At 42.4% G+C, this 72,089-nt stretch overlaps 1 long non-coding RNA gene and 1 pseudogene across 1 annotated transcript; both read left to right on the plus strand.

Moving 5' to 3' along the window:
* The first annotated feature begins 25,519 nt into the window (after window positions 1-25,519).
* Window positions 25,520-35,636, plus strand: LOC118499547. Its single transcript, XR_004902043.1, has 3 exons — window positions 25,520-25,530; window positions 32,996-33,000; window positions 35,522-35,636. It is a non-coding gene; the product is annotated as an uncharacterized LOC118499547 (long non-coding RNA).
* LOC114507574 lies at window positions 33,747-35,236 on the plus strand (annotated as a pseudogene).
* Window positions 35,637-72,089: the final 36,453 nt, after the last annotated feature.

The raw sequence follows: 72,089 nt of genomic DNA on the forward strand, positions 1-72,089 counted from the left end.
AATTTGATTTTTTTCCATTTTGGTGTTCCCCTCACCATGCTGTGCCCACGAACTGCGTTTACTGCTGGTGAGATCTCTGTGGGTCCCTAGGAGAAGAGAGTACCCATGAGACACCCAATCATGCCTACTGTTGAGAAGCTGTTCAGTATGAAGAAAACTATCCTTTACCCCAGTAATTTTTTTAATCTCATAGACATTGTTAAATGCTTAGGTTTCCCCTTTTACATTATTTATACAATTTGTTGGTTTATCATAGTAAGTGTGTGTGTCATTTTGATATTTTCCACCTTAGGTCCATGGTATCCCTCATTTGTATTTATTACTTTCCTCAATTTTTTCTCCTTGGCGTTATTTTTATATTCTTTAAAATGTTTTGTTATAAAGAAAAAAGGTGGTTATAAGTAATAAATAAGCAACCCCAACAGGTAATATTTCACACCTCAGTTTCTGTATCTATAATATTAGTAAAGCCCAGGCCTGTTCCTTGAAAGATGGCTGAGACCCACCCATGCCCAGTGTCACCTGGGGCCATACCCTAGGTCTTCGGCCTCATGTGCCAGATCCCTGAAATAAACTTCAGTTTGGGATTTGTTAGGCTATGTCCCTAGCCATGTCTGGAATTGTGATTCAGTCACTGTCATGTGGGGCATCCATTCTCTGGGAGAGCTGTCATCATGCTGTTCTGCTTGGAGCACTTGTGTGTGGGAAGCCTGGGTTTTCCACTTTGCTCAGGAAAGGATGGGCTGAGGTGATAGACAGACAGACAGACAGACAGATGGACAGACATGGCATGCAGAGCCACGGAACTCCCATGACAGGAGTGGCAGAACCTCCAATGTGTAGGCCTTCGATTCAGGGTGTTTGCTTTACTTGTCCCTTAGGTTTGACAGCCAGAGGTTTGGGAACAGCATGTGCAGAAGTAGAGGTAGGGATTTGCTTAAGTCTGTGAGTCAGAGTCTGGGCTCGGCCACAGACTGTGAGCCCCTGGGCAGCTGTCCATGGCTCACAGGGGCAGGGACAGGGAAGAAGCAGGTTAGTAAGAGAAGGGTGTATTAGTTTCCAGTAGCTTCTGTAATAAATATCCACACACAAGGTGGCTTAAACAATAAGAATTTATTCCCTCAGTTTTGGAGACTGGAAGTTTGAAATCAAGGTGTTAGCAGGGCCACAGTCCCTCTAAATGCTCCAGGGGAGCATGCTTCCTTGTCTTTTCTGGCTTCTGGTGGCTCAGGTATTCCTTGACTTTTGGCCGCATCACTCCAATCTCTGCATCTATCACACAGCCTCCTTCTGTTCTGTGTCTGTCTCAAAAACTTCTTTGCCTCTTGCTTTTTAAAGGGTATGTGTAATTGTTTTAGTAAGCTGGCCCCTGCACCAGATAACCCAGGATGAGCACTTGCTCTTTAGATCCTTAACTGAATTGTATACTTTGCTACATCAGGTAATATTCACTCTTTTGCCATATAGAGTGATATTATTTACACATGAGGATTAGGTGTGAGTGATCATCCGGAGATTAGGATGTGGATGTGTCTTTTTGGGGGGGCAACCATTCAGCCAACTATAGAAGGAGTCTCTGATCTTGACAGAATACAAACACAAAGCTAGAGGAGGCTGGAGATGGGAAATACAACTGATTCAATGATTTAAACTCTGCATGGAGTATTTTGAGAGTGAGTTTTGTGTGGTTTTAGGTCTGGTAAGGACAATAGTCAGGTAGAAAGCAACAGTCCTAGTGTTTTATTGGAGGTTCTGACAGCCTTTGCCATCTTTGAAATCTCTGCATCAGTATGTACTCCTGAATTGTACCATTCATTAATTGACCAATATTTATTATCTTTATGACAAGCCAACCAGTTACACGAGACAAGCAAGTCAATCTATTAATTCAATTTGTATTTAATGCTATTTATTAATTGTATTAATTAATTAATTCTACTGACAAATGAGTGTCATATTTCATTTTTGTTTTTTCTTGTAACAGCTTGGACTTTTCTGGTTACCCAGTAAAGATGGCAACTTGTCAAAAATTTGCTCAAGAAGATCTTACTTGTTTTTGTGAAAGACTTACCTCCAGAGTTACCCCAATTTTTTCTTGAATCAGAGGATTTGGATCCATGGCTTGGCTATTCAGATGGCTTATATTTAAAAGTATTCTTTTTTGAGAAAACATTTTTGTGTCTTTGAGGGGAAGGGAAAGAGAAAGAGAGGAAGAGAAACATCAATGTGTGGTTGCCTCTTGCATGCCACCTACTGGAGACCAACCCCACAACCTAGGTATGTGCCCTGACTGGTAATCAAACCAGCAACCCTTTGGTTTGCTGGCCCTTGCACAATCTACTGAGCTACACCAGCCAGGGCTACCCTCCAGGCTTTTAAAGCAAGAAGAGTATTTTTAACTAGCATTTCATTTTTTTTTAGAAAAATACTTATTGTACTGTATTAGCTTCAGATTTTTTTAAGGCCCTCTGATATACACATTGACTAAAAGATCCTCAGACCACACTGGAGAGGGATGGTGGGTGTTACTATCCCATTATATGGGCGAAAAGACTGAGTCCCAGAGAGAGGTCCCAGGTTAGGTCCTCCCCTGTTAGTGGCAGAGCTGGGACTGGAACTCAGGTCTCCTAAACTCTAGGCCACTGCCAGAGATGTACCAGGGCTCTGCCATGTCATTTCACTCTTACGTAAGATTCTGAGGATTTGGAAATGCCTCGAGACCTCCCTGTTGGTTGTTACCAGGGATAGAAAGAGAGAAATACCATTTTTTTGTTCAGTTCCAACATTGACAGGGTCTTGCCTCTTTGGACCTATGCTAATTGACCACATCCACCCTGGCCCCTGTGTCGTCTTGGGCACACAGGGTAGGGTGGGAGTGTAGGAGGCTGGAGATTGGGATTGGAGCTGGTGAGAAGTCCAGGCTCTCATAGGGCACACGTCACCCTCTGCAGGTGATCTGGCTAAATCCTCAGCCCCGTGCTGACTGGTAAGTGGAAATCTATATCTTGCCTATTCTGCTCTGTGGAACCCTTGTTTTCTTACACTGTAAATATTGACTGCATTGAAGCAAGCTTTCTGCCCCAGGCCTGGTCAAGGCACCAATTAGATGCTGGCTCTAATGCTGCTTGCATGAGGCTATTTATGATTATGTATATAAGACTGGTTCTGACACACAGCCTTTTTTTGGAAAGGAGAGATGCTTTATCCTGAATAATTTATTGGAAACCCCTTTCCAACACAAAAACAAGAGTGGAGTGAGCTTGCTGAGATGAAACAGCAATTCATCAGGATATCTCAACGTGTCATCCCTGGGTCCCATTCTGACTGCTCTCACAGGCCCAGGTTTTGCTTAATGGAATAAATTGCTCTTTTGCTGGGGAGAGGAAGGTTTTGTCAGGCAGTGTTCTGAATTCCCAACAAGAAAGGTTGAGCCACATGATTTATTTGGATAAACAAAGAGCTAAGGAGATAATCTGATGGGTATAGAAATACTTCACTTATTTGGCATCTTTCTACTTATTCTATGTTTGTGAACCTTTAAAAGCAAATCTACTTCTGGCCAAGATGGAGGCATAGGTAGATAAACTTTTCCCCCTTGTACAACCAAAACAAGGACAACAACAAATTTAAAAACAAAAAATAACCAGAATTACCAGAAAACCAAACTGTATGGAAGTCCGACAACCAAGGAGATAAAGGAGAAATATTTATCCAGACCGGTAGGAGGGGCAGAGAGCACTCGCAGCTAGAGGACTGGAGCAGGCAAGGCAGTGACTGACAGAGGAGGTGGCCTCACATTTGCATGCGGATAAACTGGGGGGGAACAACTGGGGAGCAAGACAGACCATGCAACCCAAGGTTCCAGTGCAGAGAAATAAAGTCTCAAAACCTCTGACCGAAAAAACACGTGGGGGTTGAGGTGGCAGGAGAAACTCCCAGTCTCACAGAAGAGTTAGATGGAGAGACCTACAGGATTCTAGAAGGTACACAAACCACCCACCTGAGAATCAGTACCAGAAGAGCCCAATTTGTTTGTGCGTATCAGGGAAGTAACTGAAAGCCAGCTGAGAGCTGAGCAAGTGGCATTGTTCCATCTCAGACCCCTCCCCCACATACAGCACCAGAATGCAGTGATGAGGGTTGCCTGGCCCTTGTGAATAACTAAGGCTCCACCCCTTACTATGTAACAGGCACTCTGAGACAAAAAATATGGTCCAAAAGAAAGAACAGATCAAAGCTCCAGAAAAAATACAACTAAGTGAGGAAGAGATAGCCAACTTATCATATGCAGAGTTCAAAACACTGGTAATCAGGATGTTCACAGAAATGGTTGAGTATGGTTGCAATATAGAGGAAAAAGTGAAGGCTATGCAAAGTGAAATAAAGGGAACCAACAGTGAAGAGAAGGAAAGTGGAACTCAGATCAATGGTTTGGAGCAGAAGGAAGAAATAAACATTCAACCAGAACAGAATGAAGAAATGAGAATTCAAAAAAATGAGGAGAGGCTCAGGAACCTCCAGGACCACTTTCAACATTCCAACATCTGAATCACAGGGATGCCAAAAGGAGAAGAACAACAGCAAGAAATTGAAAACTTCTTTGAAAACATAATGAAGGAGAACTTTCCTAATCTGGCAAAGGAAATAGACTTTCAGAAAGTCCAGGAAGCTCAGAGAGTCCCAAAGAAGTTGGACCCAAGGAAGCACACACCAAGATACATCATAATTACATTATCCAAGATTAAAGATAAGGAGAAAATCTTAGAAGCAGCAAGAGAAAAGGAGACAGTTACCTACAAAGGAGTTCTCATAAAACTATCAGCTGATTTCTCAAAAGAAATCTTGCAGGCAAGAAGGGGCTGGAAAGAAGTATTCGAAGTCATGAAAGGGAAGGACCTACACCTAAGATTACTCTATGTAGCAAAGTTATCATTTAGAATGGAAGGGCAGATAAAGTGTTTCCCAGATAAAGTCAAGTTAAAGGAGTTCATGATCACCAAGCCCTTATTATATCAAATGTTAAAGGGACTTACCTAAGAAAGAGGAGAAGATAAAAAATATGAACAGTAAAATGACAACAAACTCACAACTATCAACAACTGAACATAAAAACCAAAAAAACCAAAAACAAACTAAGCAAAAAACTAGAACAGGAATAGATTCACAGAAACAGAGATCAAATGGAGCATTATCAGCAGGGAAGGGCAGGAGGCAGAATCAGGGAAAAGGTACACGGAATAAGAAGCATAAATGGTAGGTACAGAATAGACAGATCAAGGTTAAGAATATTATGGGAAATGGAGAAGCCAAAGAATTTATATGTACAACCCATGGACATGAACTAAAGTGGGGCAATGATGGTGGGAGTGATGTGCAGGATGGAGGGGAATAGAGGGGAGAAAAAATGGGACAACTATAATAGCATAATCAATAAAATATATATAAAAAGAAACAAATATTTAAAAAATACATTTAACATATCTGTATGTATTTTTAAAGTTTCCTTCTTGATGTCTTTTAAATTTAGAAAGAATAAAGGTTAAGACAATATAGAGAACAATATAACAAATATTATAACAATCCATTTACTATTTATAATAAACAGAACAAATACATGTTTTTTCTTAACTGCTTTAGGTGTTTGAAAAACAAAAGATATATTTGAAGTTTCATCTGTATCCCTCTCTCTCATAATTTGCCTCTTTCCTCAGAAGCAAATGTTATCATAACTTGGAGGGTATACTCCCACTTCATGTTTATCCATAAACTGTATGTGAATTGATTCATTATGCTTTAACATTTACATAAATATTATTAAAATGTACAGGCATATACCTTTCTGCAACTCGTTTTTACTCATGGTTTGGTTTTTGGTATCTGTCCCTATCAATTCATTCATCATTTGGATTTTGGTAGTTCCCCATAATGACATATATCAATGTAGTTAATTCATTTTAACACTCTTAGTAGTAATGTGTAATTTATGGATATGACCAAATGTATCTTTTTGATAAGCATTCAGATTTTTTCTAATTTATTTGCTGTTATTAACAAGGTTGCTAAAAAAGTTGTTGAGTTCCCACGAGAAAAGTTCTCTAGTGTAACTCTAGGAGTAAATGGGTTTGAATTTTACTAGACATTGCCAAATTCCTCTCCTGAGGGGCTGTATTGCAATGATGCTCCTCCAGCAAGGCTTGAAGTTTCCACTGACCAACTCACCACATTCTCACCAACATTTGATATTGCGCCATCTTATCTCTTTGTTTTAATTTGCATTTCCTTGGCCACTCATGAGGATGAGGATGAGGATGAGGATGAGGACTGCTTCATGTGGTCATTGCCTACTCCGGATCACTCTTCCACATGAATTGCATTGTTTTACGCTTTGCTCTTTTTTGGTTTTGCTTTGTTATTTTTTTGTAATGATTAGTAGAAACTCTGGATATTAATTATTGTTGCTTAGACTGCAAACATTTTCTTTCAACCTGTTGCTTTCATTTTTGCCTAAAGTTACTTCTGTCATTGAAGAAACTTAAATTTTGATCTATTTAACCTATGAATTTTTTTAAATTGGAGAAATATTTCTTTATGATAGATTATATGATTATTTTCCAATATTTTCTTGTAATGATATTAAAGTTTACTTCTTATCTTTATATATTTAATCTACCTAGAATATATATGTATATATATTATAAATACATAATATATAAAATATATGTATTTGTTTGTTTATTTTTGGCATGGCATGACCAATTATTCTAGCTCTGGACAGCTTCTTCCCCAGACATCTAGCTGTGGGTGAAAAATGTAGCCTACAGCTAGTAGGCTATACATTCTACTGGTAGCCCAATACATTCTAATTGCTACATTTATTGTTTTTACTCACTGCTAAAACTCCTTTTGTGTATATTTTCAAGTTTATGAGTATTGTCTCATTCTTCATTTCTAGTTTTATTTTTCTTTGCTTAATTTTGGAAGATTGCTTCAATTCTGTTTTCCATTTCATGAATTTTCTCTTTGGCTAGCTCTGATCTCTTGTCTAACCTATCTGTTGAGTATCTGCCCCTTCCCCCCACTATATGTTTTTACTTCTATAATTTTTATGCTTTAAAAATTTTCTTTTATTAGTTTCCATTATGTCTTTTCATAGACTCCATTTCTTTCTCCATATGTATACTTTATAAGTAGTCTTACTTTAAAGTTCCACTCATATTGGTCTATTATTGGTGGTTCCTTGTGTATGGTTCTTCATTGTGCTTGCTGAGGATCTTCTAGAGTATTGGGCTTCTTCAGGAGCTGCCTGGACCGTGTCTGTGGCATGGAGTACTTTTCACACTGGTGGGACACGTCTTGGTTTGCAGAGGTTTCCCTGTGGGAATTTTCATATTTGTTTCTGTTGGGACCACAAGGAAAATCGTAGCAGCAATTTTCTACATTTACCTCTTGGCTCAAGGTTTTTACATCATGTAAACAGTTTAAGAAGACTCACTCATCTCATATCTCAGGCAGTGCAGTTTGTGGGGGATTTTTTTTTTAAAGGCTGTGGACTTGGGCCAGTGAGTGAAAATTTTCTAATTCCACTCTGAAGGACAGAAAAAGACATTTACTTGCTCCTGCCTCTTGTTAAGGGTCTCAGACCTAGTTCCTGTGCCAAATGTGTAGCCTTGGCCTCAGCTACAGGCTCTGTGGAGGATTTGAAACCTCAACCTGCAAGGCACATCTATGGTTCAGTTACTCCTGTGGCTGTAGAGATTCAACTCCTACTCACTGCAATGTTTCTGGCACCTGGAGTTCCTCATTTTTGTTTTTAAGCTTGTATTTTGAATTTTCAAAATCCATATGTATTATGTATTATCTCTGTGTGTTTTGAAAGGGAGGGAGGCTTTGTGCATGAGCACAGCCTCCATGTTGACCTGGAATCTTTTCCACTTCTTTATCAGCAGCTTCCCAGTTACATAAGGCTTGTGCTGCAAATATTCATTTGTAAATTAGTTATTCTGAAGTCAGGTATATTTTTCCATGACAAGAAAGTGGCATGACGATTAGATAAATGATAGTATAAGCTTCACTGCTTAGGACAGGTGAGCTACAAGGTTTGGTAAGATCTGGGTAGCTATCTCAGGGTGTATTCTCCACCATTCAAAATCTAGTTTTCTGTCTTGCAGGTTCAGAAATGCAATTTCTTTGCTTAGCAATTGTGGATCCATCTTTTATGAAAGCACTTATTCAGATAGCACAGTCTGATGTGTAAAATCAGAATGCAAATTTTATAATTTATCATGAGAACTGTAACTGTTGAGGGATTGGACATTTAAGACCTCCTGCAGCACATTCTCTCCCTGCAGGCAAGCTCTGTGGGAAGCCACATAATAATCAGGAGATCTCCCTTTGAGCATAGAATCTAAGCAAAGGGGTTTTTAATTATGTGATCTTGAAAGTTTAATGGCCTCAGGGCTTGACAGCTGGCTGAAGCCCTGTCTGTAATAGGGGGCTCTCTTGCCAGTGAGACTGTCACATTTAAAGCCGTTTAACAAGGTGTCCATCCTCTGGACAGAGTGTGAGTTGTCACTGCCAGCATTTGTTTTTCTGATTGTCTCTTTGCTGTGCTTGCATGGATGAGCCTATTCTTTCTTTAAATTTATTAATATTTTCAGTCCAGTCTTTCTTGGGCTTGGGAGCCACTCTATTTTAAAGAGATTTTGCAAAGCTCTTTGGTTCACTGTGGATGATTTCATAGTTTAACTTCCATTGCATAATCTTATTTATAGCTTCTTGGTAGGAAGGTAGAAGACCAACTTATAGATGATCCCCTTCCTCTCATAACAATGTTTATAACCATTATTTTTTCCAACTCTTATTTTAAAAATTTCAAATTTACTGTAAAGTTGGAAGAATAGTTCAGTGACCACTTATATCTCATACCATTCATCTAAATTCAACAACTGATATAATTTTGTTGTGTTTGCTTTATTTATGTATATAAATATTTCCCTTTGTTTGTTTTGCTGGACCATGAGGTAGTAAGTTGTAGGCATTGTGCAACTTAACCAATTAATAAGTCAGCACACATTTCCCAGGAGTAACTACATTCTTTTACATAACCACAGTACTATTATTACACCCCAGAAAAATATTAATTCATATCCCATACTTGAATTTCGCCAATGATTCCAACAAGGTCTTTCCTAGAGCCATTATTATTAGTCATATTTTTGGGAGATAATGCATTCAGAGTTTCATGTGTCAAGAGCATCTTAGCTTGCCCTCAATGTAACCTAACATAGATATGATCTTTCTTCTTTGCTTCTCCCACTCCCAACTATTGACCTTTGGAAAGAATGATCAGGCAAAAAGAAATTATAGCAAGACCAAGACAGGAGAGCCAACTCACAGGTAAATGGCAGTTATGATTTATTATCTTATTGACTCTAAAAAACTATGTATATTCATCCATATGTTTTCCAAATACATTTGGGGTTAAACTTCTATACTCAGGCATCACCATTTAATAGCTGGATAACTGAAAGACATTGGATGAAAATCCTGGAGCTCCTCCTGCTTTATTGTGCAGTGTTACTGTTTACAAGAGTTCTGTTGACCAGTATTACCATGCTTTCCTTCATGATGGTGTCTGAAGTCATCTATGTCGAAAGAACTTAATGCAGGCTGCCTCACAGGTGTCCTGGGAAACATTCTGCATGTTCTGGATCAAGGCTGGTGATATTGCAATGTGTACTGGGGGAACACTTGTCTTCAGGATGCCAGGCCTGTCTCCTGACTCTCAGGAAACTAGAGGATGGTCCTCCCTGAGAGAGCAACACTGTATTTTCTGCATCTCTCTCTCTTTTTTAAAAAAAGGTATCCAAAGGAGCTATCCAGTGGATGCATAGAATATAGATATCTCAGAAAATAGAAGGAAATCTAAGTGGCAAGGATAGATAGGTAATAGTTGAAAAAAGGCATAATTGAAGTATTGCATCTTCTTTTCATCTCAGTCTTGTAAATAATAAATGTTCTCACTGACTTCATAGGAAGTCCTGTTCTTTGAAATCTCCCATTCTTCCTCTTAAGATATGCTTCTGCATATGTTTAGGCCTGGTTTGTTCAAAGCTTGATGAATATGTAGGAGCTCTCAACCAGTCTTGTGTTCTCAGACACATGGAGTCTCCTAGCCACCATCAAGGCAGGGCTGGATTCTGGTTCAGTGCTGAGGATGAGACCACCTGCATACACAGAGCTCAACTACTAGGACCAAGAACTGATACCACCATGACTTACCCACATGACTTAATTAAATCATGTCAGGAAAGTCTTGCCAAGAAAGATGAGACTGTAAATCAATAAATAATTTCACTGCTTGGATCAGAAAATTTCTCAAAATCAATGTATTCAAGACAATAGTTTGCTTATCTGAGCAAATAGCTCAATGATTAAACAACTGTATATGTATCCAGAGTTGCTTTAAGACCCTTACCTTACTGTGTCCATCTACTCTACACTCTTACAACATGAATTTTGCCCAGAGCCAGTCAAATGTCTACATTGAAAGACCTGCCTTAAGTCTCTTGTCCAGACCCTCAAATATCTGCCTCTATTTTTGCTTTCCTGTTGTCTCTTGGTGAGCTGATAACTTTGCACTTGCAGGGAACCATTGCCTGGGATGCTGCAGATGTTGCGTTTGTTGACTGTTTTGTCCCTCTGGTTACTTCGAACCATCTCTGGTGACTCACATTTTCTCCTGAGCACAATGCTTTCGGTTGATTCTTAATCCTCATTTTTCTAATCATCTTTTTCATTAGGCTATACATTAAACACCCGTGAATCACGAGCATGTCTATGACTTACAACTGTGACAGGGCAGGGTAAAAACTATGGGGTCAGAGCTTCTAACACACTGAAGTTATGAGGATCTGGGCGACTGAAAATTGGTGGGGTCTGAAAATTGGGATATGGGAGCATAGGATAAGGTGACAGACAGTGGGAAGGACTGGAGCAACCGTAAGAGTTTTGAACTGTTAGTGAAGATGACTTGAAAAGGAAGTAGACTAAGCCTGCTGCAGCTCTCCACACTCAGAACAAATGACCCAGACTTTGAGAATTGAAATGATATAGAACTGTTATATAATTGCCTCCACAGGGCCTTGGGTCCCCCCATTCTCCTGTGGATGGGGGTTGAGCTTCCTTTGAAGGGAATAGATGGTTCCACCTTCAATCATAGATCTTAGATTTGAGGGAGAAAGTGTTTTCCTGCTGTAAGGATAGAAGTGAGGTTGGCTTGTACTCTTGGGCATGGGACTCTGGATGAATTTCTATGGATTGGGGTGAGTTTCCTGGTCATGTGATAGCAAGCCAGGTATAAGTCTGTATGTATAGTCTGTTTAGTTTTAGTAAGCTATTATTTGAGTTGCTTTCCCTTTATATTATTGCCAAACCTTCACAGAAGTCTCATTAAGTTCTTTACTAGAGAGAATTTGGCAAGAGCCTTTTTTTGTGCTCGAGGAAGTGGCAAAGTGGAAGGGGCAACATCTGTAATCCTGAGGTCACACTGGTGATAGCAACAATACAACTGGGGAGAACAGCTGTGTGTCCAGAAACCCAGCAGAACAGCTGTGTGTCATTGGCCAGCATAGGCAGCAGTGTACAGGATATGTAGTCACAGGTTGGGTGGTGGTTTGTATGAGGACTGGAATTGGGTACTGGAGTAAAGGGCCATGAAGAAGGATCTGGAAGCTTTTCAGATGCTGAACATGGAGGTAGATGTTATGAGAGACGGGCTTTCTTTCTTCTTTTCCTTCCCATGTCTCCATGCCCTTCCTTTCTGTTCTTTCCACTGCTACTGACAGATGGACTGATGGTCAAACATAATTTTGTAGTTTTGGAGCACCCTTTTTATATTCTATAATGGGTGGGATTTTCTATTTGGTGGCATCAGGAGACAGGGAAAGCTCTCAAGACCATTTCTCCTATTGATATTATGCCAGGCCAATTCAGAAATGCCACTGTGGTGGACAGTGTAACTGCCTACCAAATGTTCTCTTCTACTCTCCCTGCTCAGGGAAAGCCAGCTGTCTCTGGTGGCACTATTCCTAGCCAGACACTCAATTCTCTGCCTCCCTTGTAGTGAAGGGTAGATACATGACATAGGCTAGCCAATAAGACCTGGATGAAAATCTTCTTTTCTCCTTTTTCTGATTTTGAAAAAATTAAGATACGGACTTTGACTTCAAAGTAATTGCCAGAGACATTCATTCATTTATTCATTCATTCACTCAACAAATATTTATTGAGCACCTACAAAGTGCCGAGCATTGTGTTAGGTGCTGGTGAGTGAAGTTTAGACCATCTTTGTTCTTCTGAGACTCACATTTCTAATTAGGGAAGCAAATCAGTCAAGTAACTAGTCAAACAAGAAAATATAAGTTAGAAATTAGCAATTGGATGAAAACAAATTGAGGGAGATCAGAGGCTACTGCTGGTACTTGAGAGTCTAAAAAACAAGAAGAGGGTAGCCATAGAACCTCATTGAATATTTTAGGGTAGAGAAGATCTCTAAGGCCAGAATGACCTTTGAGGATTCAAGGATAAGAGAAATGGCTGCCGACACTTGGTGTGCAGAGGGCAATTATAGTTCAGTGAGCCAAGCATCATGATGGAAAAAGTACAAAGGGCTTTGACAAAATAGAGCAGAGAGTGACTGTATCTGCCTGGGTCTTAGGTTTTACGGTTCATGCAAGTCTCCTGGGGACTCCTCTAGACCACAGGAGGAATTCAGACAATGCTGGCTGTGCCTGCCTCTCTGCCTTGCCTCTTCCCGACTTGGTTCCACAAGATCTGTTTGCCAGGTGAGCCCAGTGCCAGACGCGATCTTTTCTGAGCACCTGGTTAGAGAAGGACTCTCCCAGCTGTCTCCAAATTACTAAAGGCCTCATTTGAGACATAAAAGTGTTCATAAGGATTGTATAAATAAGGACATGCTTTTGACAAATCTCTTTAATGCTTCCAAAGTACATTTTTAAGTAGGACAATGATGTAGTTTAAAAAATATGTTTATTGATTTTAGAGAAGGAAGAAGGAAGAGAGAGAGATTGATGTGAGAGAGAAATATTGATTAGTTGCTTTCCATACATGTCCCAAACCCACAACCAATGTATGTGCCCTGACAGGGAATCGAACCCCTAATCTTTTGGTGTATGGAATGATGCTCCAACCAACTGAGTCGTAGCCCCCAGAAAACTCTATTTTTATTCTAACTAGGTGTTTTATTTATGAATAATAAAAATGCTTGTACTATGAAAAATGTGTATAAGTAAATAAAATTATTTAAAATTAAGATTTAAAAAATAAATGGTTAATTTTTGTTTGAATAAAGTACGTTCTATCAGTACAACTGGTTATAATGAATATTTTTTCAGGGGCATGTGGTAGATTGCAAAAATAGCTTCAAATTCTTCCCATTGCTACATTCATCCTCTCCCCACAAGGATTCTGTGATTGGCTTTAGCCATTGGGATGTTGATGATGAGTTTCAAGCAGAGTCTTGGAAAGTGCTTGCATCTTGGGGATCGCCTTCTCTTGAGAAACTAGGACCATGTGAAAGTGCTCAGGCCTGTCTGCTAGATGATGAGAGGCATATTGTGCTGTTAACCCTGCCACCCCTACTGAGAACCAGTTGACATGAAAGTGAGGCCATCATGGACAAGCTGAGCTAAGAGGCATTAGTGAGCTTACACAAGACCAGCAGAAGAACCTACTCTTTATGCTTTCATGAAACTTAAATGTAATGTGGGACATAGAGCAGTCATATTGTGTACAAGAGGCAAGAAGCACTCATTAAGGGATAGCCGTGCAGAAAGATAAGCAGAAACTGGGTTTTCTGACAGCGTCATGGTGCTATAGTTCTAGCTTTGGAAAGTCTACATGTGGTCTCTGTGTTGTATGAGGCAAAGCCAATGTTGTATTGTGCAGCCAATGTAGATTGGGTTTCAGTTATGATATTCCCAAATGAAATATTGGCTAACTAAAAAATAGTTTTTCCTGAAGAAGCTTCTGTAAGAGCTCTTTCCGACGCCCCCCACCCCCACACCCCTCCCCAATTCTGACAAAGTAAAGGATTTTCTGGGTTGAGCAGTCAAATCAGAAGAGCTTTTAGTGTTGAGCATGAAGCCAATTATCAGAAAGTAACCCACTTATCCCAGCCAAAAACTGCTAATGTGAACTAGGTATGGGGCCAGGAAGCAGAGGGATGAAGAGAACAAGGAGTGGGAATGTGAAAAGATGGTCTCTTGGGGAACACCCACAACAGGTATACTATTGATCAAGGTAATGGTAAATGGGCCCCAGCAGACTAAAATTCAGGGATTGGCTAGATGCCTCTCTCTGGTTTGTGCAGTTGAAGCTAGTGTCCTCCAACTGAATAGTTCCTGGCCTATGGATGCTGTACTCAATTGCCCCAGGACTGTTAGTAAGGAAACACTGAGAGTGAAACACCTTGTCCTCACTCAGTGTCAGCCTGAAATCCAGAGTGCACATTTCCCAAACACCTGAGCTTCTGGGCTTTGCCTGCTGCCCCCCTCTCTCCCTGCCTTCGCTGTACCACGGACCTCCCTCAGCATTTGGCGTCCTGAAATATAGTCTCATTTCACTGCCATGCCTGTGTGATTTACACTGTGAGCATTAGCGGAGCCAAGAAGACATTCTTCATTTTCGTACCTGACACATAAGGAGCCATAAAAGTAGGTCTCTGAAGTCAGACTCAAGGGCCTCTAGATTGAGTTAAATTGCAGATATGATTTTCTCAACCTAAGCTTGAGGAAACAAGGGATGTTGAAGATAATGGGGTTGGCAAACTCACATTTCCACTTCTCTCGAGTGAACAGATACCTGGGGAACAAGTGTGGAGGTGTGGAAAGCCTGAACTTGGGCATGGACTCGGGAGGAATTGACATGAGGGATTGGCTCACCTGGGTCTGTTTCAGGGAAATGTGAGTTGAAAAATTCTTCTGATGTCATTTTTAATTGAGTAAAGTCAGCAGGATAGGGGTATGATAAAGATGGGATGAGACAGGGAATATTTTGGAAGGAACAGGAGTTCACAGACAAGAATTCTGGCCTTGACTTTGCCACTGATGAGCTGTGGGAATCTTACACATGGACATATGATTCTCAGCTTCTCTACCTAAAAAAAGTAGGTGGGGATAAATTACATGAAGATCATTTTAACTGACCTATGGGGGAATGAAAGATAAGGAAGGAAATCCAGTAAGTTTAGAAATATTTTTGATACATTTCACCATGAAGGGGAGCTAAGAATAGGCCAAGAGTTGGAAGGCTATATGGAGTCTGGATAAGGGATCTTTAAAATGAAAGAGAATAGAGCGCTTTATAAAAATACAGGGGATAATCATAGTTATGAAGTGAGTGAAGGGGAGAGAATGCAGAGCTGAAGTGACTCTGATAGGATCAGGGACAATTCATCCCCTGTAACTGGATGGGAGCTGAGTACATGGGCATGGATGTCAGGAGACAGCTGGATTTGATAATGGGAGACAAAAGTAGCTCTCATCTGATAGTTCCTGCTGTCTTAAAGAAGCATAAAATGATTCCGTGGTTGGGAGGCGTTTTGGAGGTTTGATGAGAAAGAAGTTGTGATAGCATCTCAGAAAGTAAGACAGTGAAATTACTAGGGTAATAGGGCAGGGCTGTTAGCCAGTGTTGGGCATTCATTTGAGATACATGGTCACACATTTAAAGTGAGACCAGTTAGCATGATTGTGGGATTTCTTCTCCAGCTATGTTCAGCTTCCTGAGTGCAGGCACAGGAAGAGTGATGAGGTGGGTGATTGGCTTCAATGAAGACCTGCCAGTTGAGTATCTTGCAGTGGGAAATGGGCAGAAGAGATTTTTTTTAACATCTCTTATAGTGCTCCACCACAGCAAGACACACATGGAACCTAAACTGTGTAAAGAGGGAAGTGAGAACTTGAGAAAGGGGATAGATGAGGACAAAGTAGTAGAATTAATGAGCTGGTGGGTGGTGCTCAGGAAAACAGACATTTGTATAGGAATTTGAACTTCTTTCTTGATGGGTTGTTTCTCAGTTTGAAGATGGGTGCTTGTGAGGCTGAGATCACAGGCCTGGTCATGTTGAGGTACAGTCATCCAAGTCCTTTCCTCCTCTTCAGCTTTATAATATTCACATACTTTTGATGACTAGGTGGACAAAGGGATGGATCAGTGTATCCCATTCTTATTATTGTACAATAAAGTCAAATCACACATCTCATTCCACGAATCTAGCAATAGTACACTCTGCACACATAATGTGTTTTTAAAAGTTTTGTTTTTGTTGGATTAAGTGGAGAATCAGTAGTTTTCTTCATGCTATCCTTATGAGTCCCTGGTTCCTACCATTGATTGGTGAAGGGTATGTCTTAGCTGTTGATAACCAAAGGTAGAGATGGATTCACTTAAAATATGATAAATCTTGGCATCTCATTAGCATAGGAAGATTTTAAGATCTAAACAGAAATGCTGATAGAAAGGTTGGCAGGTTACATAGGCTGTTGCCATTATACACATGCGATCACAGACCTAGAGAGGTTAATACTTGCCCTTCCTGCTGTCTTTCCCATCTTAGGAAAACACCACTATTCACTCAGTTGCCCATGTCTCAAACCTTGCAGTCATCCAGTTTTCCTCCTCCCTTTGACCTTCCTCATCTGTTTTGAATACATAAATTGAATGAATGGATGAGTTATACAACTTCAGTTTAGTTCAGTAGACCTTGTTGAGCATCTACCTGGGGCCCTTTGGGTAGGAAAAACACTACTCTCTCATTCCTTCCTGTTCTCATTTTCTAGTGAGAAAATAATTTGCTTTAATAATTATATACAGAGCTAAATAAATAAGCTTCAGGATGAACTTACACATTTATTTTAGAAAATGCTTATAAACTTAAAATACTTTAATTGCACTTGATAATATATTGCAAGTTATTTAAAAACATGACTCATGGGCAGCACATAATTCATTGTGTAAGTATATTTGGGGTGATTATTCATACATCTTATTGATGCTTCATACTTGAAACACCATGTACATATCTCAATTTCCAATTATTATAAAACTGTATACCAAAACATTATTGAAATAAATATTCATGATTAATGTAGGTGAAATAGCCTATAGCAAACTAAATGGATAATTATGGACTAATTATAATATCGTAATTTAAAATTAAAAAGAAAAAATAGAAGCAACTGCAAACCATGATTAACTCATGAGTATAGTAAGTACTGAGGACACACACATGCACACACACAGATGTTCTTTGAGAAAATCATTAAATTGGAAGGGATGGTATAGATCACCACTCTGTGTGTCTGTGCATGCTATACTTTCCAACAATGGACACTGCAGTATTTCTTGTTCCTTGAATTTTGTGATGCCTTGACCAGTTGGATGTGAAGGAAATGCTACTATGGGACTTTGAAGACTATGCCATAAAAGGCAATGTGGGCCTTGGCTTGCTTTCTCAGGATTCTTGCCATTAGAACCCAACCACCAAGTTATGAGGTAGTCCAGGCAACAAAGAGAAGCAGTGTATAAATGTTGTCACCAAAAGCCCCAACTGAAGTCTGAGTCGAAGGTTTGTATCAACCACTGGACATGTGAGTGAATGAACCTTCAGATGATTGCAGCCCCCAGCCTTCAAGCCACCACTGGTGCTGAGCATAGCAGAGACAAGCTATTCCCATCTAGTCCTGCCCAGATTACAGAGTTATGAACAAAATAACTGTTATTGCTAAGGCATGAAGTTTTGGAGTAATTTGGAACATGTGCATATTAGAAACTTTGCAGAGTTGAACTAGATGGCAAACAAATTTCTAATAGAGTACCAAATTAGAATCCTTGGAAAACATCAGTCATGCACTAATTTTTGTTTATGACTTACTTGTGTCAATCATAAAAATTCTTTCCAGAGATCATTATCTAGAAAATAGGCTTCCTATGTACAAAAACATGAATGTGAAATTGAAAGCTATTTTCCTGTAAAACCACAGAAATGATTTACAATGTTTGAATTTTCTCCCAGTTCCTTTGGAGAATCCTATGGGCCTCCACTAGGCTGTAGACAATTCACCGTGAAATGACAATCAATATTAACTCTCAAATCAAGATCTCTATTTTTGGTCTCTATTAAGATCTCCACTCATTAATCTCTGCAATCACTCTTTTCCCCATATTTTCTATCATGTTTGCTTGTTTTTATCATAAAATAATCTGAATCACACAGGAAAGTGTTGGGAATAAGATCAGAATCTCCCATGTAGCTATTGCTGAAATCTCACCAATTAGCATTTAACTATTTAACTTTTTTCTTTTTTTGATTGTATTTTTCCATTACCGTTTGTCCTCCTAATACCTGTTTTCACCTCCACCTAACACCCCTCTGCAATCAGCACGCTGTTGTCCATGTCCATGAGTCCTTTCTGTTTTTTGTTTGATCCCTCCACCCCCTAATTGCCCTACCCAGAACTGTCAGCTCGTTCTCTATCTATAAGTCTGCCTCAGTTTTGCTTGTTAGTTTAGTTTGCTCATTAGATTCCACATATGAGGGAAATCATATGGTATTTGTCTTTTTCTGACTGGCTTATTTCACTTAGCAAAATGTTCCCTAGGTCCATCCATACTGTCACAAAGGGTAAAATTTTCTTCTTTTTTATGGCTGAGTAGTTTTCCATTGTGTAAATGTCCCATAGTTGTTTTATCTACTGATCTATCGATGGACACTTGGGCTGCTTCCAAATCTTGACTATTGTAAATAACATTGCAATGAACATATGGGTGCTTCTATGCTTTTGAATCAGTGGCCATAGTATTCAAAATACCATGGTACTGGCATAAAAAGAGGCACAACAGATCAACAGAAGAGAATGGATAGTCCAGAAATAAACCCACATCTTTATAGTTAATTAATATTTGACAGAGGAAGCAAGAACATGCAATGCACTTAAAGATAGTTTATTCAATAAATGGTGTTGGGAAAATTGGACAGATAATGTGCAAAAAAATGAAACCACAGTACCTTCTTATGCTGCACGCAAGAATAAATTCAAAATAGATTAAAGACTCAAATGATAATCCCATAACCACAAAAGTCCTAGAAGAAAACATAGACAGTAACATTTTGGACATTTCCCATAGCAGTAGTTTTTTCTGATATATCTCCTCAGGCAAGGGAAACCAACAAACAAAATAAACAAGGAGGACTACATTAACCATTTAACTTTATTACGTATCTCAGGATCTGTTCAAGAGCTAAGATTATGGGTCAATTCTAGCCTTCTTTGGACTCTTCTGTTCTCATTTCCCTCTCTCTCTACCAGAGGCATGAAATATTCTGAAACTGGTTTGTTTCATTTTCATTTATGTTTTTATGTTAACATTCATAAGAAATGTTAGTACTGATTTTTATGTTATAATTTTATTGTATATACTATCCTTCAGCATTGTATTTTCTTCATTCAATGTCATGCTTCTGAGATTTTTCCACATAGATTCTTATTGTTGTAGCTTATATTTTCACTGCTGTGCACTTCATTCTAGAATATATTTTAGTTAAGTCCTTTATTCCCCTATTAGTGAGCATTTAGGTTATTTCTAATATCTCACTTTTGTATAAGTTGACATATGAACATACTTCACTCTCTTTAGGTATGGATGTGAGAGTTCCTCTTAGGAGTGGTGTTGTGTTGTATGGATTGCAAGTCTTTTCCTGTGATGGATATTGCTGGAGTCGTTGTCCCGTTAACATTCCCAGTAGTGGATGGAGGTTCCTGTTTCTCCACTGTGATACTTTAGTTTTTGTCAGATTGCTGGTTATGAAGTTTTATCTTATTATTGTTTTCATTTGCATTTTCCAGATTATTAACAGGTCTAAGAATTTTAATCTTTTTCATATTCATGGGTGACATGGGTTTTCTCTTGAAAATTATCCTTATATATTTTGCCACTTTTTTTATTGAGTTATTTCCATTTTGTTTTTGATTTTTGGAAACCATTTCCATAAACTTGAGGACAATTTTTTTGCATATAGATTGCTCAGATGATCTGCTTTGCTGGTTTACTTTTGACTTTGTTTATGGTGGCTTGGAAGTAAGTTTGAAATATTAATGAGGTTAAATTTCTCTATCTCTATCTCTACCTCTACCTCTCCATCTCCATCTCCATCTCCATCTCCATCTCCATCTCTATCTCTATCTCTATCTCTATCTCTATCATCTTTATCATCTCCATCTCTTTTCCAGTACACAAGGTAGTGGATACTCTTCTGTAGTCAGTGACTATGTAGCATTGGTTCTGCTAGTTATAATAGTAAACATTGAAAAGACACATGGAAGATCTACTCCTTCCAAATGCCCAATGCAGAGGACACATACTGTGCTCTTCTTTGCATTTTCTCAGCCTGCATTTCAGTCTTGCTGTTGCTGTGGTAACCAGTTGCCTGGAAGTGTAACTTGGCAGCACCTCTCCTTGGCTGTACCATGCATCTCTAGGCTTCCCCACTGAAGCCTCTTTCTCTTGGGATGTCTGCAGGAGCCATGCACTCATTCTGATACATGCACCTGGGCCATCCTGGAAGTGTGAGGGAACCAACATCCACAGGACAGTGCTTGCCCATTAGGTGATAGGAGCTTGTATTGAAATACTACCTTTTCATGTCCTAGGAAACAATCATTAGTTGCATTCTATGTGGCTGTGCTCTGGAGGTCAGAGCATAGTTTCTGGCAGTGCTTGACCAGCTTACTACTGTAGCCATAGGTGAGCTTGGCTCCCCTCAGTTTCCTTCCTTACAGATTGTACTCCTACTCTTTGGGGTTACTTTCCAAAATAAAATACCTGCACATAAGCCCTTGCCTCAGGCTCTGCCTTTGAGAGAGCACAGGCTAAAACACTTGGTGAAGGTCATCAAGAGACTCTATTTTCCATGTGAGTAGGTAAGAACTTAACCATCAAGACTTAAGGACTAAGACTTAAGTGCTAATGTTAATGTGAGGACTTTTGTATTGACCAGCTTGTGAAACCAAGGCCACTTAGGTTGTAGGATCTTTAATTTATGCCATACCATTTCCCAAAGAGGATATGAGATGCTTTCATACATAAAGAGAACTGTTAAAAATCACTTAAATTTCAAAAGCTTATAACCATTGCCACAGCCCACAAAAACAGGCACTTGCTACGTCAAGTGCATTGGATGACAGAGCTACCAGGGAACACTTAAAGAGAAAAGCTTAAAGAGGCCATTGTGGGGCATGATAAAAATTAAGAAAATGATAGAAATTTAGAATGCTTTTCCTCTAACTCTCTCCTGTCCTTGGATGATTGACATGATTTCAACTTCCTGGAATGACTCTATTTCCCACGATTTGGAGGTCAATCTAAAATCCAGCCAGAGTTGACTTTTTCACTCATATCTTGCTTGCAGGTAATTGGAAGAGCAATTGTACCACTTGCTTAGATGGCTAATGAATGAGTGGTCAGGGCCTTCCTGATCTCGCCCCCACCCCCATGCCCCCGGAAAAAAGCTGGTTGTAATGCCAACCTCAAAAACAGGGCATCTAGATGACATTTCTCAGCAGAGAATCAGCTTCCAAATCTTCTCTTGGCTGTGCTTTGGAGGTCAGATGCCAGATGTCCAATGAATATGCAAGAGAGCTTGGACATGGCTGTTCCAGGATCTGACAGTCTGCGGTTATGGCTGATTCATGCATTGCTCTTGTAACACTTTGTACTTGGGGCTGAAAGGAACACCTCTCTCCTCTTGTGTCAGTACCCGGGGGGGTGGAATTCACCTTTGATGAAAATATAAAAGAGCAAAAGTCAATCTATATGAGCTGGAGAGGAGGAAGTGGGTCAAATACTGACCTATTTGAATAAACATCCCATTTACAGGCTTCTGAATGGGTGTAAACTTGAGCAGACTGCTCAGGAAAGGACAAAGTGATCAGAAATGAGAGCTCAGAGAGGCAGGACAGCTCTGAGGGGCACACAATGGAGCCACAGTGTTCTGAAAACCACATCATTGAAAGAGAAATGAGAACACAGGGAATAGGAGTGACATTCAAAGCAATGACTAACTAAAACAGTTCTGAGCTGGAGGAAGACCTACATCTGCAAATTAAAAGTACTCACAAAGCCCTAGGCCAAAAAAAAAAAAAAACAAAGAAGAAGAAGAAGAAAACAAAACAGACCAACACCTAGATATTGGCTGGTGAAATTCTTGACCTCCAAGGGTGAAGAAATAACCACCCATATATACTCCAGAAGAGCAAGCTAACTACAAAAGAATAAAAATCAGGCTTATCTTTTGCAGTTTTAAATAAATAAAAGACAACATGGACCGATGACAGAGTTCTGAAAGGCAAAGGAGTCATAATACAAGATCATGCTCATGTGTGAGGTTCAGGGAAGACATCCTCAGACAGGCAGCAACTCAGGGACACCACCACCCACCATCCTCTCCTCAGAAAGTGAGCAGAGGTGTGTGTGCAGCCACCCAAGGCATGCACATGATAAAGGATTCACAAATCACCAGACTGGGCACAAAGAAAATGAGAGCCAGCATGAAGTCATTTAATCACAGATTTAAGTTTAAATAAGTATGTTGTAAATATGTTTTGAAAGCCCAGTGCACATCATCATTGGTTCAGGACAGAGATGATATTAAAAATAAGCTAAGTCAAAGGTTTCAAACTGCGCCTGTGTGAATGGTGAGGCAGAAATGCAGTGCTAATTACTCCAGTTTGCAGCAGTATCATCTTGACCTCAGAGAGCAAAATGTCTGTAACGGTGACGGGGAGCCCAGGGCTCCTGCTAACGGGGACATTTCTACTGCTTCCATTTGGGCCTGCCTTGGTCAGTGGCCCAGGGTCTTCCTTTTGCTCCCATTTCCACACAGTGATTCCAAATGTCTTCCCCTCTCCTGGGAGGAGTGTGCTGGGTTTTCATACCAAATTCCGGGATTGTTGCGGGCAGGTGTCTTCTGTGCACGGTGTTTGTAGTGTGAGTTGTGTGTGCAGTGACAGTTATTCCTCAAGGGCAGTCTGTATCTCTCTGTTCTGCACCTTGACCTTTTGCTAAGGAAGGACCCTCCCTCCATCTCCCCCAGCCAGGCCATCTTCTTCCCCTCCCCAATTGTAAGTTTTACCTGGTTTCTAGAAGGGTAGAAACTGGTTTTAATCTATCTCTTTCCTCTGACACTTCCAATGTTTCTTCTTGTTTTATGATAGGCTGTGGAGGGTGCCCCTCGGTTTAAAAGTAAGAGAGGGTAGGGGAGGATATTCACAAAGATCAACCAGCTTCACCATTTGGGATACAACCCCGTCACACAGGTTTCTATAACCTTTTATACTATGGAATATAAGAGACATGCGGCACATGCACAAAGACACACAACTTAATGGTTTCTCACAAGGCAGACCTCTGTGTATCCACTGCCTGGGCCAGAGGCAGAACTTTGGCAGAGCCCAGAAGTCCTCTTTGCCCAGCCCCCACTCTCACCAAGCACCCCCTGCTCCTCCCTAATAGAACTACCACCTGAATTTTATTAGAACTTGCTTGTTTTTCTTCACACTTTCACTACGTAAACATACGTTCCCAAACACTCTAGTTTGGTTTTCTCCCCTTTCTTGAATGTTGTATTACTGAAGTCATAGTGTGTGTATTTATTTGTGGGTCCAGCTCCTTTTGCTCAACGTCATGTCTGTGCAGTTTGTCCATGTTGTTGTCCATAGCTGGAGCCCGTCTGCCTGTGTGGCTGCACAGAGCTCCCTTGTCAGAGTACACCCTAGTTTAGTTGTCCACTCTACCTGATGGGCATTTGGGCTGTGTCCAGTGTTTGGTCCTTACAAATAATACTGATCTGAGCACAGCTGTCTCTGTCTTGCGGCGCCCATGTGCCTGTGTTTCCGCCGAGTGTCTCTTAAATCACCAGCGCGGCATGCCATGCTGCTTTATTACCTTTACTTCCACCATGAGTTATCGATTTGGGAATGTGTACTTTAGCCCTGGCACTTGTATCCTGAGTTATGAATGCTTGAGTGACATTGATACAGGACATAAAAAGGTATTTTAAATTACAGCACTAGTAAATGTTGAAATAATAGTGTGAGGGCCACCAGACTCCCAGGAGAAGTTCTCATGCACACACAGGGCAGCACCCAGCCCAGGGACTGGAAGGTGTCAACTGCTTTCCAGTGGACGTCCTCGCTTTCCAAACCACAGCACACACACAGTCACCCCCTTCCTGTCCCACAGGCACTGAGCTTAGGCAATTCTTCTTGAAACACTTTTCCAGTTTAGTGCCTGATAATATTCATAGTATTGTGTATAAAGTGAGGCTTCACTGATATTGTAATATGCAATTTCAAGACTGAATAATTCAAAAGCACATAAAAAACAGCTTCACCACACTTCTGAGTGGCTACTTCCCCAGCCACAAAATACAGCCAGCAAAAGATTTAAAATTACTGTTTGGAAAAGACTCAATTAAATTTGGATCTAAGGACTGTGTTGGTCTCCAATCTCTTTTGTAACTTGGAGGTGATTTTATTCTCTCAAATATATACTTAATATATAAATAATAAGTAAAACACATTATATATTTATATGTAAGTAAGTATAAATATAATGTTACAAGGAACATACCAAAATGTTATCAGAATTGTTTTTCTCAGTGGGAAAGGTGGTTTTATATATAACTCTTTTTTTTTTGCTTCTGTTATTTTCCTAAATTTATGTACAAAGTCTGCTCACGTTTTCAACTCAGAAATAAAAACTTCAGAAATGTTACTTAAAAATGAAGTCATCAAGAGCAAATAGAAGCATATAAAAATGGGAGGATATAATTCACATAGAAATAGGAAACTCCATGTTTAAACTTTTTGCTAACCAATACTAGATGGAGCTCTTAGTAATGTCTCAGTCTTGTCATCTGATAGAAAGAAGCAAATTACTTCCCTAGGAAATGCCAACTTTTATTCCATCAGCAAACTATAAACTAGAAGAGGAAGTTTTCAGGGTGATAGATCCTTTCCTCAGGGGCACTGAATAGCTAATGATAGTGTCTTCAACAGTAATATTTCTTGCTCTTTCAGGTATTGACTCTCAGTCCAAAGGCCATAGCATTGAATTTCAGTTCAAGGAAGGGGTTTTGGTGTGTGTCAGTTAATGTAGTAGTGTCTGCTTTCTTTTATTTCCTGCCTTGAATGAAGGATAAACTTGGGGACCTGTGAGATTGATTAGCATGTCCCTAAGTATGATAAATTGTATAATTTCACCAACATATTTGCTGCCATTGTCTATCAGACCTCACCCCACAGGGGTACATTCATAGTAACCACCACCCACCGTAAGGTTGGGTAACTCCCATCAACGACAGGCCTGGCTGTGTTACCTGTTGAAGGTGATGGAATATGATCAGAGGAGGTGTATCTGTATCCACAGATTTTTCCAATTTTCAAAAAGGTGAAAATAGATCTAACAATGCTACTGTAGGTATTGGACATGATGACTATAAAGTTTATAGTCATCATTTGTTTATTTATGAAAGCAGCTTGACTGTTCTCAACCTGAGGGCAGCCATCTCACTTGTTGGAAGTAGTGGTGGACCACAAAAATATTTATTTTTCCTCTTAAAGAAGTTTGTAGGGCCTATTGTAGGACCCACATGAGTATATCAAAGACATCTGAGAGTTCCATGGAGCATTTTTGACCTGGAATATTTCAGAGCAGGTGTTTTGGTCACCTGTGCCCCAAAGGAACATGACTTCTGCCAAATGTGTAGTTTTGCACAAGCTGGTCTTCAGGTTGGGGCTCCAGAAGGGATGAGTTGCACATTGTACTCTCTGATAACTAAGTGAATTGGCTGGTAAGATGGGGTTATTTAGGCCAAGCCATTTTGCTTTGCAGAGTTGCCATTCACTGTGCTTTGGATTTAATTTTCATTTTTCAATTTTAGCTGTCTCCAGATTGGCTTTGTGTCTATGGGGATAAGGTCATATCTTTATGTACAGAAAGGAGTCTATCCTTCTTTCTCTGCTGGGAGAGCATGTATCCTTGGTTACCTAAAACTGAGTCAAGTATTTAGACCTAAGCCCAAAAGGAGCCCAGCAGTGATCCTCATTTACTGTCAAGGTTCCATTCCGCTTCACCGGAGTCCAGTGGTGATGCTCTGTTTCACGTCTAGCAGGGCAGCAGCAATATTGGATCTCTGTAGTGTCAGCAGAGCTGGAGTGCTCAATGGCTCTGTTTCATGAAATAAAATGCTGTTGATGGATTTAGTTAGGGATCTCAAACTTAACCATTTTCTTAGTCAACTTTCATAGGTGAAGAAATACCATAGAACAATTAGAATGCTACCATTGGACCTAGCACCTGTTCCTCGTGAAAGTTGAACTGAGAGCCCCTGTCTTGTGATTTGTTGGGAAGAACACTGCTGGAATTTTTGAAGAGGAACCCTGTAAGGCCATGGGCCATTAATTTTGTGGAGAGTGTGCTTTTCATTTTTGAGGATTGAATACAATTCAGTTGGGTCATATTTAGGGGCTGTACTTGAAAAATGAACTAGATGCTTGAGCAAGACTTACTTCAGAGGGTTGACTAAGTGTTGTACAAATTTCCACAGTAAAATCCCCAAGTTGGTAGGAGGGTACAGATCCTAGGCAACGCTGGCAGCTTTTGTTCACTCTGGAAAGGATTGCTACTGCAGCTTTCCTGCCTGACGAAGAGTGGCCCTCATCTAGCCACCCTTTGCCTAGTTACTCTGGAAGACCTCCAGCACACTCCCCTGCCTCTGGATTCCTGCTGAAGCAGATGCTTTGGCCACCTGGTAGGGTTTATACTTCCCAACTGTCTAGGCTCATTTATCCCAGGGAAAATTTGGCTGTGACAAAGGTGGTTATTCTAGGCTCGCCAAACTCCTGCCATCAGGATCCCATTTTGAGATTCTTAGGAAATTCCAACCCAGTGCAATGCAATATGCATTTATTGAACATCTACTCTATCTCAACATTGTGCCAGGTACTAGGGGTAAAGATTATCCAATGTGCCTAATTCTAGGAGGAGGAAACACCCAGCCATTTCTCAAATATATATGCCTGTTACCTCCACCTTTCTCCTCAACAAGGGTTCTGACTTGATATTTCAGGGAGAAAATAGAAATTATCAGGTACAAACTCCTTCAAAGTCCCCTCTGTGAACATATACTCTCATCTTCATCTGAACCTTACCCATTTCCTCTTGTTCGATGCAAGGCTGTTCCTCTCCCTGGCTAAGATTAATATTTCCACCTGTATCCTGGATCCCATCTCCTCCTCTATCTGGGGACCTCGCTCATGCAGAGTCCCTCTGTCTCCCTCTGTCCTCTGCCTCCACTATCAGTTAAACATACCCAAATGTCTCCCATAATAAACATCTGATTAGTTTCTCAATCCCGTTTCAGTTTCTTGCTTTATTTCCTATACTTCTTTCTATTCATTGCCAAAATTCTTGAAAGAATTGTCTGCACTAAATTTTCCTTATTCTCTTTCTCCTTGAATCAATGCATTCTGGTGTGGACCTCATCTCCCCAGAGAAACTCACTAGCCAACATCACTAATGGCTGGTTTCATGCTCAATCCAAAGAGCCATTCTTCACCATTTCTTTATTGAGTTTCCATAAGCATTTGACGCTGCCAACTACTCCATTTTACTTGAATCAGCCATTTGCATGTTTTGCGTTGTTGGCCATATTGATGTAGTATGTGAAGAGTATAGGCTTTAGATTAGAGCATATTTACTTGAGTTCAAATCCTGGATCCAGCCCTTACTAGCAGGGGTTCTTTGTGCAAATTCTACAAACTGTCTTGCCTCTGGCCCACAGGACTGTGATAAAATTAGTTAAAACATGTAAAACACATGAAACAGTGCCCAGCAGAGGTATGGGCTAAACAACTGTTTGCTATTATTATCTCCTTTGTGTTCTTCTCTTTTACTGCTCTGTCCTTAAACGTTGCTGTATAGTCCTTACAATCAGTACTACATGCTGTTTCTGGTGGTCTCAGTTACTCCTTTAAACCATCTCTATGCTGATTATTCCCACATCATGGCCCCAGAACTCTCACCTGAGCTTCACATCTATGCATCCCACTGCCTACAGTGCATACCTACTGTATGTGCACTGACAGCCACTGTATCCAACGTTGAAGTGAGCATATCCTTTTCCCAAAGCTGCCTCTCCTCTTGTGCTCCCTAATGCAGGAAATGGAAACATCAACTGTATGTTTCTCATCTGGATATCGGAAATAAGATGTTTTCCCCACCACTATTTCTCATCCTATGTTCAATCATTAGCCAGGAGTGGTCTCTCCAATCTTTTAATTATCTCTCAGTCTACTTGTTTTCTTCCATCTCCATTGTTTCTGGTACAAGGCACCCTCTTATTTTATCTGTAAGACTGCAACAGCCTTTACCTACCCACATGTCCTCTCCAACTGCTTCCCCCAGTCCACTCTCCACAGTAAGGCAATAATGTGCTATAATGCATTAATGCTTCCCACTGTTGTACAAGGCTCAAGTCCTTGTCTTCACCTTCGGGAACCTGCTGACCCTCAATGTCCTCTCAAGCTGTCTATACTTTGAAACCCATCCACTTTAACTTTTAAAAATCTTACTTCTTGGGTCCTTTCTTTCTTCTAAGCCTTTATACACACATTATCTAGAGATAGAAAGTTTGGACTATAGAGACAGATTGCTGGCCTCAAATCCCAGCTTCTCTTTTTATAATGATATGACCTTGGGCAGCTTACTTAATCTCACAGTGCTTCAGTTTCCTCATATATAAAACAGGGATGAACATAATTTTTATCTCATAGAGGGTCTACAGCAAATAACTGAAATCAGTAAAGAACTACATAAACATTTATTAAATAAATTGCCATTCTTCTGTCTAGAATAGTTCTCTTCTCCTGGTTCTTGTTCATCTTTCAGGTGTCAGATAAGATCCCACTTCTTCTAGGAAGTATGCTCTGATTCCTCATGCCTGGTATAAGTGCTTCTTCATGTGCTCTTAGAACACCATCATTTGTATGACAACCAGTGGCTTACTTGTCTTTATTCCCCATAATGTATTTGAGGGCAAGGACAGTGTCTGTTTGATTTACATTTGATTCTCAGAGTGGGGACTATTTTGGGCACTTAAACAGTTCCATATGAGTATAATAATTTTATAACAGGAATGCTAGAGTACGCATAAAAATTACAGATCCACTAAGAAGGCAGCGGTTAATCTAATGGGACACTTGGGATGAAAGATCCCTGACAGCTTACAGAAGAGGTGATGTGGGAGCTGGAGCTTTGATGATGAATCGACTGGGGAAGTAGACTCCAAATAGAGAAATCAGCATGTAAAAGGCCATAGGGGTGGAAGCATGAACGTGTGGTGCTCAGAGTCAGGGCTGGAGGAGAGGTGTTGTGGTAGATGAGACTAAAGGGTAGAGTGTGGTCAGGTGGAGAAGGGCTTTGAACACCCTGGTAAGGAGTCTGGGCTTCATCCCAGAGTTGATCCAACGTGGGCACATACCTGATGTGTTCTCTTTTGCCTCAACATTGACCACAGCCCCCCATAGCCTCTGACATATACATGTTATTGGGAAGTCCATTTGGCAGCCACCCCAAACCTTCACTTGGTCTTTTCTGTGGCCATTGGCAAATCCTCTCAGGTGTTTGATGTTTCCCTAATTGACTCCCAAACCTGAGTTTCTGCTTCCACCTTTAAATCTTTGATGGAACATGTGGCCACCACAGGATAGGGGACTTACTGTTTCATAGCATGATTCCAGGTTCCCCATCATGCCTGGAGTAGGGAGAATGAATCTGGAGAGGCTGCATCAAGGGATGATGGCAGGCAAAGATTCCATCTGCTTCCTCCCCCGTTTTTAGTAAGCCTCCTTGGGAAAAATAACATACTTTGGGTGTGAGAAAAATGGAAGATTTTCCTAATCTATTTGGGCTGCTATGACAAAATACCAAAGTATAGGTAGTTATAAACAACAGAAATCTATTTCTTACAGTTCTGAAGGCTGGAAGTCCAAGAGCAGCTTCCTAACGTGGTTGAACGAAACGAAGTCCCTCTTCCAGGTCACAGATATATATATATATATGAATGAATCCTCACATGGCAGAAGAGGCTAGAGATTTCTCTGGAACCTCTTTGCTAAAGCACTAATCCCATTCATGAGTGCGGCACCTTCATGATTTAAGTTCCTCCCAAAGGCCTCATCTGCTAATGCTATCCCCTTTGGGGGTTAGAATGTCAGCATGAATTTTGGGAGGACATAAATATTCAGGCCATAGCATTCTCTCTCTGTCTCATCTGCCTCATTACTCACAGGCTGTGTGACTTTTCTCAAATTGTTGAACACCCCCTAACCTCACTTTCCTTCTCTCTAAAATGGGAATATTGAATATTCCCATAGTATTATAAGGAACAATCATAATGTATTATTATATAGTATTATTATATGGTATCATTGAATCAATACATAAAATTGCACATGTAAAGACACCCAGAGAACATTTTTGCATGTAGCATGTGCTCAATAAATGTTAGTTTTCTTCCCACATTTTAGAGGATAATCCAGAGTGACTGCATAAGCTCAGTGCCCATCTGGCTTTACCCAGGTGCTACGGACTGAATTAAAATGACTCTTGCCTTATGTTTCTGTGGATCTGGTTAGCCCTGAAGCCTCTCTCTCTTGCTACAGTAGTCTGAATAAGATATGTCTTACCTTCTTAGCAATGATGATTCTTATGTTGGGAATCTGTCCAAATTGAGCTAGACCAGACATTGATGCCTTTCATTACAATGAATGAAATCTCAGGCTACCAAGAAGGACAGTCTTTTCAGGTCTTTTTATTACTATGTAAATGGTATCCTCAAACTGCCCTTCCAGTATTGTTTTCAGACCTCTCTGACTACAGGAGTAAAACCCCAGGCCTTGAACAGGTGTTGGCTTTTTCTGGTGTTTCTTACTCCTATTAGAGGTGAAGAAGTGGGGTGGACACCACCTAGATTTGAACTTGGGGGAATTTTCAGGCCATTTACTTTTGCATCTGGAAGGTTCACAGTTTCCATAATTTCTTCAGAGAACAGTAGTCTCAGCTTAAATGTTACTTCCTCTGTGCAGCTTTTTCCATATTTTTCTGCACTGATTATACAACATTGTAGTTTTCAATTTACTTGTCTCTATCTTCCTGTAGAGTATAAATTTTGTGACATCAATAATCATATTGTTATGGGCTGAATTGTGCCCTCTCAAAGATTTATATGTTGAAGTTCTAACACCAGTACCTCATATGTAACCATATTTGGTGATAGGGTCTTTAAAGAGGTAATTAAATTAAAATGAGGTTATCAGCATGAGCCCTAATCCAATAGGAATGGTGTATTTATCAGCAGAGAATATAGACAGATATAGAGGGGATTAATTGTGAAGACACAGGGAGAAGTTGGCCATAGACAAGCCAAGAAGAGAGGTCTGGAACACATCTTTCTCTCATAGCCCTCAGAAGAAACCAACACTGCTGACACTTTGATTTTGGACTTCTAGCCTCCAGAACTGTGAATCAACAGATTTCTGTTGTTTAAGCCATCCAGTTTGTGGTACTTTGTTATAGCAGCCCTGGGAGACTCATACACATACCTTATTCACTTCACAGCCCTGAGCACAAGCCAGGAATAGACTTGGCATTAGATGAATATTTTTTGAATAAATGAAAGAATGAGTCAGCAACATAGAAGAATCAGGATTCATTGGTCCAGTTTATACAGCTGAATTTAACCAAGTATTGATAAATGCCATAGACATTCAGAGAAATTAGATGTTACTCATGGGGTCCTTATGTAGAAAACTGGACCTGAGAATGCAGAATAAAACACCATTTACTGTTCCTGTCTTTCAATGGTTTATAGTCAGACATGGAGGGGGATGTGCAATGTAATAACAATAAATGTTAAAATTCAAGGTCATGAGAGATGTATAGACAACATGTGGTTGGAACACAAAAGGAGAGAGGGTTGCATTCAGTATGAGGTACCTGAGGAAAAGACTCAGGTCTTGAAAGGTTGATGGTGTTTCAGCAACAGAAATAGTGGAAAAGAGAAATCCAGAACACAGCATAAGTGGAAGTAGAGAGAAAAGAGAGTGTGTTCCAAGAACAGAACACAACCTGGTTTGTTTGGATCATAGAACTTATGTCAGGAGCCATCGGGGAGAAGGCCATAAAAGAGCAATATTTGGGGGGCTTTGAATGTGAGTCTAGAACATTTCTGAATCCATATCTCTGCAATTTATCTCTCGTAAAGCCTGGAAATAGGACATTAGCTCTTCCTCCATTTTCCAGTGTTTCCCTGAAGAAGCATCCTTTGGTTTAATTATTCATTGCAAAAACTATCATTTTCCCTTTTATATTTTTTTGTTACAATTTTTAATAGGGAATTTATACATGGTCAATTAGCCCTCCAAGTACACACTCAGCTTTGATGGATGGACCAAGCATTTGTTAAGACACCAATTGGTACGTGTGTATATGTTTGTGTGTCAATGCAGAGACTGGCAATTAGTCCAGAAAAGTAATCACCTCCTTCAAACAAAGGCAGCCAGAAAGTCTCTTGCATACATTTAGAGTCAGTAAATCACTCGACAATCTCAGGGCTTTCTGTTCAAACAGATCTCTCTCCTCATCTGCGGTGGCCTCTGGGGCCATCCTTTCCATATGCTGGTGATCCCATGCAGGTCTGTGTAGCTTGTCACCATACCTCAAGCACAGCTCTTGAACTTGCAAGCCCCAACTCCTCTCTTGACCTTGTTCCATGGCAGGCTGTTGCAAGCTGTCAGCTCCTTAGTAGGTGCAACATGTTGGAAACCTAAAGTGAGCAGAGGTTGAGAAGGAGGTGGGGTATAAAGAAATTGAGAGCTTGTCAGGTTCAAAAGGAGAAGGGAAAGGCACTGCTTGCTTTAAACTTTTATGTAATATTTATTTACATCCTATTTTACATGCCAAAATGATGTGAAGCAACCAAGACTTGGTGATGCAAATAAAGTTTCTTGTTACATAAACTCTCCAGGTTTCTCCCACCCTGTGACCTCTGTGAGCCGCTCTTATTAATAACCAGAGCAAGTGCTCATGAAGGAAATGGCCAGTGAGGAACCTCTAAGGTTTGGGAAGGCTTTACCAGGACCCTCTGTTATATTTCTGGTCTGGACATGCCCTCCATGCATGTCAGATATACTGGTCTGGAATAGGACTCTAGCAGTGAAATTAGAATCCTTGCCAAGGGCTGTGTTGCTCACCAGGTGCTTGGCATTTACCCATGAGTACTTGCTCTGAGCTCCTCCCCACTGGAGGAATGGGTCATTCCCCAAAAGCCAGGGATGAGTACCCCAAAAGCCAGGATCTAAGGCTTTTTCTGCTTTATCTTTCTTTAGGATAAAGAGAATCTTTCTCTAACTGCCATTAGGAGCTCCAAAATCTGAGTTCAAATCCTAATGCTGCCAGTACTGGAGTTTGACCTGAACTTTTCTAGAATCAGTCTGCTATCTGAAAGGAAATGAATTAGTGGGGTTTGGAGGTATTGGTGTTTTCTCAGGCTCTAACATCCTATAAGAGGAGCTTCAACAAAGAAACCTCTGGAGCTGATTATCCTCTGTTTCTCAGCTGCACCAGCCTCGACGTCTTGCTTACGTTCTGCTTGTTTATGGCCTGTAGGTTGGTGTTTGATATAATCCAAGAAAATGGAAACTGAAGAGCAAGGGGAAACCTTCTCCAACACCCAAATCATGGCGAATTTGTTAAATGCCCTACAGAAGACATGGAAGAGGAACAAGCTTTTAAAAGATCTAGAAACACTGATGAGATGGTTGAATTACTCATTCTGCTTCAGAGCAAGAATGCTCAGACAGTGATTGGAAAAGGAGGCAAGAATATTAAGGATCTGTGTACAGACTACAATGCCAGTGTTTTAGTCCCAGACAGCAGTAGCCCCAAGCGCATATTGAGTATCAGTGCTGATATTTAAACAATTGGAGAAATTCTGAAGAAAATCATGCCTACCTTGGAAGAGTACCAACACTATAAAGGAAGTGACTTTGACTGCAAATTGAAACTATTGATTCATCAGAGTCTGGCAGGAGGAATTATTGGGGCCAAAGGTGCTAGAGCACTCAGACAACTATCAAGCTGTCCCAGAAATGCTGTGCTCATTCCACTGACAGAGTCATGGGTACTGGAGGAAAACCCAGTAGGGTTGTAGAGTGCACAAAGATTGTCCTCGATCTCATATCATATCAGAGTCTTCCTTCAAAGGATGTGTACAGCCTTATAATCCCAATTTTTACAATGAAACCCATGATTATGGTGACTTTACAATGATGTTTGATGACTGCAGTGGACTTCCTGTGGGATTTCCCATGTGGGGAGGAGGTGGTTTTGACAGAATGCTCTCTGGTCAGGGGGTCAGGGTGGGTGTCTGATGCCTCCGTCTAGAAGAGATTATGGTGATATGAGCCCTCAGCTTGGACCTCCTACACTTCCTTCTGGTTGAAGTGGCGGGTGGTAGCAGAGCAAGGAATCTTCTTCTTCTTTCAACACCACCACCTAGAGGAGGAGATCTGATGGCCTATGTCAGAAGAGGAATACCTGGAGACTGTTATGATGGCGTGATTGGTTCCAGTGCTGATGAAACTTGGGACTCTGCATTAGGTAGGTGGGGCCCTTCAAAATGGCAGATAGATGGCTTATGAACTACTGGGTGCCTCCGGATATGATTATTCCTATGCAGGGGATTGTGGTTCATATGGTGATCTTGGTGGACCTTTTGTTAGTACACAAGTAACTCTTCCAAAGATTTGGCTGGACCTATTACTGGCAAAGGTGGGCAGATGATTAAACAAATTCATTGTCAGTCAGGAACTTTGATCAAAACTGATGAGCCTTTAGACGGGCCCGAAGATTGGGTCATTACCATTACAGGAACACAGAACCAAACACAGAAGGCACAGCATTTGCTGCAGAGCAGTGTGAAGCAGTATTCTGGAAGCTTTTTCTAAGACTAGTAAAGAACTGAAGGAGTCCTGCATCACTTTTTTTTAAAAATCTGCTTCTGTTTGAAAAGCTAACATTCCTCTGCATCATAGGTGTTCTGCATTTGAAGTGCAGTGAAATCTTTGCTGTTCACCAGATGTAATGTTCTAGTTTCTTTTTTTTTTAAGATTTTAGTTATTTGTTTTTAGAGAGGGAAGGGAGGGAGAAAGAGAGAGAGAGAGAGAGAAACATCAATGTGCGGTTGCCGGGGGCCGTGGTCTGCAACCCAGGCATGTGCCCTGACTGGGAATTGAACCTGCTATGCTTTGGTTCACAGCCTGAGCTCAATCCACGGAGCTATGCCAGCCAGGGCAATGTTCTAGTTTCTTACAAACAGGGTGGGGGGAGGGTGTGCAAAAACTAACTGAAATTTTGAAACAGCAGCAGAGTGAGTGAATTTTAATTTTTGTTCATTGTTGGAGGTTAAAAAGGAAAATCCCCCCTATGTAATTATGAACACTGTTCATAGCTGCTCTGTGAACACTGCTCTGTGCTCACTGTAACATTTTGAGGGGCGAGGGACCGGGAGGAAAAGTAACAGTAGTTCGTATTTCCCTGGCATTTATTCAGAGCAGTGTGTAGAGCGTAATGCTCTTTTGTAAGAAACGTTTTATGATTTTAAAAATAAATTTAGTGAACTTATTTTTGGTCATATTTTTTTAAATGGTCATTTTTCAAATGGCTGAATTCCCCAACCTATTCTCTCAATCTGAACACTAAGTTTGATTTTTCAGTTCCTCTGCTGAGCTTGAACTTAGGCAAAAATATCTTGGCAAATTCAGTTCTGGTGATTTCTGGATGGTTTGAAAGTCATTTATTGCTTGGGAAGAAACCCCATCATGCACATTCATGCTGATAATAAGCTCAGGATTTTGTTTACTTGTTTTTGTGAATGTTTGTCCCTACTTTGCAACAGTTTTCTATGTTAGTAATTGTGAAGAACCAAGGTGGGGAGCAGTGCTAAAAAACGACGATATACCTGTATACCAGAAGCTTGATGACAGAAAGTTTTATTAGTCAGAATACTAATTAGTCATGGAAGTGACTGATGCTAAACAAATTCTGATTATTTTTTATTAGATAATTTCTCACCTATAGACTTAAATTGTCAGCCTGCCTACTGTCTACCAGTTAAACTTTATAAAATATATATTCTTGTTTTTCTCATTGTATGCAAACTGGAAAAAAAGGTGTACTTTTTGTTGTTGTATGTTGGGTTACATAGGAAATGTTTGTGAACAATTAAAAAAATATGAAAAAATTTCCTGTAGCTGTTTTGTGTAGTATCTTGACATTTGTATAATAGTTAAGCTCTGTTCCAAATAAAACTCCCATAATGCTAGATTTGATGTGTGCCCAAGTTGAATAAAGTTTGATTAACACCAGTAAAATTTGTTAAAACATTCCTCTTATAAGGAAATACAGTAATCTTAAATTGTATCTATATATAAAATAAATCTCTGAAGCTTTTAAGTCAACGTCCAAGGAAAATGAAGTTCTTCCCATGCCTCCTCCCTTCCTACCACTCAGCTGCACATTGACTTTTGGGCTTCCTTTCCTCTTGAGGATGTTTTTAATGTTTATTTTCCCCCTTTCACCAGAGTCACTCATGGGGTGGGAGGGAGCACACAGTTCACACCTGCCCAGACCCCACCTTCTCCTTCTCCAGGATTCCCAGGACCACTGTGTTCGCAGGCACAGCATGGCTCTACCTTTCACTGCTGATGGCTCCAAGGACTTGGCCTTTGCCTGGATGGAGAGCATCCTGGGGCTGAGCACCTGGGGCCATTTCAACTACAGAGGGGCTTTGGCAAGGTGCTCTCCAGCTCCATTCTTTTTTCCACCTCTATGCTCCTGTGAATTTGAAGGGAAATGAGAACCAGATGTTTCTGATACCTTTACACTTAACTCATCAGAAAGCTGTCTAAGGCAAGGTGTTTGAGAGCCAACAAACTCCTTTTTAAGACCCTTTGTTTGGGGAGTACAAATTGCAATATCTTCCAGAAATCCAAGCTTCACACCACATCCTTTATTCACCTTTGCACCATCTACCCCTATACCTCCAAGCTGGGATCCTCGGTTTAGTTGGACCATCAGTATCTGAAATAATCATTATAATTCATCACATTTGTAACACTCATCACTGTTTTGAATGACACCAACCATCTCATTGGATTATCATAGAAACCTCGTGAAGGAGTCAGGGCAGGGCCATTATGTTTGCCAATGGGAGTATCAAAGTGGGTAAGTGGCCAGATCAGCTTATTATTGGCATGGCTTGGAGCAGACCATAGGCTCCTAATTCCAAGACCCATGGTTCTCAAAGGAGACTAAATCAGAATCACTTGTCCATCCCCCACCATGCCCTGTAGGTCTGGAGTGGGTCTTGGGAATTTGCATTCCCAAATAATGTTGGTGCTGGTGGTCTTGAGGCAACAATTTGAGGCCCACTGTCTTAAATGTACTCCTGGGAGACACCCTTGGATCCTCTGTGAGTATGTAGATCCAAGCAGATGGGAAAGGAATCTTCTTGCACCAAGCAGAATGTCACATAGTTACAAAGACTAGTCAACAACAAGAGGCCATTTTTACTGGGACTTAACCCGTAACTGCCAGCAAGACCTCTGCAACTCAGGTTCTCTCTGTTCCTCTGCAGCTTCCCCACTAGGGCTCAGTTTGTTTTGTCTCCTAACATCTTATGACATTTTCCTGCTATTACATCTGACACCTCAGAGGTAATGGGACTGAATATCACTCATAATTCATAGTTTCCTCTCAATGAATATTGCGCTCCTTAATGTTATCTCCATATGCGGAATCCCCACTGGGACAATATTGCCTTTTTGGCATCGTCAGTTAATTTGTTCATTTCCATGTACGTTATTGAAAGCACTCTGAGTCTTAATTAGTCCTCTTTAGCTGCTTTTCCCTGCAGCCCTGTGTCACAGAACCAACAGCATTGAAGCACAGTGGGAAATAGGCCTAATTAAGAGGCCCATGATTGAAACTTTGAAAAGATGGTATCTGCAAAGACAGATAATTCACATCCAAACCACGGGGTAATGGGGGTTGATGCAGTGACAGAGGAGGTGGGCAGAGGTAGGAGGAGCTGTTAGGATTTGTCAAAGATATTTGTTGTTTATGGATTTGGGGCATCCCCTTTCCTTCAGGATACTGACCCCACCAAGTCCAGATGCCTTTGGAGGGGCTGTCAGTTGCAGGGCAGTGATCTCATTCCTCACTGAGGAGAGGGCACATGACCAGGTCTGGCTAGTTGGAGGGGTCCATCCCTCTGGTCCTGGTGATTGGTTCAGGGGTGAGCACAGGACTCTAGTTAGGACAGTCAGAGGCCCTTCCCAGGATTTTTCTGCTGGGTATTGAGGAAGGACTGCCTTTGGCCCTTGGCATCATGGGGTAAGAAAAACACGGCTCTTTGGTGTTCAGAGCCACCTTCCTCACCACATGGAAGAGGCTCATCTGTGGCAAAAGAACAAGGCCAGATGACAGAGAGAAGCAGAGCCAGGAGATGGAAGGAGATCAGAGGGCTCTGCAGATAGAGTTTGAGCCCTGGCTTGGCAATGTCAGTGTTACTCTTATCCTTTTTGGACAAGAGTGTCCTTCTTTTGGTTACATGCAAATAAGGCCTCAGCAAACTCCTGTGATTGGCATTGCCTGCCTCCCATTAGCCCAGTTATGCTACATTGGCCTGACTTTGAGTTAGTCCTACCCAGGGCAGGGAAGTAGCCATGAAGACACATTTCATATCTCCCACCCCTTTTTGGCCCACTCCAAAGAACTATGTTTCCATCTTATTTCATCCTACAAGACCAGTTTCCCTTGAGTACCCAAGGCCTGTTCTCTGTATATAACCCCCGCTTTGGATGTTACAGAGTACATACAGAGGTAGCCATCCCACCATTCCTACACCATCAGTTACTGCTAACCTTGTTCCTTCTCTGAACCAGCCTCATTTCCTTTACCTTGACTCATTCCACAGGCAGTATTTATTGAGCACCTATTATGTGCATGGCACATCTTGAAATAAAACAGCCATGCTTCCTTTCTCAGAGAAATCACATTCCAACAAGATGTGGGAGCAACTGGACCTGAGCCTGCCCAGGTACACATTCAATGTTTAGGCCACAGGCTCTTGGTAGCCCTGAAGGGAAAGTATGGTTCTTTCCATTCTCAGTGTTCTTTGTAGGAAAACTTCATTCAGATTTTATCTCACAAAGAGGAGATTCAACCCAGAGCTGGGCAAGAACTAGAGGATTCATAAGAGCCATTTTGATTCTGTGGTTCGAGAATTCTAAGATACTATTTTCTTCAGGATGCAAAGCCAACTCTATTCACAGATATGTAAGGAATTCTATCACTTTCTGTATTTTTTTTCTTTTGTAAAATGTTGCCCACTGGAGGTTTTTGGCTTTGTCTTCTTGGTTAGAAACATAGGGCACACTCATTGTAGGACATTTAGAAAATAGAAAAATTCAAAGAAATGAAGGAAAAATAACCTATAATTTTGGTGCCCAGAGACAACTAGTTTTGGCATTTTTCTACATTATGTGTACATAGATTTGTTTTATGAAATGAATATCACATTTTATATAAAATTTGGGGTCCTACTTTTCTCCTTTTACCTTGAGTAAGTTTTGACCTATCTCAATTTTTCTCTCAAGACATGATATTCTAGCTTGTATAATACCACACCATATAAATGTATCAAGATTTATTCAGTGAGTTCCATATTGTTGGATATTTAGATTGTTTTTTATTTGATATTATAACTAACACTGCAATGAACATCTTTGAGCATAAAAACCTTTCATCCAGATAGTTTCTTAACAATAGAATTACCCAGCTAAATAATGTAAACATTTTCAGCCTCTTAAAATATGCTATAAAGTAGATTCCATGAGTGTTATGCTTCTTGCATTAGTTTCCTATTGCTCTTGTGACAAACTACCACAGACTTAGTGACTTAAAACAAGACAAATTTACTGTCCTGCAGTTTGGTGAGTTCAAGGACCCTCAAAATGGGTTCAAAATAGGTCTCACTGAGCTAAAATCAAGGTGTCAACAGGGCTGCTTTCCTTCCTGAAGTTTAAGAGAGAATCCATTCCCTTTCCTTTTTCTGCTTTGAGCTCCCACCTGCATTCCTTGACTTTTAGCTCCTTCCACCACCTTCAGAGTCGACACTGGTGGGCTGAGTCCTTCTCACATCACTCTGACCTTCTCTTCTGCTCCCCTTTTCATGTCTAAGGGCCTTTGTGATTATACTGAGTTCCCAGATAATCCAGGTTAATCTCCTTATTTTAAGTTTGGTTTATTATTGTGGTTCCTTTTGCAATCTTAATTCACCCATGCCATGCAACATATGTACATGGGCTCTAGGAATTAGGACATGGACATTTGGGGGAGGCATTATTCTGCCTACCACACTCACTTAGACCACAATAAGTAGTAGATAAGACACTTGTATCTCTAGAGCACACCTGTTCTCTCTTTGTTATTTTATGTCTTTCCCATTATCATTTTTTAGCAAAAGCAAAATAATAATAGAAAACACTACCTCAAGGTTGTCTGTGAGCCTAATCCATGACCAAAAGTTTAAGAAAGCAAATGCATTGTCATCTTATTTACTTGTCAAGGGGCTCTTCTAGAATCTCAAAGTCCTTCCTATTCCAGTCCCAAGATTTTCCCACCCCCCATTCAACCTCCTGGAAAGACTAGCAGATGTCCCTTAGAAAGCCTGACTCATGATAATATGTTAACCCAGTGGACTCAAGAGCTACATAGCAGAACCTTTGGAACACTGCTGGGATCATTTTTCTAGAACCTTCCAAACCTGCTTAGAGAAAATCCATTATTGACCAAACCATTATCTCTGTTATAGTCTAAATGTTTGTGTTCTCCCCTTCCACCCAACTAATTCTCATGTTGAAATTCTAATCCTGGAAACTGATGGTATTAGGAAGCAGGGGCTTTGGGAGATGTTTAGGCTATAAGGGTGGAGTCCTTATGAATGATATTAGTGCCCTTATAAAAGAGACCCCACAAAGCTCCCTCATCCCTTTGGCCCTGTGAGGATGCTATGCATCTCACAAGCTGATACCTGGAAAAGCACCCTTACCTACCCATGCCTGCACCCTGATCTCAGACTTCCTGCTTCCAGAACTGTGAGAAATTGATTTCTGTTGTTTAGATACCCAGTCTGTGGTATTTCGTTATAGCAGCCTGGACTGAGACAGGGAGGAAGGGAGGGAAGATGGCAGGAAAAGGGAATAAGAGAGACTACAAAGTTTAATTGGTGTTGTCTGGAAAACTAAAAGGTGCCTGTGTTTGTTTCAGAGGCATTTTTCTGGGAGGAGAGAACCCTGCCTGCAGCCATAGGGGCTGGGGAGGAGACACTTCACAGAGGTCTGTGTGAGGCATCACTGAGGGTTTGCACTCCTCATTGCTTGCCCTCTGAGTGCAAGTGCTGTTGGCCCCCTCCTTCAGACATGGATTATGGCCCAGCTGTAATGATTTGAGCATATCCTTTGGGGGTCTCATCACCAACTCCCATCACAACAACATCTCAAACTGGTGGCACAATGTTTTGAAAGTAGTAAGTGCTGCTTTTCCCCCAAATCATATTTCCTTGTATCCCTTGGTCCTTTCCCCTTCTATTCTTTCACTGCACCTGGAGACATTAGCCCCATTCCATGTGAAGAAGGATAATCAAGTAGGAGGGCAGGGGGAGTCCAGTTTTCTAGGAAATGTAGAGTGTGAGCTCGACCAGCCTGGAACTAAAGGGAAGGGGTGCTGGGCAGGAAGGGGGCTCTAATGGCAGGCGTTTGGGTACCAGTGGGGCCCTGAGAATGGGGACAGAACTGGTTCTGGGGGCCTTTGTTTAGGCCTGTGGACACACCAGTGACAGCTTCACCAGTCTGGGGTTCGTCTGCTGTGGGACACTCGCCACCTCCCAATAGGAAACCTGTTCTGGCCCTCAGCCATTCTCCCGCAGAGGGAGAGCTGAGGAAGGAATGGGGCTGAGACGTGCTGGAGGAAGTCTGGTTAAATGCTAGAGTGGGGTCAAGATGGCTCTCCTCAGAGGTCACATGAGAGTCAGAATCAATAGAAATGGCTGAGGTGAATGAGGAGGCTCTGAGGACCTCCAGTTCTCAGTGGTTATCAACTAGGAGCTCACATAGGCAGCAGGCAAAGAACAGACCCTAGAGAGTTTCATAGGTTCTTCGTGATAATTTCTAAGAATTTTCTTATCCTCAGTTGTCCTTACCTCCACATCAATGACAGTTTCTTTTTAACTTGTGCGTTTTACAGTGATAGCCATAATACTAACATTTATGCTCACCAGCTTTGTAACAATCACCAATTACTAATGCAATTTCTGCTTTATTCACTTACATTGTAAAGAGTCAACAAAAGTACTGTTCTCATGGAGTCCTTAGCTCTATAAATGACAGCTACCACAGAACATTTGTAAACATGGTAATTTCCTCCTCAGAAAAATGTGGGGTTTTGGTTTCACTAGATTTGAGACCCAGGATCTTTGATGGAATAGTAGGTGATATATAATGTGAAAGATTGTTGACAACCACTCACTCAGGAATTTCAAACTGCTCACTCGCCACCTAAGGAGGCTGGAAGCTGCAGGGCTGGGACTAGGTCCTTGCACAGTGAATGCCTGGCTCGTGGTGCTCAGTTAAAGTTGCTTAAACTGCAGGACTAAGCCCCTGGCTCTTGACTTCCCATCCAGAGCAATGTCTTATCAAATCCCAGGGAGGAAATGGCAGCTGTCTCTGAAGGGCTTCCTCTGTAAGACTTGGGTGGATGTGGATGGGTGCAAAGTACCCAGCTCCCTGAGACCCACGGGCCCTCTTTCTGTAGGCATCAGGTTCTGTCTTAGTCTGTTCAGGCTGCTATAACAAAAATATTATGTACTGGATAGTTTAAACAACAGAAATTTATTTCTCACAGTTCTGGAGAATGGGAAGTTTAAAGTCATGGTACTGGAAGATTTGGTGTCTGATGAGAGCCCACTTCCTGATTTATACATGGCTGTCTTCTTGCTGTATCTTCCCATGGTGGGAGGGGTTGGGGAGCTCTCGGGGGCTTCTTTTTTAAGGGTGCTCATTGTATTCATGAGGGCTCCTCTCTCATGACCTAAGCACCTCCCCCCAAGCCCCACCTCCTAAAATTCCCACCTTGGGGGTTAGCTTTTGACATATAAATTTTGGGGAGACATAGACATTTCACTATATAGCAGACTACATTCTTTCTGGCTCTTCTTCAACTGTCCCCCTTTACACGTTAGGACAAGGTCCAACCTGCCCCCATTCTGGTCCATCTTGGGGATCTGTTTTGAGGTTGGGGTCATAGGAATGATGCAGGTGACTCAGGAGGCCTTTCTTTTTTATTGACTTTATTGGGATGACATTGGTTAATGAAATTATATATATTTCATGTGTACAGTTCTATAACACATCATCCGTAGATTGTATTGTGTGTTCAGCACCCTGAGTCAAGTCTCATTCCATCACCATCAGGAGGCCTTTTGACCGGGAGAGTAGGTTCCATGTATCAGCACAGTGATGGGAAACAGAGACAGGTACAGACATGGCCGAGCAGAAATCAAGGGCAACTGCTGAAAGGTTATTTTACAGAACAATTTCCTTCCTTTAGAAAAAGTAACCTGTTTGAAAGGCATTAACTGGAAATTCTTGAGAGCCTCTTTACTTGCTTCATGCCCCACTTGGAGAGATTGATTATTGCCATGGTCCAAGGTCTGTTCTTCACCATGTGCACAGGAGCGGGCTTTTATCTGTTATGAGAGCTCATTGTACATCTCTTCCCAACTCCACATTTGGTGATGTTGTGTTCAGGGTATTAACACCACAGAAATCTGCAAATAATACAAATAGCCCCATATCTAGAGCCAATTGTTAAACATCTTCTTGCACCTCATTCTCCTAACTGACCTCCACTTAGCCATCTTGCTGTGCTAACCAGTGGTGTTTTCCTGTGAAAACCCACTGACCGATGCCCCATTCTTCGAGGCTTACAGCTGTTCCAATCAGGAAAACTACATGCTTGCCAAGACTTGATTACGCTTGTCCCAAACCTGTTCATGCAAAATATATTTGTTATAGCAATTACGGAATTAGGTAAATATTGCAGTAGTGATGGAATGTGAGTGTGAAAGTAATAAAGTTGTCATTTCCATGGAAATTAACTTGAATGCTTGGGAAAGACTTAATAAAAGCAAATTGCTTAAATACTGCTGTCAACTTGAGTGCAGGCAAAGCCTTTCAACTGTAAAATTTTGAGAAAGATTATATAAATTGAGAAGGAGTCTGGGTTCTAGTTGTTTTGAAGTGTCTTTCAGTTCTTGTTCCACTTCTTTATATAGAACAGGAGATTAAAAAATCAGGCAGAACTCCAACTAGTGAGCATGTACCCAAAGGAAGGAATGCATATTTGTACATCTTTCAGTTAAAATATGATATTCTAGGTGTGCTTGATCATTTTTATGATTTCATACTCTAACCCACTCATCCCAATCTTGCTGGCTACGAGGCTTCTACTGTGACCTGTGCTGACCAATCATTTCAGCCACATGATGGCTTTATTTTAGGCAAAGACGTAGCCATATGATCTTAGCTCTGCCATCTGGAGGGTCTCTTCTTATCAAGCACATGGTTCTACCTTGTTACCCTTCCTGCTCATGGCTTCTCTACTTGCAGCAGTTCACTTTTTCCTGCCTTCTTGCATGTCACCTCCCCCATGCTTCTGCTCCTGCAGCTTCCTTCCGCATTGCCCTCCCCCTGCTCATTGCAGGTTGGCATGCTACCTATCCATCCCTCCAATCCCAGCTCTGTTGTTGCTTTCTTCATGAAACCTGCCCCGACTTCCTGACCAGAAGTAATCTTATCCTTGGCCCTCTCAGACAATTTTATCTGTGTCTCACTAATGATATGGATTGCTTCTTTTTAAAAAATTATTTATACCATGCAATTGGGAATTTGGATGGGACTTTAGAGATGCTGGCATCCACCACCCTAATTTTGCATTTGAGACAATAGGACCAGAGCCTGGTTGGAAGTAGCTCAAGGAGGCCCAGACAGTTAGTAAGACCAGCAGTACTGTGTGAAGGCCACCTCCTGCTTACAGGGTGGTCTGCACTGGCCTTCACTCACTGTGCTTTACACGCAGTGTATGTTCTCACATATTTTGTTTCTTTAAGATCAGATTTATTAAATTAAAACTTAGAGGTTTCCTTTATTAAATACGTGCAGATTGAACAGAACTATGTATTCATTGCAGAGAACTTGAAAAAATACAAAGTGCTATGAAGAAAAAACCCCTATCATTTGTTTTGCTTTTCAGAAATAAGAATTTTTAGCAGTTAGGATCATTTCCTTCAGATTGGGTTGAAAGAAAAAGAAATCAAACAATCCAGTATTATGCTTGACAGAAATGCTTGAAGGGGGAAGTGCTTTTTGATTGAGCCAAAGAAGCAAAGTACTCCACATGGAAGCTCTGATTCCTATTTGACCACCCATCTACTCAAGAAATATGAATCCTGAGTGGGGCAGATCCTGCAGTTGACCCAGATGGGTTCAGAGATGAGTTACATATTGCAGGTGCCTGCCCTTGAATGTTTCAGAATTTAGTGGAGGAACCAGACATGTAAACAGATAATCACAGTGCAGGCTGACAATGGAGAGATGAACAATTTAAGGCAGTCTGTAATTACATGCAACATTAAGTGACATGGATTTTATGGCCTGTAATAGTGGGCTGTGGTGGTTTATAATTTCTGTTATCAAACCAAAGCCACATAACAATGACCAGGGAAACTTTCTTTAAAGGTGATTGTTCATAAAAAGGAAATAATTGGAATTTCACAAACCAGCAATTACAAAAGCAGGAAAGGTTAATCTGGTGTATTTTATAACTGTAATCAAAAAAATTACAAGCAGACTTTGAAAATGTTCCATTAATTAACTCCATTAAAGGTTAGTGTCTGTGATGAAAGAAAGATCAACTAAAAATCACACAATGAGAAGTTTAAGGGATTTGAAATTGTTAAGTCAGGCATACTCTGGAATCAGGTGCTTCTTGTTGTTGGTATCTATACCACGTGACTCAATAATGATAGTTGGTCTTGTCATTGTTGTAATAATCAGGTGTTATGGCCTCTTGTTATTAACAATGATATTTTCCATTATTGAACAACTCTAAAATATTCGGGACTTTGGCAATCATTCCATTAATCTTGCTTTTATTTTAACCTATCGTGTCAGTTTTTCCCGCACTTGATGGCTTCCAGCATGAGGAATAGTTGGCGCACTGTCAGAGAGGCTGTCAACATGATTGAAGTGAGTGGGGGCAGAATCATGCAAGAAACCAGCATCTGGGTGGGGAAGGGGGTGTGGTCTCCCAGGACAGCGCAGAGTGTCAAATGCCAGCTGGCTTCTGGGAACAATAAGAGAATAATTGGCTTCAATGCATATCCCTGAGGTCCCAGGAGTGTGTTTCAGTTTCAGCAGAGGTGGCCTGGAGTAGCTCTTGTTACATGCTTGAAGGCCCCTTTTCTTTGGAGAACAGCAGTGGCTTGTTGTGGGGTAAAGCAACTCTGCACAGAAAGGTGGCTGGCCAGAGAACTGTGTTGCCTGGACCTCAATGTAGGCAAGTCACTTTCCCACACTGGGCCTTGGTTTCTTCTATAAAATGAAGAATTAGATAAAATGATATTCCTGTCTCTTTCAAGATCTAAAGCGCTGTGAAGCTACTCTGGGCTTGCACATGTCTTGGAAGGGGTGCCCTGGGACACAGTGTGACCCCCTCTCCTACTGTCTGGTCACTAGGAGTGGCTACCACTCACTGTCTCACCCTGTTGATCACCCAAATCTATTCTCCTGATCTTCCTTCCAGGCCCCTGATCTGCTTTTCTATGCTACTCCTAGCTCACACCACTAATAGCCTCAGGCCTTTCTGCAGAAGCATGGCTGTCTTCTGCAAATCCTGACTCTTCATGTGCCTCTTCCCCAACATGCAGGCAGAGAACATTTTCCTTTCTTCTCTGAGGACAGTTTGAGATCATGTGAATGAGTTCTGGCCAAATTAGATTCTGGCTTGATTTGCAAGAGCCTGAGTAGCCCTCTGGCCCTCTCTGCCCCTGATGTGGAAAACCTGGAGCCACATACTGATTGGCAGGATCTGACACCTCCTATCAGGTAGGAAGATTGGGAAAAATCTACGGCATTCTCCAGCAAATCAGGGTGAGTCTTAGTTTTCTCCAAGTTCCTGGTGCTGCCCTTAAGCCGCATATGGAAGGAGGTTCCTCTGGAATAGATTGGGAAAGGTGTTACTTATAAGTGATTCACAAAAATGGTGTGGTGTTTCCTTGATAAGTTAAACATTAAATTGCCACAGGACCCAGCAATTTTGCTTCTAATGAATACTTGAAATAAAATAGGTGTTCAAACAAAAACCTGGACACAAATGTTCATAGTGCACTATTCACAAAAGCCAAAAGATGGAAACAACCCAAATATCCGGCAACAAATGAATGGATAGACAAAATGTGGTATTCCCATTCAATGGAATATCATCCAGCCATAAGAAGAGATGACATTCACCATGGGTGGACAGTGAAAATACTATATAATAGTAAGTGAAAAAAGTCAATTGCTAAGGACCACATAGTATAAGATTCCATTAATATGAAATATTAATCCAGAGAGACAGAAAGCAGATTAATGGTTGCCACAGGCTGGGGGAGGGGTAATGGGAAGTGACTTCTTCAAACACACAAGGTTTCCATTTGAGACGATATAAAAGTTCTGGAACTAGATAGTAATGATTGTTCTATAACACTGCAGAAGTACCTAGGGCCAAATCTGTATGCTTTAAAATGTTTAAGATGGTAAAATTTATGTTACATATATTTTACCACACTAAAGAGGAAAAGATTTTTTAAAAGCTATCTGCACATTTTAAGCCAATGAGGAGAGAGGAGAAAAAAAGCAACCTGAAAGAACAAAACCGTGGCTGGAAGGCAAGTCAAGGTAGGAAGAATGCATGTGGCTAAAGGTCAATGGGAGATGAACAGTGGCTAAACAGTGAGGGAATGAGAAAGGTTGAGGCATGGAGCAGCTCACAATGGGGGGCATGCACTGGGCCTGAGGTGGAGGCATCCCTTCAGTGGGGAGAGGGGAGAGCAGCTTGTTCTTCCCAGGGAATTTGGGGTGGGGGAGGAGACATTAATGTCTGGAGACATTAAAGTGGTTTGACAGCCACGATTTAAATGATTTAAGTGCTTTTGAAGTCATGGCTTCTGAATGTACCAGGCTAAGTGTTGTTGTCTTGGTAATCTGTCTAGAATAGTTGAAAAGGTTCTTTGGAGGAGCACCTGTGCCCTGTTTCATCCTCTTCTGCCTAACCTGGTAGAGCTCTCCATCACCATCCTGCCTCTTGTATCTCCCACCACTTCCCCTTCTGTAAATGAACTGGTTTTGGCCACTACCCTCTTAGGTAAATTCAGTCTGTCTGAGGAATACCATGGGGCGGGGGGTGGCACCTACTTTGGGTCTTGGAGGATGAATATAATTTCACTTATTGGGAAGGGGAAATATAACTTCACTTAGTGGGCGTGGAAGTGTGTGGGTTGTCTAGAAATAGTGAGTAGTTAAGTGTGGCTGGAGTAAAGGAAGTGGGTAACAGTAGTTCTGTAAAGTGGTGATGGGACATATAGGGACATGTATGTCATGTTTATGTGACAGTGGTATCCATCCCTATCTTCCAGTCTGGGCATGGACATGATGCTACTTAACATATCATATTCTCCTCTAAATTTAGGCCCAGGCCCTTCCTAGGCCACAGACAGATGACATGATGCAGGCTCCAGCCCCCATCTCCTCCTCTGACAACCACTTTTCTTCCTGAGGGTCTCTTGAACATAGGAGTCTCATTTGAAATTCTTTATCAAACAAAAGATCTTCATTGCCTCTGTTGGGCCACCTAGACCTTCAAAGCATAACAGCCTGTCTTTTCTCCACACTATCTTTGGAGGAAAGGGCACACCCAGAGGGCAGCTTCTCATTTTAATTGTTAAATCCAAAGGTGTTTCTTCCCTCCTTATTGGACAACAGTGCTTCATTGCCCAATTGTCCCCAGGTGGCCCAGACTTTATACACAAGAGGCTTTGCTCCTTCTCCTCATTGGGCTCTTCCCAGTGGCAACCCACAGGGATCTCTGCACATTCCCCAAACCCCAACTAGAGTAGAGCCAAAAGCTTAGTTTCAACTGTCTACAGGGATTTTGCGGTTCCAAGGAGTTTCAAATCTATCCTGTCACAAATGGGAAACCAATCAAGACTTTAAAATGAGAAGAATGACATGACCAGAATTATGTAATGGAAGGAATTCTGGAGGCCATTTAGTATGAAGCTCAGCATAAAATTTTGGTAAAGGGCCAGACTATAAATATTTTCAGTTGTCTTGAAAAAGCTTCTAGGTCCAGATGATCTTTTGCTCAAGGCTTTTGGATAGGAATACATATACAGCACAAACCCTCTTTGGAAAAGGAGATACCTGAGATAACATGGCTTCCCAAACCTAAACTTCTCTGCTGGATTTGAAAAGGTTTGTCTGTGCCATAGACAGAGGGTACTGAGGGGGTACTGCCCCAGATTTTGTCATTTAGAGAAGAAGTGTTGTATTTGTAAGCAAGGTTTGAGCTGCATTTATGTTCAGATGATCTTGCTTAATTGTGAGAAGATATGGCAGGTTTTAGGTGCATGTATAGGGTGGAAGGGAATGAGAGAAGGGGATGTAGAAGTAACTGTGGGAAGATAGAGGCTCTATCCATAGGATGATAAAGGCTCTATCCATGGGGTGACTGATGGGATGATAGAGGCTGTTTTCCTGGGATGAGAGAGGCTCTATCCAGAAGCTGAGGCCAGTTTTCATGAGGAACTGTATGAAACTCTGGGTGAGCTGTGCTGCTTCAGGACCCAGATGATGAAGTGAGGCTCACAGTTGTTGGTATGTTTGTCCTTCTGGATCTCAGGCTTTGAGAGGACCACCACTGGCACCGGGGAGCCCTCACAAGAGGTGGAGGAGAGGAAAGTGATGTAGACTTTCATTACAGGAACAGAAACAGATCCCTTCAGGTATCATTGGCCACACCCTGGGTTTCTCAAAAACACTAGGGGTGCATACACATGAGGGGCCCCTAAGAGCTGTGTGGGCAGGAAGGACTCCACACCATTATTATTTGGGCATTAATGAAAATGTGACCTTAATTAGCATTCACAGATTTCAGAGATCTAAACATATCCATGGATGTGGAAGAAATTACCCCAGGACAGGACACATTGTGTGCTACAAATATTACATGCACAAAGATAAAAACCAAACTTATAGCTCAGGTGTCTCCCTGTGTTGTCCCCGACTCCCAAAGGCTCATATTATAAGGTTGTTGCAAAACAACTAGCAACGCAATGAGAATCCTCTGCCCCTGATTATTCAAAGGGAATGTAGAGGAGGGAGAAGTGCATCCCTTAGATGGTAATGAGACACTTTCCAGGGTCTTATTCTCTCTCCCTCCAGTGGGGATCAACAGGTCTTCAACTGCATCATAAAGCTGAGCTGTTGGCTCAGAGGCCTTCTTAATTTGATCACATAATTACCAGGAGAGAAGGGTCGGTGCTTTATGGTCATCCGCCTCATGGGCATCCTTTCAATTACCGTGGAGAGCTGGGTCATAATGGAAAATGGGCATGGTGCCATGTATTTGAGAGATCTTTAAAGATGAGTCTTGCTGTGCTGCTTTCCTGATTCTTACTTTCCCCTCCCTGCCTCCCTCCCTCCCTTCTTTCTTTCCTCCTTTCCTTCTTTCTTTCCTTTCTTCTTTCTTTCTTATATTGTCACACTATCTTTTCAGTCCCTCACACTCTTTTTGATTTACCACCTTGGAGAGTAAATGAACTTCAAAAGACACCTGGTTGTGATTTATGTTCAATCCAGGCCTTTGGCTTTAGCTCTTTCTCCATCCAAACCAAGGGCTTCCAGGGGGAGAGGGGCTGAGGGGCTGAGGGGCTGCTTCACAGTGCCATCCATCTTCCACCCACCAGCTGGCGGGCTTCCCTCCCCTGCAGGGATCTACAGGCTCCATTGCTCCCCCCAGCCTGTGTGTGGCTCCTGCCACTGCCAGCAAAGAGGAAGAGGACTGAGCTCTGGGATGATGGAGGCTTGATCTTTGGTCCTAGGGGCTCATGGGGCTGCAGCCCCACGAGGACTTCCAAACCTGCTCAGAAGGCCCTTCATAGGGCCACATGGCATTTACATGTCTGCAGAGAAGAGATGAGCAAGCTGTTTCTCACCATTTAGCCAACTTCTTTATTGCTGCATTCAGGACTTGAGGGGTATGGTTGCTTAGCTTTTAACCACTTGGAGACTCCAGTCAAGTATTAATGACTTAGTCCAGGCTGGAGCTTGGTGCTCTGGGTTCTGAAAGAAGGAGGCTGCTGCTGCTGTTGCTTTGGTTCTGAATTCATCTACTGTTTTATAGGCCATGGCAACAGCCCCCTGAATTCTCTGCTCCAGTCTTGTCCCCTCCAGGCCACACTTGTCACTGCTGTCTGCAGAGCTGCTGTGCTCCCTGACTCCAGGGGTTCTATTCATACTCTGTAGAGTTTTGGGGGCACCACTGACCTAGGATATGATGTGAAATTTGTTCTCTAGAGTCAGGCAATCCAGTAGGTACTAGCTGACAGACTAATTTTTAAGTCCTTTGGAGGGCTCCCCAACACTTGCAAGACTCAATGCAAGATCCTTAGCTCGTTACATGAAGCCTCTCCATCTCCCACCCTCCCAGCTCCCTCAGGCTCTAACCTCTCACCATTCCCAAATTTTTGCAACTTTCAGATGCTGACAGCTTGGAATGTCCTCTCCTGTCCTGTGTTTTGCCAGCTTCCCTGCATCCCTAAGGACCCAGTATCATCTCCTTTTCCTCCCCTTAGTACCTTACACCCCTCCTTCCTGAGCCCTGTGCCCAGTACCAACCTCTAAAATGTATATGCAAAGCTTCATGCAACCACATGCTTACAACCTGATTTTGATTGGATTGTGTTTTATTTATCACCGAATCCTCTGGGTCTAGAACAATATAGAACCAGAGTGAGGACACAAGGAATATCCAAGGAGGAAATACAGGAAGCATACAGCAGCTAGAGGCCTTCAGGACCTCAGAGTTCAGCTGGGCAGACAACACTCATGGGGAGACATCACACACTAGAGAGCTATCACACCCCTAGGGAGACATCACGCACTTGTGGAGACATCAGGTGCCTGGGGAGACATTGTCATGGGAAGATTGCATGCTCTGCTGTGAACTACAGGCACTAAAGTTACCAAGAGGGAAGGTGTAGACAGAAGTATTTGGGGATTATTTCCTGTGATTCTAGAGCTTAAAGGAACCTCCAGGATCACTTATCTCTAGTGCTCCATACAGGGACAAAGATCCTGAGGTCATTTTGAGAGTTGGCTGCAAAGCAAGAAATAACACATTAGGCCCCTTAATTCTCAGTTCAGGATTTATAAAGAAAATCTCCTCAAGCTGGAAGTGCCAGACATTTTGATGTTTTCTTATACATAATTTAGGGGGAGGGGTATAAAAGAAAACAATTTTGTTACTAAATATTATGCTGTAGCAGCTACTTAGAAAAGATTGCATATGATGTTTTCAATTAGATTCTCTTTATCTGCCCTTAGAAGCTGGTGTTTTCATAAAGGGTAGGATTGTAGTGTGTTATTAACACTGACAGCTCCAGTGCTCACATTGTGCTTCTGAGAGCATCAGGGGAAGATACTGATCTATCAACATAATCCTCACACCGAGCAGTGTGCTGATTTCAGATGAGAGCTGCAGGAATTGCTGTTTTGACATTCCAGCAGAAACCTCATAAGCTTCTAGCGTGAGTGTTCAATCCACTGGTGCTTCCTGGGATTCCATGTCATGGAAACGTGGCAGAATAGGTTGGAGGGCAGTGGGTGGACAGCTGAGCTCTGGTGTGGGGAGAGGGTGGATTTCTGTTGCAGGAGCCAGCAAAGGTTGCCTCTGAAAAGGAATTCCAGGAATTGGGGCATCTTGGACTCATAAGTCCACCAAGAAAAGCCACATCTAACACATGGAGAACTAGCTATGTGATTGGCATTGTGCTCAGGGCTCAGCAGGCCTTATCTTAATTCTCAGGACAGTCCCCCAAGTGAAGTGCTGTTATTATTTCCTGGTGTAGGCAGAGCTCTAAGATGGGCCCAAGATCCATCTCCTTGGTGTACAAACCCTGCCTTATCCCAGGACTGATAATTTAATGGATTTCATCCCTATGATTAGATATTTCATGAGACACAGATGACTTTAAGAAAAAGACTTATCAGGGTGGGCCTGACCTAATCACACAACTACATTTAAAAAATTGGTTCTGGAGGTCAGAGACACACAGCATGAGAGAGGGCCAGTGTGAGGAAACTTCCTGTGTGGCTTTAAAGATGGAGACATACCACACAAGAATCTGAGCATATCCTCCCATAGCTGAGAGGGACTCCAGGTTGGGACCTGGGAGAAATGTGGGGGCACTCCGCTTGAGAGTGGCAAGGAACTGAATTTTCCCACAATATGAGTGAGCTCAGAAGTGGACCCTGAGCTTTGGGTGAGAATGCAGCCGCTGACCCCATGATTTTGGCTTTGTGCGACCCAGAGCGGACAGGCCAGCCACGTGGAGCTTGGCCATCTGACCTACAGAGCTATGAGCCAATGAGTGGGTGTTGTCTTAAGGCACTAAATGTGTGGAATTTTCTGCGCAGCCAAATATGAAGAACTGAGGCTGGAAAGATTCAGCTGCCCAGGCTTACAAAGTTGGGAGGTGACAGAGCTAGGATTTGAACCCAGGACATCTGACTTCCAAGTGAATATTCTTTAGGATTACCAGTGATTCTCAGCCCAGCATGTGGGGTGCTTGTTAAAATGAGATTTGGGTACACCCAGAGGGTGGAGGGACTACCTTCCTTCCCCTGGGTTATGAACCATGGTCTTAGCCCCTGAAACTGATGGTGATAAGTGTCCTGGGTGAGGCCTTCCTGGTGCAGTCTGACACTGGGCAGAAAAGACAGGGCTGGTGGGGGCAGCCCAGGGGAGAAGAGCTTTTGTGCAGAGAAGGTACTGCACTGTAGCCGTGAGAGGCATAGGGCTAAGTAGCTGGCTATGAGAGCTATGTTGAAGAAAAGGATGGAAATATCCCTAGCCAGTGGTTCTCAAGGTTGGCCATGAGTTAGGACAACCTGGAGAGCTTTAAAAAACCCAGGTGCCCAGATCACACCCTAGACTGAGTCACTGCAAATCTGTGGGAGTGGTGCCAGGGCAGAGATGGTTTTTAAGTGCCCCAGAGGACCCCAGTGTGCAGCCAAGGTGAAGAATGACTGACCCACAAAGTCAGCTTGGTGGGGGTAGTGGGCAGAAAATCATGGAGAGGCATGAGAGTTCTAGCTGCTGAGTCAGGGGCTGGGTCTTTAGGCCTGGTGGTGTTCATTCTGGTTTGGTGGCTCTAAACGTTCAGGCTTATGATGTTATTTCCCAAACCTTCAATCATTGTGCTCACTTTGTTGTTCTAGGTGAATTGTGCTAAAAAATCTGTGTGATCAGAGCAATGACTCCAAATGCCCACTGAGCTGCCAGCATGGGACTGTCATAAACTGTAGTCTAGGTGGAGCAGAGTAGTTCAGGTCCTCAGAGAGCAGGTTTTCATACTGGGGCACATCATAGTCACCCAGTAGCCTTGTTAAACACATGGTCCCACCTCTAGGGTGTCTGAGTCACCAGGTCTGGGTGGAACCCAAGGTTTGGCATGTCTATCAAGTCCCCAAGTGACATGGCTGTTGGTCTGGGAACCACACTTTGGAAACCTAGGACCTGGATTTGAAACCAGCTATTTGCTAGGGAGAGACCATGAAGAAGTCCCCAGACCTCTGTGTGCTTCAGTTTTATCTTCTGCCGCATGTGTGTGTTGTGGCACCTACGGCAGGGAGTATTGTGCGGGTTAGACAAGATGGCCAGACAGTGCCTGGCACGAGTCAACTCTCAGTAAATGCTGACTGTCAACTTTAGTTCAGGTTCTCCTGGTGGCAGGTTTTTCAGATACTCATAATAGTTTGAGAAAGCAATAAAGAAAAAATAAGGAAATTTATGGCTTACTTAGCTGGCCAGGGAGTTGTATGTGCTTTGGGCACAGCTGGACTCTTTGGCTCCAGTTGCATCAGGCATCTTTTTCTCTCTCATCTCCATCTTTCTGCTTCCCCTAGGTGACCTTATTTTCAGGTAGGGTCTCCTTGCTTGGTGACAAAGATGCCTTGGAATTTCTAGGCTGCTGTCATCTTTACAGCTATGACCCAGAACTTTTTGACACACATCGCTTCTGTGCTAGGCTATGTCCACTCTGCATTTGTGATGCCAGTTTAGACTCCAATGCATGGGGTATAATTTCATCATGTTATGATTTATTTCTAGTTCCAGTGTCTTCAGACCTTGCTAGTTCCAGTCTATTGATGTCATTCTGGTTCTCTCTCCCTCACAGCATCCACAAATGTAGATGCAAATTTTACTGATGCAGAGTTCACTGATGCAGGCAGCAAATACTTAACAGCTTTATGACAAGCCACAAAAAAAAAAAAAACAACTTTCCTTTGCCCAACTCATTAACAATAAGATTATGAGAGCCATTGTCCGATGCCTTCCTTCAATCCACTTTGCTACAGCATTTCTCCATCAGACAGTCTGATAATGTGATATAAAAGGAAATGCAGAAAATCTGACATGATTTCTCTTTAAGGAGCCTCTGCTTGTTCCTAAGGGACTGTAGGTGTAAATCAAGACTATTCTGGGCAGACTGGGATGAATGATGAGCCAATGATAGGGCTTTTATGCTGGCTGTATCTTCTCCTCCCAAAATGTCTTTTAAGAGAGGAGTTTTTAGAAGGGAAAGGATGTGGAAAGGCAGTGGTTAGCTAGTCAGTCAAGAAGATGAAGAGGGTGAAGTGTGGTAGTTAATTTTATGTGTCAGCTTTACTGGTCTAAGGGATGCCCAGATAGCTGGTAAATGCCATTTCCGGGGGGGTGTCTGCGAAGGTGTTTCAGAAAGGGATATGAATTAGTGGATTGAGTAAAGATCGCTCTCACTAAGTGGGTGGGCATGGTCCAATCTGTTGAGAGCCTGGAGAGAAAAAAATGGGCAGAGCAAGGTGCATTTGCCCTGTGCTTGAGCTGGGACATCCATCTTCTGTCTTCAGACATCAGAGCTCCTGCGTCTCAGGCCTTCAGACTCAGGTTGGGACATACATCGTTGGCTCTTCTGGTTCCCAGGCCTTTGGGTTTGGACTGGAACTATACCACTGGCTTTCCTGGGCCTCCAGCTTGCAGACAGCAGATGCTGGGACTTCTCAGGCTCCATAATCACATGAGCCAATCCTTCATAATACATTACTTTCAATATGATTCCATATATCATATCGGTCTGTTTCCCTGACTAATGCATTAAATTAGGAATAGAGCCCATCCCACTGTGTTGCCCTGCAGCATATGAATGGAGGAGTGGTGGGTGCTGGTGGAATGAAGATACAGCTGCAGCCAATCTTGGGTGCAGCAGGAGCTTCGATGCTGTTGGCCATAGTATTTAGCAAATGGATTGAAGGAAAGTCCCAGGACAGGAAAGGGGTGAGAGGGCAAAGAGGTGGCTGAGGAGGAAGCTGACTCAAAGATGATATTTTCTGCCACTTCTTGTATTAAATCTTTTATTTGCCTTCATTTCTTATATGAGTAGTGTTACTGGATGACACTCTAATGCTTTGTGTACAATAAAACTTCATTAACCAATTACTCAGGGGAATGGGGGGAGGTATTGTGGTTAATTGAATTATCTGATTAACTGAGAGTTAATTAACCAGAAACCTTTGTAGTTCTAAGTCATGCTGCAAATATTCCAATATATTTAAGTTCTCTCTCTTACCAGGGCTCAGAAAGGGAAGAAGTAAAGGGAGAGGGGGAATGAAACCCATTTTCATGGAGGGTCTAAGCTGTATTTGGTACTTTACGTACATTCTATTGTCTGCTTTCATCCTTGTAACTATTATATGAAGTCAACATTATTATCCCATTTTACACATAAAATTGAAAACTAACTGTTATTGATTGCTGCTTTGCTGATTGAGAACGGACCAGTCTCCAAGCATCTCTGAGATATCAGTGCTAGAAGCAGGTTGAGTAGGGAGTTTGGAGTATGTCATCTCCACTTATCAGCCCTGATACTGATCCAGACTAGCTGTGTGACCTTGACTAAGCTGAGGGGAAGCATATCTAGGTAATTACATGTATGGACTCTGGGTAAATAAAACTGGGTTTGAATTCTTGCTCTACTTTTTTTCTGGGCTGTATAATCTTTAGCCAACAACTTTCCCTCTGCTTCTCAGCTTCTTCATCTGCAAAATGTACCACTACCTGCATTGCAGGGTGGCTGGGGGCCAGCGGTGGGTCCTGTGTGGACTGTAGCTGTGATTACTATCATCAACATGGCCCAAGGTCACGGTCATGTTATGGTACCAGAGATGGATTATGATAAAGATGTGATAAAGATTCAATAAAGAGACCCCCATCTTAGAACCATCCCAATGCTCCCTTTGTGTTAAATCTCTGACATTAATTTTATTTTCTTGTTTTTTCTTTATTTCCCCTCAAAGTATGATGTGACAAACCTGTTCGAGAGGGTGCATATTTGCTAATTTTTGTTTTACTACATGAATACATCCAATAGAAGAGAAGAAAACACAGTGGGACTCATAGGCATTGTTACCACTAAATCAAGCGTTAGTTTGGCTAAGTCACCAGCTTCTGCTGCCATCGTAATTTTAGGGAATGAAAAGAACAGTTCTTTTTGCTCAGATTGCTAGATTTATATTGCTTTCACTTAGCAAGTGAATAATTGATAAGTTGGGGCATATTAACATTGAACAAAAGAGCCCAGTGGTATAAGGGTCCTGGGAAGGCTGCCTAAATCAATATAGACTCATGAATTTTGAGTGCAAAAGGTTGAGCTGAGAAAGAACACAGATTTAGACCTCCATTAATATTTGAAACACATTCTGCACATGAGAGGTTTGCCACAGTCCAAATGTTAACGGAAGGGGCTTCAGAGGAATGGCTTCTAAACAAATTTGAAAGCAAGAGATTTTCCCCTCCAAAGATTTCACAAGAAAATCAATCATCTTTGTTGTTTCTGCTGTCAGAAGGCATCTATTAAAAATCTAATTAGAGCATTTTTACCAATTAAACATACCGATGCAACACTTGTCTGACTCGATGTTTATAACTGCTGAAAAAGCAAATGCATCTTCCTCTGTGATCAATGTGATGTGGTGAAATGTTCCAGCCACTCCTATGAGCTCCCCCTTCCCCATGCAGGAGCCAGCCTTAAAAATTTGATTAATCTAAACATTTTGTAAAGTGTCAAAAGAGGTTTCTTGCCTGATGCCTCATGGTCACCCAAAGTCCCAGCCCGACTGAGGCCAAAATAACATCATCAGTCACAATTTGCTTTTGAAATGCCTCCTGCTAGGCCCCCAATTTGAGCTATCAAAGCTGGAAATTTTAAACCAAGTGGGAAAATGCTTTCAATTTTAATGATTCATTGAATTCAGCATCCTGCTGGAAAGTCATCTATAGTGTCTGAGACCAGCATGTTGCTATGGCCATTGAAGATGTTTGAAGACTGCAGTTGCCTGCTGATATTCTAATGACATAGTCAAGCAAAAGATTCTCTGTGGGTAAAGAGATCACCTTTTAGAAGTCATGAAACAGAATCTTACAACTGGAAGGGGCTTCAGCGTTCATTTTATCTAGCTCTTGGGCTCCCACAGAAAATAGAAATTCCTCCAGCCAGACTCAGGCTCAACTTGCATACTTCTGGTGCTGGTAGGCTCACTATCTTGTGAGGTAGTTCATCCCATTCCAAGGCACCGCTGTTTTGCAAACAGGCTTCTTGTTCAGCTATATATAACCTACTTCCCTGTAACTTAGGCCCAACAAGATTACATGTAAGCTTCACGGACACAGCTATATTGCTTTTCTCCCATGAAGCAATTAATTTGGAGAATAATTCAGGGTGTGGGCTCATTATTGGGACTTAATGGCTAAGAGGAAAAATGGCCCTACATAGTGCAGATGGTATTTGTGCTTTTCCCTGGAATTCTCCTGCTCTATGTCTTAGTTAATGAATTAATGAAAAATTTCACTGAGTTGTCCTAAGGAGCACTTGTTTTTGAAAACTCTCCTTTTGCCTGTACATATGGTCTCTCTGTTTTTTTCTCCAAGATCAAAGCTACGTCTCTTGGACTTGCTGGAAAGGACTGAGATTCCTGAAGGGAAGTCACATTTAAAGATAAAAGACATCTGCCCCCCAAATCCTGGAAGGCTTTTTAATGAAGGCCAGGAACATTAGCTAGAGTATGATTTGTCCCATCACGAGAGGCTCAGGCCTCTCCAATCCTCCTTTTACATAATCACCTGTTATTCTTACCTGGGGGAAAGAGAGAAGTTGCTGTGGCAAAAAGAATGCACAGCCTATTGAGTTAAGCAGATCAGAGGTTTATTCATGGCTCTGCAGATTTTTAGCTCTGACAACTTGGATAAGTTGCTAATGGCTTTTGAAGCCTAGTTTTCATACAGTACTGTTGGGATAAAAATTCCTAGTTCACAGGGTTGTTATTAATATAAAGTGAGATGATGTAATTAAGTGACTCAACATAGTGTATTGGTTAGCTCTTACTATGTAACAAAGTATCCCCAAAACTCAGGAGCTAGAAATATAAGCATTTGTCGTTGCTCACATATATATGAATAAGCTGAGAATTCTGATAGTTTGGCCCAGACATGGCTGAGCTTGGCTTGCCTGGCTCATGTGTCTGTGTTGAACTGATGGATGGGCTGAGGGCTGGCTCTCTAGGATGTTCTCATTTGCATATCTGGCAGTTGGGTAGTGGGCAGCTGGAGTTATTGGATGTCTCTCCGCCACCAGCAATCTAGTTTGGGCTTATTCACGTGGCAGGAGCCCAGAAGCAGGCACATCTTTTGGAACTGGCACCATGCCACTTCTATCACATTCTATTGGCCAAAGCAAATCATTCAGGGGGTGGAGGACTAGATTCTACCTCTTGATAGGAGGAACTGCAAAGTCACATTGCAAAGAGCTGACGCTTTTGCAATTAATCTGCCCCACACAGTTCCTGGTGGAAGTACTCTGAAAATGGCAGCTGTTAAAGACAGATTTTGCAGACTGCAAATGGCAAGGATTGATCTTGTCTGTAGCCATTAAGTGGAAACATTTAAAAACTGTCCATTAGGAACCCTGTATCTTAACCGTTTTATTGTTAGCATTAGCAATATCTCATAGTTATTATATTTGTCCTAGAACCCATGAAGGTGGGGAGCGAATCTGGATCAAGCCACTCATGGCAAGAAGCTGTGCAAGTTTCTAGGGCACCCCAAGTGCACAATGGAGAGAGTTCCTGGCCAGACCTGCTTCAGCCCTAGCAAGGCAGAAATCTTGGGGTTCAGAACTCTGCCATTCTTGATCCGGGAGGAATCCACCTTGACAGCCATTGTCAAATTCACCCCACCAAGGCGACTTCCCTGTAATACTGAGCATTATTGTGCTGGTGTTAGTCTTCTTGCATTGAATCCTCACTCTGGCCCTGTGATTTCTCCAGTATTGTCCCCATTTTACCGTTGCTGAAGTGGAGGCTCTGAAACTCAGGGTAACGTATAAATGGCAGAGCTGGAGCTGAACTCGGGAGCCTGGGCTAGTTCCTTCACTCCTGCCACCCCTGAGGTCAGCGGCAGCAAGAACATGATAAAGAAGGAAGGGGAGTAATTTTTGTGGATGCTCACCATGAGCTGGGCACTGGGCTAAGCACCTTACATCATTGTCACCTTTCATCCTGACTGCCCTACTTCTTACAGCTCCATTTTACAGAGGGAGAAACTCAGGTTCAGAGAGGTTATGTAGTCTGTCCAAGGTTGCACAGTCAGGAAGTGGCAGAACTAAGATGAAAGTATTTGTCTGATTTCTTACTACCACTATATGGCACAAACATCTTTGTAAGCAAAAGGATAGGTTCTTTCTCTATGGGTCTCTCATTTCTTAGAATACATGCCAATCTCTCTGTCAAGAAAGAGCCCCCATAATAGTCTAATAATCTCTGGGAAATGGCAGGAGCTCTGAGGTGTGGGAACTGGCTGATCAACAGGGCGCTGCTGTCTATGGGGGATCAGGGGCCACCAGGGCTGATCCCAGTTCCCCCAGGATAGGAGAGACTGGTTGAAAGAAGTTACCCTGTGTCTTTAATCTAGGAGGACTCAGAGTGGAAGCACCAGGGACAAATTAAACCAGCTTGCAAAATTATTCTTTGCTCTGCAACACCCTCTGGTATTCTTGGCATTAAGGTGGTTGTCAGTTCTCCCAGGCAGAGGCTGAGGGTGGGTGGGAGCAGGCACATGAGGGGCTCAGCAGGGGCTGTCTGAGGAAGAATAGATTAATTCTGGGGATTCAGCCCTGTGGAGAGGGTTGCAGTGACAGCAAAAGGAAGCCTGGCTGCCTCAAGCCCTAGCAGCTAATCACAGACTCCAGCTCCCTCCACCAGCCCCTGCCATCTCCCTCTGAGGTCCCAGGGGCTTACCAGGCCCAGCTCACACCAGCTGCTTCCTTCCCTTGTTACCCATCTGGCCCCTCTGTGTGGCCACCAGTGCTCTCAGCTCCTCTTCCCTGAGCCTTGGAAACTGCTGCACTGACACTTCTCTCCCTCTTCAGGTGGCTGGTGCTGCCCTGGATATCAGAACCAGAGCATGCACCCAGGCAGGTGGTCTCACACCTGCCCAGAGGCCTGTTGCCTGGGGCTGGGCTGCTGGAGGCTGAGCTGTGGCCTCTGGCTGGGGTATGCTTCTGATTTTGTTCTGGGAATGAAGAGGCCCTGAAGCACTGCATTGCAGATTCATCCACTTCATCTGCTCTTGGAGGCTTCCCCACACCCTTCCTGAGGGCTCCCTGTCTACCTCAGTGCTTCAGTCCTGTCTGTGACTCCACATTCAGTCATGTCTCTCCTACCGCTTGTACATCTTGAGTACAGGGACCAGGCCCCGGGCTGCTCTGTGTGCTTGGGTATCAGCCTGGTGTTCAGGTCCCAGTGAATGGAATGAAATAGCATTTCCTCCCTGAGAGACTCTCCCACACCAGGCCCTGCCAGCATGTAGTTTCCCTCCTTGGATCCCTTAATTCATACTCCACTCATAACCCTTGTTATAGTTGTCTAAAATGACAATGCGAGAGATTTGAGAAGATGTCACGGGACCACAATGGTGAGTGGTTAATGTGGAGCATTCAGGAATGACTTTTTGGAGAAGGGAGCTTGGGGCAAGTCAGATAGGGCAGAGGTTTTGCAGGAAGGATAAGGGAAGGGCCCCAGGTGGGCAAAGGCCTGGAAGGAGAGGTTGAGACCGCCCAGAATGAAGGTTTTATTTGTGCGTGCACATGTTTGTATACATGCAAATGTGTGAGTGTGCAAGTGTGCACATGACTGCATGTGTATGTGCATGCACATGCCTTTGGGTGACTGTGTAGCCATGCATGCACACATATGTTCACATATGTGTGCATGTGAGCATGCAGCTGTATATGCATGTGCACATGTGTGTGGAGAAGGATCAGTGTTGAAAAGCCAGGTTTCTAGGCAGCCAGCTGCCAGGTGTTGGAGTGCCAGTTTGAGCTGCCTTGAGTGGCACTGGAAGCCTTGGGATAAACTGAAGTGAGCAGCTTCCTCCCTCCAAGTTTTGGCTTCAGGATGGCCATGCCCCACTGTGCCCACAGCGTGGCTTCCTCAGAATGCAGGGCTGGGCCGCAACACTCCCAAGGTCAGCTCTTCTGTCCTTCACCTGACTCCAGCATGGCTACCAACAAGGCCTGACAGCTTGGCCTTTGAGTTGCTTCCTGGACCCGGGGCCTCCTCTCTACCCTGTCCTGGCTAGAGGTGTCCTGCCTGGAGCCATTCCTACCCCAATCCATTTTCTGTTCCACTCTCTGATGTCAGGGTGGCCTCTCTCAATGTGACTCCTGGCTTGCGACCTTTAAAGGCTGAAGGAGAGTCCACATTCTTGCATGTGGCATTTGCTGCCTCCCTCTCGGGTCTCCTGAGCTCCCTATCCTCTACTCTCCCATATGCTGCCAGCCCCAGCCACCTCCCTTTCCTGATTATCTAAGTCCACATCTTTGCAACTTTGCTCCTTTTTTTGTGTTCTGTTTGAAATGTTCTTTATTGCCTTGTGAAATCCTATTATCACCTCAAAAATCACTTCCTCTCTGTAGCTTTTCTGACCCTGGCAGGCAGAACTAGCTTCTGGGAGCATCTCCAGGCCCCTGCTCACTGGGTCACCACCACTCTTCTTCCTGCTGTGGGCAGGTCCACCCAGGACCCGCCTTCTGTGGGCAGACTGTTGGCTCCCTGGGGGCAGAGGCCCTGCCCAGTGCATTCACAGTGCTTGGCACAGGGCAATGCATCATAGCAGGTGCCTTGTTGATGTAGGTGGGAAGAAGGGACCCACTGGCCAGGCAGGGCCTCCTGTGATGCACTGTCCTCCCCAGTGACTCATAGACATACTGGGGGTGGCTCTTGCTGTTGGCTGTGCTTCCCCTTCTGGGTCTTATATTCTGGTGCTGGACTTGGCTCGCTCCAATTATTCTCACAGTCCTGAAGGGCTGCCTGGGACTTGAAATCCAGCCTTCTGACTTCTTGCTAACCACAAGCAATATCTCCAGGGGGTGTCCTCTTCCCTGTCAAAAATTTCTCTCTAAAGTCTATCGAATTTCAAGACCTCTTTAACATACCAGCTGGAGTTGTTGGAATCCACAGGGTCCTCTGCTGGTGCCAGCATTAGGAAGCCACACACCAGAATGGCCAAAATGAAAAGGCAATGTGGGAACCGAGACCTGAGCAGTGTGGGGTGCTGGGTAAGGCTCATGGGAACCCATTGCTGTGGGAACCTGGCAGGATCCCATTTCTTAGCTCTGAAATGGCGTAAACACAGTGCCCACCACTATGGGTCAGAGAAAACTGAAGAAGATAGCGGGAGCAATTTGTTTGGTGTCTGAAGCAGTAAGCTCTCAGCTGTTGTTATTGTGAGTGTTGTCACTATTGCTTTTCACGTGCCATTGATTCATAGCGTCTCAGAGCTGGATCTAGTTCAGATCCCTACGCCTATAATTGAGGAAACTGACATTCATGCCGGGGAAGGGTTTTACAAAATCACAGAGGCAACGTGGAAGAACTGGAACAGAGCCAGGTGTGTGGGGTCTAGGCCAGAGTTCTTTCCTTTCACACAGAGCTGGCGTGTTGGATGTGGGGTGCTCAGAGATTGAAGCAGGTGGTGGCTGCACCGCTACTGGGAGGCAAGTGACAGCTGTGTGTCTCCCTGACGCCACCAGCCCCTGGGACGCAGAACCACCGCTGCCTGTCCACACAAAATACCCTCAGTGCAGCGTGATTAGCAGTGAGTCTTGGCAGGGGAATTCTCCCTGCTCTGTTCACATCTTTGTTACCCCTGCACGAACATCCCCTTTCCTCTGTGTGGCATGCCTTTATCTTCTTTCTCTGGCTAACTCGTGTTCTACCTCCAGGCACCAGCCAGATTCAGCGTGCCCTCTTGGAAGCTGTGTGTCCCTGAATTACTGGGGCTGTGGAGGTAGGTGCCCTCCTGAGGAGGCTCTGTTGAGGTGAGAGCCAATGGCCCATAATAAGATTATCATCAAAGTGGGGGCAGAAACGGGAGGATCAGGGAAGAACACATCAGGCTATGGGAGTCCCTTGGACTTGAATCTGACATTCTATGGGTCAGAGGCAGGAAGGAAGAGATGGCTTCTTCCTGTAATGTAGGGATACCTGGAAGGTGGGTGAGGTGCAGGGATGGGTGAGGTACACCAAGGGCTGGTGTGTTATAGACCAGTTCTTCAACCTCAGCATCCCAAAGAGCTCACATTCTTGGCTGGACTTGTTCAGACACCCTAAGTAATGCTTTCAAAGCTTTGTGCACTTTAAAGTGATGCTTTTATTTAATTTCAACAAAGTTGTAGCTGCAATTAGATCTGTCCAGATAATTAACTCCAATTTACCAGTTTGCAACTAGTAATTAATTACTAAAGTCTCCCGAGTGAGTCTTGGAAAGGAAAGTTGTTCCTCTGAGAATGGAGGCTCTTTCTGAAGGCTCTGAGACATGACCACCTTCAGGAGCTTGTTTTTCTTGTGACTTCTGGCTCTGGCTCTGACACAGGTTGCTGGTGACATTGGCTAAGTCCCTCACCCTGCCCAATTCCCAGTCTTCTCTCCCAGGAAGGGGGAGAAATTCCTGCCTTGTTTCACTCATGAGGACCAATGGTCAGGAGAAACAAGACTCATGGGTGGCGATGCACCCCTTCTCCTGAAAAGCTGCCTCACTATTCGTGAGGAAGGGGAAGAGCAGTCGCCTCATCCACCACTGAGCTTCTCCTGAGCCTGGAGCTGGTGCCATTGTCACCATTCTCTTATGGATCTTTTGAGAGGAATCTGGGAAGAGTCAGGGCTGGGCTCTGAGCTCAGTCCCACCTGGGTGCTGCTACTGTGGTTCAAACTTTGCTTTGTTCTCTGGATGTTTAGATTTCTCAATTCAACCCCAAGTATCAATTTTCCCTAAACCTACACTCAAAGGTATTGTCAGTTTTTCCACATCAGAGGTCTCCATCTCATTGTAGTTTTGCTTCACACCAAGGACTTCTTATTTTTCTACTATCTCAGCCCTGGAAGCCTATTAAAATTGGCCTCCTCACTATGAATGTTTAAAGAAACACTGATCACCACTTTAATGGAACGGGGAAGGTTGGTCTTTATAATAACTGGGTCAATTGGGTATCTCTTTTAAAAAAAATGAGCCTTGACCTCTGCCTCACACAATATCCCCAAATCAATTCCAGCTGGATCGTAGACATAAGTAAGAAAGGAGAAATACATAGCATGTGCAAGGTGATAAAGGAACATCTTTGGACTTTGGGGTAGGCAAAAATGATATAAGACCTCAAAAACTTACGAAGAAAAGCATATATAAATTGGAGTTCACTAAAATTAAGAGGCTCTGTTCCTCAAGAGACACGAATGAGAAAAGTGAAAAGGCAAATCACAGAATGGGAGAAGAGATACGTAATACATATATTCCAAAGGAATCCTATCACAGATATTTAAAGAACTACAAATCTATACAAAAAACACGATACCCCAAGTGCCAGTAGTCATATGGAAAAGTGTTCCACATCATGAGTTACTAGGAAAATACAAACTAAAACCAAAATGTGACATCACTATAGACCAACATTTATAAAATCAACAGGGATAAGGAGCAACTAGACTGTCATACTTCTTGTATGGGCATGTAACTGGTTCAATTTCTTAGGAAAACTGTTCAGTATTTTCACTGAAGATGAACTACAATTGCTCTGAGTCAGCAAATTTCAGTTCTAGATATATGTGCGAGAAAAATGTAGCCACATAGGCACCAAGTGGCATGTATAGGAATGCTCATCGCAACATTATTCATAATAGTCCCCAAGTGGAAACAACCCCACTCATCAGGAGAGTGAATGAATTGTGGAATACAGAATGGAATAATATATAGTAATCATTGCTATACACAATGACTTGGATGACTTTAGTAGACATAACGCTGAGCAAAAAAAATCAGACACAAAAAGAAATATACTCTACGATTCCATGTATAGAAAGTTTGACAGAAGGTAATTTTATGGTGGTGGAGGTCAGAATAGTGGTTATCTGTGGGAGGGCATCAGAGACTGGGAAGATGTAGGAGGAAAGCTCTGGAGTGCTGGTAATATTCCCTATCTTATTTTGGGCAGTGGTTCCATGGATATGTTCACTTTCTAAAAATTTTCATTGTGCTGCATGTTAAAGATTTGTGTCATTTATTGTATCATGCTATTTTTCAAGATAAAAGTTTACTGGAAAAAAATCAAATACTGTCCCTCAGACCTCAGTTGCACTAACTGAGTGAGAATGTAGATGTGCTGGGGCTTGAATGCTGGTGCCCTTCAGCCACCCAGGTGACTCTTCCCTGCAACCAGTGTTGAGAATCTCTGCGCTAGACCAGGAACCTGCATGCATACTGCACGTTGTCATTGCTCATTGGTTTGCTCCCTGTGCATCTGGTTTGGGACCTAGTTCAGTGATTGGCGCATCATTGACTTGGACACTCTGATCCATCCCTGGGAAATCCAGCCTTTGCTCTGGTGGCTATTTAACAGACCAGTTCTATCACTGGTGCCTATCTGCCTGGTTCTCCATTTAGTCAATGATTAATTGGCTTTTAGTCACCCTGTGTCCCGCCTAAGGCCATCTAGCTGAGAAACAGAACAGCTAGCATTTGAACCGAGGCTCCTAACTATTCTGAACCAAAAGATGATAGGCCCAAAGCCTTATGCAGAGAAAGAAATTAAAAATATTTAGATAGATAATTTATAGGAGGAAAGCAAAGGATGAGAAAGGGATCAAAGTTGACTTTCTAACTTATACCTGATGCAAGATCTTGCCTTTTTCTTTTTTGAATAGAGAGGTTTTGAATTTATGTTATAATCATTATTGCTTGTTTTGCTTCCCACCTCAAGTAGGGTCTCAGATCAAGCCTGTCTCTTAACTGTTTTACACGGGAGGATGCATTTTATTTTGCTCCGATACTGTCTACCACTGTTCTTGATCTATAGCCCTGTAGGAGAACTCCAGGCTGGGGATCTTCCTCAGAAAGGTGTTGTGAGTTGAGATTAGTTAGGCAAGTGGCAGAGTGAATGCATAAGCAGTGATTTTGCATAATGAGGTGTGTGAAATCCCACTGGAGGTTGTTAAAACAGCAGACAGACTGCAGTAAACAAGGAGAAAGGTAGGCTTTGAAAACAGATGGCTTTGAAAACCTGGCAAAGACCTGTTTCAGATTTTTAAAAATTGGTTTCGTTAGTGCAAGCTATTTTTAAAAATTCTACGTGCATATTTTAAAGTTCTGTTTTAGTGACAAAGTTCCGTGGGTAATTGAACATCAGTTTATATCCTGCTGTAAACTCACTAACGACCAGATGTGATGGGCAGCTTGCGCAGAGACCCGAACTGTTCTTGCACATTAGGGTTCAAATCCATTATTTGGGTTTCAGGTCAGGATAGTTTTGCTGACATCCATGCTTTGTGCGTGTATGGCCACAGCCTGACCCTCCTTGCTAAGTAGACCCCCTGGGAGCTCCCTGCCAAGAACCAGAGCAGCTCTGGAGACTCTGTCCCTCATCTGTCCTCATTTCCTCCAGGAAATGGGCCTGACCCCTACTTACCTTTCTGGCCTCATCTGTATCCCTCTCCTTCCCTCCCAACACATTTCCAGCCAGTTTTGAACATGGCATGATTTCTCCAGTCACCCTGCCTTAGTGTAGGCTGAACCCTGTGCCTGAAGTGACTTTCTTTTGAGAGTCCCCACATTCTTTATAAAGTCATCTATCAGAACCCCATTTCTAGATGTTTTGACCTCTCCCAAACGATAATGATGATGGGTCTCTTCCAGTTTTGGTTGACATACTTACCTTCCCTCTGAATTTCAGGCTGCTTCACTATCTTTTATGTATCTATTTCCAGACATGTAGACATTTTTTGTCACATATGGTGAAAGCTCCTTCAGCCAAACTCCACTTAAACAATTTAGTAGATTAAAGATGCTTTCTGTGTAATAATAAATGTAATGATAATAGCAAAGATTCCCATAGTATTGCTATGTTCCAGGCATATTTTCTAAGCTTTTTTCTTCTATTAAGGCATTTACTCCTTGTAACAACCCTATGAGGTAGGCTCATCTTACAGATGGGAGAACTCAGAGGTTAAGCTCATACAGCTATTAAATGGCAGAGCTGAGGCTTGAACTCAGCAACCATCTTTGGTTTTAACCACTATAATTTATTACCTTTCACCTCTGGGAAACATACTAACTTCTATTATAATGATCTCTATAGCTACAAGGCTACTGTTTATTGTGCCATGAACCAGCACCCTCAGCTGAATTGAATGCTCATCAAGAGTTAGTTGGATTTATGTCAGTCACAGGTGTTCTTACATAATTTAATTATGATATAAACAGATGCAATATAAGTGCAAAGAAAAGCTTGTATATGAAAATTAAATTGAATATTTGAGAAAGTCTTACTGTAGACAAGCTGCTAAAATTATTGCTGTCAAATTAAGGATGGAACCCTGGCTGGTGTGGCTGAGTGGATTGAGTGCCAGCCTGCAAACCAAACTGTTGCTGGTTTGATTCCCAGTCAGGGCACATGCCCGGGTTGCAGGCCAGGTACTCACTAGGGGGCACTCAAGCGGCAACCACACACTGATGTTTCTCTTCCTCTCTTCCCCCCTTCTAACAATAAATAAATAAAATCTTTAAAAAATTAAGGATGGATATAGTAACTGTGAAAGATGGGGGGAGGGGTGTAGATATCTTCTCAGATTGCTTCTCAAGTGTCTTAAAGGACCTAACTGGAAATCATAGAAAGACTCTGATAATATAACTTGGTGACCATATTGGTTTTTTTTCCAGTGGCTTTGCTAAATTATTAACACTGCCCCTTTCATACTTAATTGTCCCAATCTGCATTATAAAATATATGGTCACTCTAATTATGGGTGCTGGTTACGGCAGCCAGAAAGGCCAAATAAAAATACCAGCCAGCATATTCTTCTTCAAAGAGAAGCCCTTGACTATTCATTAAAAACCCCACCATTAGCTCTGGCCAGTGTGGCTCAGCTCGTTGGAGCATCGTCCTATAAGCCTAAAGGTTTCGGGTTCTGCCCCTGGTGGGGGCATGTGTGAGAGGCAACTGATCAATGTTTCTCTCAATGTGTCTCACATCAATGTTTCTCTCCCTTGCTCTCTCCCCTTCTTCCTCCCTTCACATCTTCTAAAATCAATAAGCATGTCTTCGTGTGAGGGGTTTAAAAAAAAGCACCACACTGTTAGAAAGCTAATATCTCTGAAAGTGAAAGCATGGGATCTTCACAGTTCATTGAGAGCCTGGGCTTCAGAGAAGGTCCTTTTAAAGACTGCTTGCATTCAGAAGGGATCTGTTTAGGAAGTTCCCTGCTGGTGTGAGACAGAGAGTGAGATTCTTAAAGTTCTTACACATGGGAGAAAATCAGATTCCTGCACTTGAAGCAGCTTGAGGATCAAAGAATCCTGCCCTGGGCGCCAACACGCTGCTATGATGTTCACTCCCGCATTAACGGGATTCTAGGAACGCCACTCGGGGAAACATTCATTTGGCTTAGTGTACACCCTGGCTCAGGTTCAGGTGGAATGAATAATACACTGGTATTCGTTTCGGGTCTGAACAGGGCAAGTGTTATTATTTCAACTTTTTAGTTCAATCATTATTGAATCATTCAGTAAATTTGCTTATCTGGGTCAATCTGGGGTTTGTCACATTTGCTCATTTTGCTGCTCATTTTAGTATGCTTAAATTCTGAAGAGCAGTTGCTTGCTCAGCAGTTCTCTTCCTGTTAGGAACTAAGATTCTTGAGGATGAACATTTGTTGAATGTTCTAGGAATGGTGCTGGGTAATTGAAGTCTGTTATCTCACTTAATCATCAACAGAATTCAGGAGACTTTTTGTTGTTTGTTGTTGTTTCTCTCTCTCTCTCTCTAATTTACTGATGAGGCTGAAGCTTAGAGATATAAAGTAACTTGCCTATGGTCACAGAGTTAGGAGGTAGAAGAACTATGATTAGATTCAGTACTTTCTCCCTCCAAAATTTCTCTAGTTTCTTTTATGTTTCCTTCCCATCAAGCTGTATGATCCTTAAAAAGTGCCACTGATCAATAATAAAACAGCTTTAGTATAATTACGCTGCTGGTCAGACCCATGGGTCTTCTTCAACATCCCAACATGCCATACATTTCTTCTCAGCCTGCATTGTGACCTGGTCTCCACGATGTAGGTCCTCTTTCCCTGACCACCCTGTAAGCTCTTTGACAGCAGGGACCGCCTTGACTGCCTTGAGCACTCCTGTACTCAAGGGAGTGGTGAGCCACAGGGCTTCATTCATCTCTGAATGGGCAGCAGGGGGCTCTGAACAAATGTCTTTGGTGAGTGGTCAGACCGGCTGGGAGACTTGGCCACTCTCAGACAGATGAGATTGGGATGAAGGAGGGCAGAGTCCTGATCTTCCACAGCAAGAAACCATCATCTCAACCCTGCTCTCTGGAAACTGTGGTCGGCCTCTACCCTGAGACATGTGGGGCCCCAGATTTGAGGCCTAAGATCCCAGTCCATATTCAGTTTACAATATCTGAAGCCAGGGCTGGCACCACACTCATCTGTGACAGGTATAGCTCCTCCCTCATGGTGTTAGTCTTTATGGAACCCTGGACTAATGAAAACTTTTTGAGTTTAAAATTTATTCTCTGCTCCCCTTGTGCTTTTTCGTGCTTTGGCTTGTCAGCCAGGTTAATATTAGATGCTCTCACTAGATGAAGTCTTTTCATGAACCCCAGAATTTCAACCCCCAAGTCCAGCACAGGAACCCCATGACTCTGTGCATGGATATGGACCCAACAGAACCATAGGCCCAACACACAGAACACTAGGTCAGGTTTCCCACCCTTCCACAGACGCCAGTGTCTTGCACCATGATTTGTCCTTGAAAGAGACTCTGATCAGCTTGCTTTTAATCAATAGAATTTAAACCAA

The sequence above is a fragment of the Phyllostomus discolor genome, chromosome 3, assembly GCF_004126475.2.
Source record: "Phyllostomus discolor isolate MPI-MPIP mPhyDis1 chromosome 3, mPhyDis1.pri.v3, whole genome shotgun sequence".
NCBI classification, from domain to species: domain Eukaryota; kingdom Metazoa; phylum Chordata; class Mammalia; order Chiroptera; family Phyllostomidae; genus Phyllostomus; species Phyllostomus discolor.